We start from the raw sequence: 72,089 nt of genomic DNA, 5'->3' as shown, positions 1-72,089 counted from the left end.
GTTGGCCGCGAGATCGATCCATAAGTCGTAACACCATCGCGGTGGCAGTACGATTACGCGATGAGCGGCGCATCTGCTAATTCACACAGCAGCGCATCCTTTTGAAATGATTGTCGGCGAATGAAATGCGCTTAGGGAAACATACTGTTTATATTACGCTCTGCATCGCCATACAGATGCACGACGCCCATCCAACACCAATATTACAAGTGATAAAAACGCAATCTGCCTACGAAATCGATTCTCTCTACGAGTGACGGTGTGCGCTTTAGCACTGACTGACGTTTTTTTTTTTTTTTTTTGTCGCTGTTATTTTATTTGCGCGTGTTTTGCGTGTGTTCCGGCTACTTCGCACTGTTTAGCGCGACTGAACTATTTTACTTGCTCGACTTAAGCTCCCCTAACCCCCCACCCCCCCCCCAAAAAAAAAAACATATGGCGGCTCCACAGCTGTGAAACCCGAGGAAGTCGTCGCACGGACACCCAGGGATTCCCGATCGCTGAGTTCCCCCTGCTCCGTTTACCAAAACGTCAATGATGTTTGTGTAAGCATGTAGAGTATCGCCAGCACGAGTAGAACCTTGTTGAGCAGGACGATAGTTATAGCGCGAGAACAAAACGACGACACAGAAACAAGAAGGACACGAAGAACTTCTCTCTGTGTCATCGTTTTGTTCTCGCGCTATAACTATCGTCATGCCATACCAACTAGCCCAAGCTGCCACACTTCTATGTTGGGCAGATTCACATTCTCGGTGTGCGACATACATGCGTTATTTTCGGCAGCGCTTTATCGACTTCCAGCTCGTCACGGCCGTGGGGATACGCGTCGGGTAGGAGCACTGGTCTCGCTCGGCGTGGTGGTGGCGCCCTCTCTCGCAGCCCACTAAAACCAGCCCTACACTGTAAGCTAAAACTACCCAAGTTTGGGGTTTTTGCGGCTCATGACCTGTGAAAACTCTCTCGCGTTTAAAATTACTACCTCGTGTTGGAGTAAAAGATGGTACATGACATAGTTTTACCACTACCTTTGATGCACGTAGTAAAAGGAGTTCAAAATCCAGTATTACAACGTAGAGAGTTTTCTATCACGTGATTTTTAAGCTGCGTTTTCGAGTTTATTAGCATGTGACTGCAAGGTGCAGCTGCTTCGGCGGCTTTTGCCCCCCCCCACCCCCTTTATAGTGATATAGTGACGCTCTCAGTGAATCCTGAAGGTACGCGAGGACCACAGATGATTTTTTTTTTTTTTTGGCATCGTCGTGCCTTATGACTGACCTCGAGTCGACGCACTTTTACTGGAACTGGGGGCAGCATAAGCACAACGAGCGATGACAGCTTTCTGTGAACGAAAAAAAAGGAAAAGGTTGAGGCGGGGCTCTCAAAAAAAAAAAAAAAGAAAACCTGCCGTGGAAAGTTGCCCCGCATATTTTCGCAAATTGTTGGCTTCTGCTCTGCGGTGGCCCTGGAGACAGATAGTGCAAGAAGCTCGGGATCTGTGTGTCTGGTTGGGCGGATAGATGCCATGTGTTTTCTACATCATCGAACGACCATGCGCTACCGAGCGCCTCCGAACCTGCACGTCGCGCATATCTGGCTTCCGTGCCGAAACGCGAAGATCTGCCAGTGCTAACAAAATCAATCTGGTCTCATCGTCCGTGGTTGCTTCCTGGAGAAGCGATAAGCAAAACGCTTCACTATGTAGTCGGCACCGAGCCGCCGCCGCCATTGACCAGTGGGAGTGTGTCACCGGAGCAGGTGAAAGAAGCATGGCATACATTTTGTTCCACAGAAAACGATGTCTGCTGGAGTATAGTGCTGCCCTCATTGCCTGCCTCATGCACCAACTGTTCTCAAACATGTAGTACGGAGCCGATAAGAGGCAGACGGAACCAACAAGCGGCTGCCAGTCAGAACGTAGCAAACCCGGACGGTGGTCTTTCGTTGGAAGTATGCATACACCGCCCCGTCCCCGTAAGATAGTGGTCACGTGTCCATTTGTGTCTGAAATGACGACGAAATTCGCACAGAATATGTATTCTGTGATCGCCAGCTGTGTTTCATCGCATAGCCGTGCTCCTCGAAAAGGCCTAGTACCCCGTTAGTAAGCAGCTTGTATGCAGGCGTGCACCGCTCTTCTACGCCTGATGTCACGAATACGCGTTGCTACTGTGTTTGTGCATGGTCGCTCAATAAAAATCATTGAGCTGCCATGGTTTGTGTGTACTTAGGTATATTTTATGGACTTGTGAATCAGCAATGCTAACACGTGTGGGGCCAAGAGTCCGGGGTGCTAAGTAATTATTGGATAATCAAAAAGGTGGGACCGGGTAGATTTATCTATGAAAGGTCGGTGGGACACACAGCGGCCTGCAGCCCATCTCATGTTTACGCTTGTAACTTTAACCGTTGTTGTAAGTCGATGCAAAAAAAACGAGCTGTCCTACCGGTACTACACGGCCGGTCAAGAAGTCTTGCCTATATATACCGGATTGTCAAAGTGTAACTTCGAAGTGTGGCAGCTTTGGCTAGTTGCTATGGCATGACGATAGTCATGCGCTCTGGCCTTTCGTGTCCTTCTTCTCTCTGTGTCGTCGTATTGTTCTCGCGCTATAACTATCGTCATGCCATACCAACTAGCCCGAGCTGCCACACAATTATGTCAAAGTGCAGTCGAGTAATGCGCGCAGACTGTTCGAGTGATGTTGTATTCTGCATTTGTTGTGTGTGCGTGTTTGTCTGTATGAGAATCTATGTGTCATCAATTCTGCCATCATTTGATTTCTATACATATGTCGACTTTTGGCGAATGCATCCATCAACTTTTATTTTATTTTTTACCCCCGGAAATAACTCCCAGAAATAACCTCCAAAACTTGTGAAGGCAGTAAATATTTACGCTGCACAATCCCGCTTGCGAAAGGAGGATGTGTGGCAAGCATTCTAGTTTGTTTTCAGGCACAATGTAAAAAAATGCAGAGTAGAACACTACTTCTGACGGCTTTGTTGAATTTTCTCAACACCAATAAAATAAAGGACCTTTGTGGGACATGAAGTAAGTTGACATTGGGCCACTGTACACAACAGAAAATTTCAAATTTTGCTAAATTTTGATGCCGAACACGCGTGTTCAGGTGATTGTTTTCTGAGGCTATTCGAGATAAATCCGAGCGATTTTAAACACGTGAGGCACTGTTGTTATTCGTTCCCAAGCTGTCGAAAGAAGGTATTTAGCACAGACGGTGTTTTGCGGCCGTGCATGGTACATATCTCACGTCTTACAGCCCCCATTACGAATCACCAGGTCGTTGCAATCCCTCATTGGCTCCTTTTTCTGGTCGGGTGGAACAGAGCTGGTTTGCCGAGCAGCTCTTGGGCAACCGAGAAACTGCGGTGGATTCGCATTCCCATCCGTCTCTGTTCGCTGCCGGCTGCTTGCCCTACGATTCTTACTTCGGTTGTTGCATGGTGATCAGTGCCCCGCGCGTGATCTTGCCTGTTATTTCTTGGGCACCAAACTACGCTATTTACTACCTGATGCACGGCTTAATTCTGCACCGCAAACACTTAACGTGCCTGCATTTTACTCAACGGCAGTAGCATTTTATCGACACGCGCAGCAGGTTTGTCCCGATGTGGACATTCTTGAAAGCCGCATCGTAGATACAACGGCGGCTCTTCTGCTTCCTCTGGTTCCTCCAGCCCGTCTAGCACGATCGAGACATGTCTCGTGGAGCGCGATAACGGCATCGTTTTTGCCTGGTCACCTCCGTGACCTTATGTGGCGTCTTGGATGGGGAGTACTCCCAACACGGGACAGATTGGAGAGGTGGCGCATGGTCCCATCTTCCACTTGTCCTAACTGCCCGTTACAGGAGTCTAACCAGCATATGCTGAAGCAATGTGTCATCGCAAAGGTGTTTTGGAGGTCAGTTAACGCTAGTTTTCGTGGCCTAGGTGTTAATCGCTTTGTAACATCTGGTCGCTGCTCGCGTAGTCGCTTTGCACGCCTTCTAATAGCTGCGGGAGCCTTTTGTTTATGGCGTAATAGGTGCGAAGCTGTTGCGGCAGGTCATCGTCGTCGTGCTCTTTTTCCGATTCTGGAACGCCTCTACTGTGAACTCTTATCGTTTCTGTCGGAGGAATTGTTCTTCCTTGGGGAGGAAGAATTTCTGCGACAATGGTCGTGCCGCTTTCTGTCCGTAGTTGACAGACGCGTTCGATTAGTCTTCCACTTGGCCTGGTTCCTATAGCCAGGTCACCTGTTAATGTCTGATTGGTGCATGTAATCAGTATGTGTTTACTATTTTATGTGTTTGTGTATGTCCCATATTGGTGTGAGCTCTTGTATATATGCACTTCATTCTAACGCTGTAAGTAATGTAACTTTTATGAATATTGATACCTGTTGTACATATTTTCTAACATCTTCACCAAGTCTTGTAAATTCTGCACATATATCATCATGTACATTGTCCATATTGTGATTAGTGCATTTATGTAGTGTATGTATAGTTATTAGTACTATGAACGATGGACATCCTACGGACTTGGACAATTGTTTAAATGTGTAATGTATGTTGTGCTTTGTCTTTTGTTTGTTATTGTGCCTGTTATACAGACGCTTGTCCCTTAGCTTTGTTGCGTCCCAGGAGAGAATAAACTTTTTCTAAACAGATATGGCCTCATCAAGTGCCAGGCCCACGGGACGGCTTTATGCCCTTCTATAGTAGAATTCTAAGTACTCTAAATCACTCACCAGTTTTTCTAAACACACTCAGAGTAAGTGCCCCCTTGCTTGCCGGCGTTGGAGGGTGCTGTGACAGCGTACTGCTCTCCACAGAGGAGTAGATCCTACTCTAAGCAGTCGAACATTGTTTTGTAAACGCAACATTGACGCCAACCTAAAGATCTATCCCAAAACCTAGCAATTTTCTAGCAGCTTGAGGGATTTGGCGTCCTTCTTGTTGAATCTAGGGAGTTTGGTAAGGCTCTGTATATGTCAGATTACTCGTGCTGATTAACGGCAATACTTAGTATACCCGCTTTTCTAACTAGAAAGCGCGTGAAAAACGATAACTTTGGCTATCCCATTATTTTACTGTTTAAAAGTCTCGGTGTTCTGCTGAACCGACTGAAAGGTATAAAATATTTGTAACGGGTGATTACTATATTACGAGTACTGGGAGAAATGAAACTCTGTCTTCGTGAGGGCTAAGCATGCACGCGAATAAAACCCTTATTGATTGCTGCTCTATGAGGCAAGAAAATTTTTGTTTTTAGTGCTCATAAACACATGCCAAATTTACGCTGAGTGGGTGTATTCGCTCGAGTGATGTATTCATGTGGAATAATTTAACCAGAAAGCTTACAGAGGAAAATTACAAACATAGAACTGCAGATCAGGTAAAGTGCTGCGGGTTCAATCTCGTGGAAACGGCGTGATGAATAAAGACAAGAAGACCGGTCGCGTGTTTTTTTTTATCTTTCCATCGTGCCCATTACATGAGAGCAAAAAGTGACAAAATTATCTGGCTATACGGAGACATTCAAAAGTGCACATGAAAGGCGTTGCCATCAGCCTTTTAACAAGGGTGCACGTACACCTACTCAAAAGCATGCGACAGATATTGCAAACTCATAAAATATAAAAAGAAGGCTGCTGCATCTCCCTGCGGGGGAAACCTGAAATAAATGCGTCCCAGAGTGGAGGGGGGGGGATCACGCGAATGTTGCGTAATTGGGTATGGTTTGGGAATGCTCCATGGTTATTTCGTCATTTATATTCCTATTTATTGCATGAAGGAGAAGCGTTGCCTTCAGCGAGTGGTGGGACGCTTCTGTTGGGTTGTGCCTCACTAGTGGTTAATCGCATCTCCTCGCATCTACTCAGGTCTAGGAAAGCGTCAAGTCAAGCGAAAGCCAAGTAAAGACGCCTTTGACTTGATTCTGAAGGCACGATCCAGTGCCTCGTAGACGCGGTGGCCCGGTGAAGCTTGGGCATCGTGAGCAGCCGGTTTTTTACTAGCAGACGCTGCGTGGGTCAGCCTATGCCAGGCGAGAGAGGGGGAGTGGAAGTTGGCACGAGACGCGAGAATGCGGCACGAGACGTGAGCATGCGGACGAGACGCGAGCAAGTGCAGTTGGTCAGCGTTTTTAGATATGGTCATATGGGTAAGCGCGCGTGGTCGCAGCAGCGAGGACCGACCCCCTGCCGTTTCCCGCGCAATGGCAGCGCTGATGTCCCTTTGGAATTGGCGAAGGAGCGTCGTCTACTACCTCTGAATGCGAAACAGTGGAAAATTCGTTTCCGAATACGCGGATTGTTGCTAAAGCAGCTGAATGCTCAGTGGTGTGGCCAGCGTGTGGCGCACCCGGCCTGAGCAACTCTACTCACCCCCCCCCCCCCGAAAAAAAATATTTTTTCTGCTATTGTTTACAGAGCAGAAAGTGACACTACCACATTTGTCTGTGAGGCACGCTCTTTTGATGATAATGGTGCTCCAACCCACCGAAAAAAGTTCTTTCTACGCCTCTGCAAAAAATAAGGTTTATCTGCGCCTTCACGTTGTGAGGAATTCTGAAGAGCAAGTCCCTTGTAATTACAGATCTTATTCATTGCACGTAAGAATAAATTTAGAAATGGCCGTGCGTTTTCTTTTTCAACCGCTAATAAAAAATAGACAGGCCACACGTGCAGTCTTGTGCAAGAAATGCCACAATCCTGCTGTGTTTTATATCAGTGCGCTTGCAAGCCTCACAGCTGGCACATGCATAGCTGACATTAATTGTATAATTTTTATGTGAAAAGGCCTTTCATACACAAACTCCTTGGATTGTAGCTGAAATTATCTGAGGAGCTAGGAGGAGAGCATCCAAATAGATGGAAGAATGTTTAAGAAAAAAAAGAACGTAGTGATAGATGAAATAGAGCCAGTATTTAAATAACTTTTGTTTGGAAAAGCTCTTTCGCAATTACTATTTCACACGTGACACAACGATCAAGCATGCTTGAGTGAATTAGCAGTAGGGTAGTTAACACGCCTACCGGGCTATCAAAGTAGCCATGCCTCCGAGGAAAACACTTGCGATCGGTGGCACTTCTTCAAACTCCAAATAATCCTGCAGTTCTCAAGGCCTGCACAGCTTCCATTCCACGAGAAGCCTTCCAGGTGGCAGTCAAGACCTATATTTCAAATCCGAGGACCTAATCCCTTGTGCGTGCACATGTAGACGGAAACGTACAGATTCAATGTGGTAGGGTGGCACTGAAGCCCTGTGCCGTTCCTCGAATTTTTTAAATATTCCTACACACTTGTTTAAATCAGTGGAACTCAAGCGGAAAAGGACACCCCCAAAACTAGAAGAAATCGTGAATTTTCAGGGCTGTGTGTCGGCAATCGGTGGTCATGTGTCTGCCGTTAACATGGAGTACAGCGATGTTGACGAATCTACTGGCATCCTCTCCGATCTAGAGTTATCTCTACAGGTAGCAATTTCATTGCCTGCAGTACAAAACCGAAGTTACAATCCAGGAATGTCGAGCTTATCCAGGAAGAAGTTCTTTTTTTTTCAAAGTTGTTCAAAACAAAGGTACTGATTGTCGAAATCGACAGGGCAATGGTGGTAACAAAAGACTTCACCTTTCTCCTCTGTTGTAAAGAGAAGCTTGTTCCCTCGTGCTCATACAGTGAACATGGTTTGGGACGCCAGCTGAAACTCACGAGCTTGCAAATGGCATCAACTTTTCTCAGTTGTGTCAATTACCTGAAGATAAGCGCGGGCTATCATAGTACCTTAATCCCTTCGATTTCGACTGCAACTTCAGCCTTAAAGATCCCGGACGTATGAAGAAGCACTTTCTGGCTGTTCCTGAAAGACTTATGCCAACCATGCAAGAACAGAACGAAAAATTGGCGAGCTCGGTCAAACAAAAGAAATAGAACTATAGAAATCCAACGAAGCTTCAACAAAACTTACGCTCAACTACTAAAAATCTAAAAAAGGCAGGTAATAGGGTCACAGTTTTGGAGAAAAAGTGAAAAACGGCATTCAAAAAATGAAAACACAGCTTTCAAAAGGTTCTACAAGCCAAGTTGACTAACTAATGTCCGGCCTTCCTCCCGCACAACAACCGAGGCTGTTGAGCGAAACCTGATTGATTGATTGATATGTGGGGTTTAACGTCCCAAAACCACCATATGATTACGAGAGACGCCGTAGTGGAGTGCTCCGGAAATTTCGACCACCTGGGGTTCTTTAACGTGCACCCAAGTCTGAGCACACGGGCCTACAACATTTCCGCCTCCATCGGAAATGCAGCCGCCGCAGCCGGGATTCGAACCCGCGACCTGCGGGTCAGCAGCCGAGTACCTTAGCCACTAGACCACCGCGGCGGGGCAAACCTCTTTGAACCCGAATTTCGAAGGCATTCCCTTTACAATTTATTTGTTTAAGGCGTGACGATGTCGGGAGAGGCAGTATGTTCACCTTGACATCAACCTATAAGCAGCAGCAGGGCTCGAAATCTTAAGGCGCAGGCAAGTAAGTAATCAGTCACTCGGTTTCGTGGCTGATTACTTACTAGCAAGAAGTGGGCGCCTTGAAGTGTTCCGTGCGAGACGCAGCCGATGCCGAGAGGCAAAAGCAGACGCCGCGGCTCAGCCATGTCGCTCCTCCGTCGCTGATTGGCAACACCACTCTCCAGCAACTCTCGGACCCATTCTTCGAACGGCAAAAAATGGCAGACGCGCACTACAGTGTTAAAGTGAGCTAGCTCACTTTAACAGTGTCTAGAAAAAATACTGCCTAGCACGGAGGAAGGTAAGGTAAGGAGAGGGCATGGCCAGCCGGCGCAGGGCGTAAATAATGCGGCGGAAATTACGTCACGTGCGGCCATATTTACTGGGCACAATGGCGGCGTTTTGTTATTGTTGATGTAGTGCGGTGCGGCACCCTTCAGGCGGTCCAGCGGCGGTGTGCGCGTTTTCATTGGCCGCGCACCTAACCGTGGCGTACTGCAGGTGTTCGACAGCATCCAGTACTGCAGGTGTTCGACAGGTACGCGATTTTCCTCCGGTGGTGGTTGTAACCAGTCTCTGAACTAGAAACCACGGAACGAGCGCGATATACGAACTCCGAATTTGCAGTGTCCGTCAAACTTATGCTGAAAAGCCATCATAGAAGATAAGGACTGTGCTCAAGAATTCATTCAATGAATGCCTTGCAGGTTATTGACGGTTATGCGGTGTTGCTTCTTATGACAACGGACGATACACTTGCGGTCCACAGGCCCTTATTAAGACTGTAATCTAATCTTTCTTTTCATGTTCCTGTACAGTTACAACATGCTTCTGCGCAATAAAGTTACTGTTCTGCTTCACTTAAGATGCTCCCTCTTCGCAATAGTGTCTCGCTCTCCGCAATATTGTCTGTATTGTAGCAAAACTCGTTAAAATGTCTACACGCACCTGTACAAGGTAACTAGGTGCACCTCACTAGATGCGCGTGCTTGTGCATTCAGAAGCTGACAAAGCCGTTAGAACGATGTTGAACAAGTGATGTTGACCTTTTCCCACGCATTCCTTCGGCTCACTTTCCCACCTTTCGCCCTTGCGCGATCCTGGTCTCCGTTCTCCGTAGCGACTAGTGCGCGTGAATCACACTGGAGACGTGTTCCCACGCACTTTCGGGTAGTCTTCGCTGCTTTTGTCCTAATGAAATCATGGCCTTTGGGATATCCGTAGGAACCAGTGCGCGTCGGACAAAATAGGGGCGAAAACAAAGAGGCCGGCGAAAACTCAACGGGCTGCCGCGCACACAAGCTCCACCGACGCCGACTTCACTGGCATAATTACGAACCTCCGGGTTTATTGCAGGGAAGACAATTTTTTTCTTTTTTTTTTGTCGTTATGTCTAGCCCACAGCCTGACCGAAAATTTCATAAAGCCTAAAGAGGAGCGCAAAAGGGAGAAAACTTGACCTGAAAGAAGCTGTACAAATTTCGGTGCCTGGTTCATCGCGCGGCAATGTCCGAAATATCGTCTTTATTTTCACAAAGAACACATCAAATAAGAAACAAGCTTAACGTCCAACTTGCCGTGTTTATCGTAAACGCCGGCAGTCCATGAGTTCAACAGCCATACGCAGAGATTTCGTCAACCGTATCGCGGCAAGACAGCGTGTTGAAATCCGTTCCGTTGGTTTCGGATAGCACCAGCGCACGTGGCGCACAGGCCACGTGCTTTTTGAGACAGAGAGGGAGTGGAGCCTTCTACTTCTCATTCATATGTAAACAAGAGAGGAGAATTTGCCAAGTCAATATGGCCGACTTCCGGCTTCACCGCGGCTTCACAACGAGTGACGTCAGGGCCTCTCCTTACTTTACTTTCTGCGTGCTGCTAGCGTGCCTAGTGCTGCCTAGTGTGCTGAGCGCGGGCGAGGAGATGGCTGCGTCGCTGATGACTGCCGATGGCGCCCGCTTGTTGCGCTGCGGCGCGAGTAGGTGCATCTGCGTTCAATCCGCGCACTCCGCAAGCGCTGCGAAGCTTTCAGTAGGCCGAATCGCGCGAGGCCAGCTTTCAATTTTTCCGTATTTTTGGAGAGTTCTTTACAAAGCGCTTTATTGTACAAAACCTACGTGACTGATTTCACAGTACTCGTATTTAGCAATATCAAATGAAGATTATGTCGTAACATACAGCTCACCGTTGGCTGCCACCCACAAAACACACACGCACACACACACGCACACACACGCACATGTACACACTTCTTAGGTACAAGATGCGTTGGGTAATTTGCAAACACTGTAGGGACAGCAGCGGGCTTCAGGCGCGGCTTCTCTAGGGCGATTTCATTCACGACTACGTTCACCGTAATCTGCAAAGATCGATGCAGTCACTCTCAAAATGTCGTTCGCAAACGACGGCCTTCGGCGTCAGCCTTCTGTCTGCCCTCTTGATCCTGCTTTCCCATTCTGCAAGCCGTGCTGGGTCCGTCGGTGCGGTGAACAAAGATATCATTTCCTCGTTCGACCGATAACCGCTTCGACACAGAGGCACAAAACATGTCCTTTCTTTGCATTGCCCCTTAGTCTTTAACATCTCAGTATGTTGCACTCACATCTGGCAAAATCTAACTTCACAATAAGACAGATAACAGCTGTCAAACACTTATCTTACTCGTAGCGAGGCTCTGGCAGCAAACGGACGAGAAAACTTCTTCGCACAATCAGGCGCCCAGCCCACTCGACTCGCAGCGCCACTTGCGGACACTGAGTGCAGTCATAAGTTCTGGGACCACCCTCCCTCGTACAAAATGCGAGCGCTGAGCACACTAGGTGGTATTTTTCTAGACACTGCATGCGCAAGAATTAAACAGCCGCGCATGACTGCCTCATAACGTCAAATGGCGAGGCATGCTTGCCGCTAGCATGAACGGGCCCTTACACAGGCTAGTCAAAGAACTGATTAGCATCCTAAAGACACGTTTAAAGGGTCCCTGAAACGGTTTTTCCACATTCCGTTTTTGATTAGACCAATTTTGGAGGAAATGATTCGCACCACAGTTCAATAAAAACACTCATTATTAACGGAGCTACGAGTACTAAAAAAGTACCCTCCTCCTACACTGCACCCATCACCCTAAACTGCCCTCAACTCTTCCTTCGAGCGCTCGGAGCTAAGCTTCACTTTCACGGCGCCTGCGTCACGATGTGAAGTGAGACGACATACCCGTAAATCCCGCTGCCGATCCGGTACCGGCAATCTGTGCTGCGCGTTCCACAGTTAACCAGATCAGCTAAAAACGATGACGTCAGTAGAGCAGAGCGTGCCGCTTGGTTTATGGGCGGTTAAAGACGCGTTTGGCCGAGTCAGAGCGATCTGCAGCGATGTGGAGTGATTCGCAGTTTTAAAGCGTTGTAATAAATTACACAGCTTATACAGAGAGCTCAATTCGGTCTCTAAATTACACTTGAGACTTCACGCAGCAGCTCAATGTGTTTGTAAAAAAACGTCAAAACCACTTCAGAGGCCTTTTAAGGACCCAGACGATGATATTTGGCTGAAAATTGAAGGACAGATTGTAAATCTCGAAGTGTGTTTGGTTAACGCCCATGCCAATTGAGACAGGGTCCGTCAGAATGGGACGAGATGCACACGTCTGCCGTATTGCATGATTGGTCGCACTGGGCAGAATGACGTTACGCATGTAAAGCGCGAACGCACAGAGTGAAAGGAGACCGGCGTCGGCTGGCGCACCTCGGCAGCCACCTGACACCGTGGGACGAAGAGATCGACGTATGGACATGAGCATCCGACTATAAAGGCTTTCACACTAATAACACAAAATACCAGCTGCAACACACCTTCAGGACCAACTCTCGCTATTCGAGACTCCCTTGAATTATAGAAATGAGTGCCCATCATTAGGTGGCATATTTTTCAAAGTGGTAGTTCTACGTGTAGCAAGTATGTAGATCCCATTGGTGAAGATATGAATCACAATCGAAGCACATGTGAAGCGCATAAAACGCTGAACAGTCACGCTTGCGAAAGGAAAATGTGTTGCAAGCATTCTAGTGTGTTTTAGGCACAATATGAAAAAAATGCAGAGAAGAAAATTACTTATGACGGCTTTGTTGAATTTTCTCAACACCAATAAAATAAAGGACCTTTGTGGGACATGAAGTAGGTGGACTAGGAGCACTGTACACAGCAGAAAAATTCAAATTTTGCTAAATTTTGATGCCGAACACGCGTGTTCAGGTGATTTTTTTCTGAGGCTATTCGAGATGATTCCGAGCGATTTGAAACACGTGAGGCACTGTTGTTATCCGTTCTCAAGCTGCTGTATTAGGCGAACGGAGGGCTCAGTGCTCTCCCATAGTTGAGTACGAAGTACTCGAAATCGTTAAACATTTTTTCCAAACACAGATATGGCCTCATCAAGTGTCAGGCCCACGGGACGGCTTTAGGCCCTCCTATATTAGAATTCTAAGTACTCTAAATCACTCACCACTTTTTCTAAACACACGCAGAGTAAGTGCCCCCTTGCCTGCCGGCGTTGAAGAGTGCTGTTACAGCGTACTGCTCTCCACAGAAGAGTAGATCCTACTCTAAGCAGTCGAACATTGTTTTTTAAACGCAACAGTGACGCCAACCTAAAGATCTATCCCAAAACCTAGGAATTTTCTAGCAGCTTCGGGAATTTGGCGTCCTTGTTAAATCTAGGGAGTTTGGTAAGGCTTTGAATATGTCAGATTACTAACGCTGATTAACGGCAATACTTAGTAGTCACGCTTTTCTAACTAGAAAACGTGTAAAAACGATACCTTTGGCTATTCCATCATTTTACTATTTAAGAGTCTTGGTGTTCTGCTGAACCAACTGAAAGGTATAATATATTTGTAGCGTGCGATTACTATATTCTGAGTACTGGGAGAAATGAAACTCGGTCTTCGTGAAGGCTAAGCATGCACGCGAATAAAACCCTTATTGATTGATGCTCTGTGAAACAAGAAAATTTTCGTTTTTAGAGCTCATAAACACACGCCAAGTTTACGCTGAGTGGGTGTCTTCGCTCGAGTGATGTATCCATGTGGAATAACTTAATCAGGAAGCTTACAGAGGAAAATTACAAAAATAGAACTCCAGATCAGGTAGAGTGCGACGGGTTCAATATTGTGAAAAGAGCGTGACGAATAAAGACAACAAGACCGTTCGCGTGTTTCCATTATGCCTATTACATGAGAGCAAAAAGTGACAAAATTATCTGAATAAACGGGGACATATTCAAGAGTGCGCATGAAAGGCGGAGCCATCAGCTTTTTAAAGAGGGCGCACGGACACCTACTCAAAATCATGCGGCAGATATAACAAACGCGGAAACTATAAAAATAAGGTGGCTGCTTCTCCCTGCGGGGGAAACCTCAAATTAATGCGTCGCACAGTTGAGGCGGGGGGGGGGGGGGGTGGATCGCGTGATTGTTGCGTGATTGGGTATGGTTTGAGAATGCTCCATTGTTATTTTGTCGCTTATATTCTTATTTCATAAAGGAGAAGCGTTTCCTTCAACGAGTGGTCGGACGTGTACGTTGCGTTGTGCCTTACTAGTGATTAAAGGTACTGTTACTTTGATCGCATCTACTCGGGTCAAGAAAAGCGTCAAGTCAAGCGAAAGCCAAGACGCCTTTGACTTGATTCTGAAGGCACGATCCAGTGCCTCGTATACGCGGTGGCCCGTTGAAGCTTGAGCAGCGTGAGCTGTTGGTTTTTACTAGCAGACGCTGCGTGGGTCAGCCTTGCCAGGCGAGAGAGGGGGAGGGACTGTTGGCACGAGACGCGAGAATGCGACACGAGATGTGAGCATGCGGACGAGACGCGACCAAGCGCAGTTGGTCAGCGTTTTTAGATATGGTCATATGGGTAAGCGCGCGTGGTCGCAGCAGCGAGGACCGACCCCCTGCCGTTTCCCGCGCAATGGCAGCGCTGATGTCCCTTTGGAATTGGCGAAGGAGCGTCGTCTACTACCTCTGAATGCGAAACAGTGGAAAATTCGTTTCCGAATACGCGGATTGTCGCTAAAGCAGCTGAATGCTCAGTGGTGTGGCCAGCGTGTGGCGCACCCGGCCTGAGGCGTTCTACTCTCCCCGCCCCCCCCCCCAAAAAAATTTTTTTTTCTGCTATTGTTTACAGAGCAGAAAGTGACACTACCATATTTTTCTGTGAGGCATGCTCTTTTGATCAAAATGGTGCTCCAACCCACCGAAAAAAGTTCTTTCTACGCCTCTGCAAAAAATAAGGTTTATCTGCGCCTTCACGTTGTGAGGAATTCTGAAGAGCGAGTCCATTGTAATTACAGATCTTATTCATTGCATGTAAGAATAAATTTAGAAATGGCCGTGTGTTTTCTTTTTGAACCGCTAATAAAAAATAGCCACAACACACGTGCAGTCTTGTGCAATAAGTGCCACAATCCTGCTGTGTTTTATATCAGTGCGCTTGCAAGCCTCACAGCTGGCACATGCATAGCTGACATTAATTGCATAATTTTTATGTGTAGATGCCTTTTATACACAAATTCCTTGGATTGTAGCTGAAATTATCTGAGGAGCTAGGAGGAGAGCATCCAAAGAGATGGAAGAATGTTTAGGAAAAAATAGAACGTAGTGATAGATGAAATAGACCCAGTATTTAAATAACTTTTCTTTGGAAAAGCTCTTTCGCAATTACTATTTCACACGTGACACAACGATCAAGCATGCTTGAGTGAATTAGCAGTAGCGTAGTTAACACGCCTACCGGGCTATCAAAGTAGCCATGCCTCCGAGGAAAACACTTGCGATCGGTGGCACTTCTTCAAACTCCAAATAATCCTGCAGTTCTCAAGGCCTGCACAGCTTCCATTCCACGAGAAGCCTTCCAGGTGGCAGTCAAGACCTATATTTCAAATCCGAGGACCTAATCCCTTGTGCGTGCACATGTAGACGGAAACGTACAGATTCAATGTGGTAGGGTGGCACAAGCCCGGTGATGTTCCTTGAATTTTTTATATATTCCTGCACACTTGTCTAAATCAGTGGAAATAAAGCGGAAAAGGGAACCCCGAAAACTAGAAGAAATCGTGAATATTCAGGGCCGTGTGTCGGCAATTGGTGGTCATGTGTCTGCCGTTCACATGGAGTACAGCGATGTTGACGAATCTACTGGCATCCTTTCCGATCTAGAGTTATCTTTAGAGGTAGCAATTTCATTGCCTGCAGCACAAAACTGAAGTTACAATCCAGGAATGTCGAGCTTATCCAGGAAAAAGTTTTTTTTTTCAAAGTTGTTGAAAACAAAGGTACTGATTGTCAAAATCTACAGGGCAATGGTGGTAACAAAAGACTTCACCTTTGTCCTCTGTTGTAGAGAGAAGCTTGTTCCTTCATGCTCATACAGTGAACATGCTTTGGGATGCCAGCTGAAACTCACAAGCTTGCAAATGGCATCAACTTTTCTCAGCTGTGTCAATTACCTGAAGATAAGCACGGGCTATCATAGTAGCTTATTCCCTTCCATTTCGACTGCAGCATCAGCCTTAAAGATCCCGGACGTATGAAGAAGCACTTTCTGGCTGTTCCTGAAAGACTTATGCCAACCATGCAAGAACAAAACGAAAAATTGGCGAGCTCGGTCGAACAAAAAAAAAAGAAAGAACTACAGAAATCCAACGAAGCTTGAACAAAACTTACGCTCAACTACTGAAAATCTAAAAAAGGCAGGTTATAGGGTCACAGTTTTGAAGAAAAAGTGAAAAACGGTATTCAAAAAATGAAAACACAGCTTTCAAAAGGTTCTACAAGCCAAGTAGTTTAACTAATGTCCGGCCTTCCTCCAGCACAACAACCGAGGCTGCTGAGTGAAACTTCTTTGAACCCGAATTTCGAAGGCATTCCCTTGACAATTTATTTGTTTAAGGCGTGACGATGTCGGGAAAGGCAGTATGTTCACCCTTGACATCAACCTATAAGCAGCAGCAGGGCTCGAAATCTTAAGGCGCAGGCCAGTAAGTAATCAGCCACTCGGTTTCGTTTCTGATTACTTACTAGCAAGAAGTGAGCGCCTTGAAGTGTTCCGTGCGAGACGCAGCCGATGCAGAAAGGAAAAAGCAGACGCCGCGGCTCAGCCATGTCACTCATCCGTCTCTGATTGGCTACACCTCTCCAGCAACTCTCGGACCCATTCTTCGAGCGGCAAAAATGGCCGACGCGCACGAAGTAAACAGCCGCGCGTGGCTGCCTGAGAACGTCAAACGGCGAGGCATGGTTGCCGCCAGCGTGAACGGGCTCTAACACAGACTAGTCAAAGAACTGCTTCGCATCTAAAAGACACAATTAAAGGGTCCCTGAAATGGTTTTTTCACATTCCGTTTTTGATTAGACCCATTTTGGAGGAAATTATTGGCACCACAGTTCAATAAAAACACTCATTATTAACGCAGCTACGAGTACTAAAAAAGTACCCTCCTCCTACACTGCGCCCATCACCCTCAACTCTTACTTCGAGCGCTCCGAGCTAAGCTCCACTTTCACGGCGCCTGTGTCACGATGTGGCGGGAGACCACAATCGCGTAAATCCCGCTGCCTATCCGGTACCGGCAGTCTGTGCTGCGCGTTCCAAAGTTAACCAGATCAGCTGAAAACGATAACGTCAGTAGAGCAGAGCGTTCCACTTGGTTTTTGGGCGATTCAAAACGCGTTTGGCCGAGTAACAGCGATCTGGAGCGATTCGCAGCTTTAAAGCGTTGTAATTATTCCCTTACAAAAATCGTATATATGGACATATATAAAGATTGCCATAAATGGCCACATCAGGAATTGGGCATATCAAGCCATATATGAATGCTCACCAGATATGCCCATCCTGATGTCCCCATATATGGATAGAATGTATATCAGGCTTTATAAAGCCATATATGGCCTTATATACTTATATATGGCTTTATATAAACACTTCTATATATAGCTATATACAGACGATTTCCATACATATAGGAATTCAGCTTGTGGATGGCATAGTTAAACAGTTTCACGGATCATTCTACAGCTATAATTATTACTGCCTGATAATTGATGGTGCCCCCAATAGTTCCCAGTGAACTCAGCCTATATATCCATTTGCTCACCTTATAAACTTTGGTGTCGACGGTTTATATGAAGATTGATGAAGGATCAAGTTTAATTAGTCTATTATTTGGTGTATATAACAAAGGTCGATGCATGGCCAGAGTATCCACTCCAGATTTGAAGCTCTAGAAAGCTGGGGAACACAACAGTACAATTGTGTGACGTACGTGCACGCACAAATCATATTGCTACAGGTATGATCAAGCCAGCTGTACAATATATATATATATATATATATATATATATATATATATATATATATATATACAAGCACACACACATCTGCCTGTACAGCAGGTGAATTCGCTAAAATATCAGGTGAGTGTAAGATGTTACACAACAGCCACAGAATTTGAACAGTGGCAAGCACTGCGGGGACAGGAGCAGGCAGCATTTAATAATTAGCACAATAAAGCTAAGTTGAATGGCTTATGTGTGCACTGATCCCGAGGGCTGCATGGCGATGCACATATGGCAGCACCACGCATGCACAGGCACGTTCCTCTTATTATACTTACAAAACTTACAAACAAATATTGCTGTAAAAACGACTAGTTTTATTGGAGGACTGCAAATTTTTTCTTCTGCTCTCAGCTCAGCAAGCTTGGTGCCCATTGAAGGCACCAGGAGTTTTTCTGAGCACTCCCACCCTTTCCCTCTGGCCGTGCTTTTCGTGTACGCTGTAAATAGAAAATCAGATTAACATGTACCATGATGTGTACACAAACTCATTAGATAAGCCCCGCCAATAAGCTCTATTAAATGTATTGCAATAGCCTCTAATAATGAATACAAGGCCTGAATAAAACAAATTAATGATTGGTTCTGGCACTATACTTTGAATATGTGCATATGGTCAAACCCCCTAAAACGAAAAATTCTTGGTTATGTAGTTTAAATGCCATTATTTCAATCAAGCATAAATTATACCTTAAAGTACATAGCAAGTTCGGATAATCGATATTCATTAGCAGAAACATATGTTTACCTAAAATGGCATCAATTGCAGCAGCGTGAAGAGGAGGCCGTTGGGTCACTGGTTTGTGCATCCCTTTGGCCTTCTGGCCCTTCATTGAGCAAGTCAAGAGGGCATGCCAGTTGAAAACCGCAGGGAGGAGCCCCCGGGCCAATGCAGTTGGTGTTTTCGCTGAATTTAGCACAGCATGCAGTGCCCCTGTCTCAACAAAGATTGAGCTCTCCGGCTGCAGTTCCACAACCTGTGGACACATATAAAAAAGTGAAAATTATGCCAAACTTATGCAGCAGACAAGTGTCAGCTTTTATTAATTACCGTATTTACTCGCATAATCGGCACACTCGCATAATAGGCGCACCCCTAGTTTGGTCGCAGAAAATTCGATTTCTTTTAATTCCACGCATAATAGGCGCACCCCGAACTTGGCCGTGATCAGAAACGATTCTACCCCCCAGCGGTACAATTGGAACGCGGTCCCCGTACCCTGAAGAAAAAAAGAAGGCATATCGACGAGCAAATAAAAAAAATTCGAAGTGCAACGACCTAACCAACGTGTTTGTTTAAATAAAACTTGAAAAAAAAAAGCGTCCATGAGCGAAAAAAAAAAAGGCTGTTCCGCCAATTACTGATACCCCCAAATCGCCGCGCTTTTTGGAGGTCACGTGTACAACGCCGGGGGCTCGATCGCCATGACCAACATCAGAGAAAAAGAAAGAAACGCCATTTTGCAAGCGGTGTGCATATGTTGTGGTCGTGTATTGAACTTTGGTTCCACCATGGGGAAGTACGCGAGCTACACGGCTGGGTTTAAACTGAAGGCAGTGCAGTACGCGCTGGAGCACGACAACCGGGCTGCAAGCAGGCATTTCGGCGTTGGAGAAACCAGTATTCGGTACTGGAGGGACCAAGAAGAAAAACTTAAGGCGACGAAGAAGACACGACGGGCTTTCCGCGGTGCCAAGACCGGCAGGTATCCGAACGTTGAAGAGCAACTGGTCCGGCATATACGGGAGCTACGACAAGACGGCTGTGCTGTGTCGTTGGATATTGTGCAGACTGAGGCGCGCAGAATAGCCCGAGCGCAGGGCATCGAAGCAAAAGAGTTCAAAGCCAGCTCCGGATGGACAACTCATTTCATGCGGCGCCATGGCCTCGCACTGCGAAGGCGGACCACCTTGTGCCAGCGCTTGCCCGCAGCATATGATGAATGCTGCGGGCAAGCGTGATGAATGTGTGATTTCCGACTCGAGGATGAAGATCACACATTCATCCTCCGAAGAGAATGAATGTGTGATCTCCGACTCGGACTCCGAATAGGGAAAAGGAGGAACAGCTACGACTTTTGTGTAAATAAATTTTACGTGTGTGTGTGCAGTTGACGGCTCTCGCTTGTTCATTAAAAGGTACGTAGGTATGTTTGTTTTATGCTGAATTAATTGGTAAACGATAAAGTCGCCTTTTACTTGAGAAGTGTGCAGATTTAAAGCGCGAGAACCGAGTTAAAAAAATTTTCGAAAATTTTACCCCGCGTAATTGGCGCACCCCTAACTTTGAGCCGGATTTTCTGAAAAAAAAAAGTGCGCCTATTATGCGAGTAAATACGGTATTCTTGTATATATAGCTTGCCCTTAGGCAAATATTGTACGATCCTGCAAGACGCACAGTCAACGCACGCAAAGCACTTTTGGGATCCAAACTATTGGGGTCCTTACTTAAAAACTCTAGGAAGGTGACTTGCTAACACATGCATCGAGACACCATTTTTTGTAAATTGTTTTAGTTACGGAAACATACACATACTAATCTGTAGCTCCACCTGTATGGCAGCCAGCTGGTTTCTTCAAGAACAATAATTTTCTAGTGCATCACTAAATCTTTAATGCATATATACATCATGTCGCACTGTTGCTTCTGTTGAACACTTGTAGACGCCATCCACTGGTCAGAACGCAAGCTATATAGCTCTGACTGGTTGACTAATGTTGCTAACGCTAGGGGGAACGAAAATGAGACATGCATGAATCGCAGTGCAGTCCTGCCATAGTGCACACATTTATGACAAAAAGAATATTAATACTAATATTTGAGATTACGCCCCGAAACCCCAATATGACACCGTAGTGAAAGTCTAGCTCTGGAAAATCGGACCACCTGGAGCTCTTTAACATGCATGGACATCGTACGTACAGTAAGCACTAGCAATAAATTTACGGACAACTGTCGAAGTAATGGGTGAAACGTAAATCGAGACGAGCGAATACGTACACCATTGTCCAACGGCACTTAAGGTGCGCATTAGTGTTTAAAATAACTCTTTTGCTTATTTCCCTTCACTCTTTAAGTTTAATGTTTTCTACAATCGCTAGCAGATCATTTGGTTCGGCTCAGAAAGTCGCAATACAAAGTTTATGAAACGATAAAAGCACAAACACTGATGTGTGTGTTGATTCGTGTCGTCAAGCTTGTGTCTAATCACTGCACTGGATAACGAATGGGTGTATGACAAAGTAGCTTGAAATCCCACGTAGAAGCAACACAAAGAGAAAGTGAAAATAAACGTCTTATACATCTCGAAGCACGGCATGATAGCGTAAGTTCCTTTCACCGCAGCGAGCCACCATTGGCGATATACCAAAAGTGTGCCCATTTTTAGTAAAATGATTGTCGCTCTTAAAAAAATTCATTTAAAGAATCACAATGAATGTACGTGTTCAAATAGCTACCTGGCCTCAGCGATTGTAGGTCGATCATTCAAAACAAATAGACTTCCACAAAAAAAAGTGGTTGTGATAAAACTGCCCCAGCTATTGTCACAAAATCGACAAACCAAGAAACTACGTGCCATCAAAAAAATGCTAGTGGTACGTTGCTGAGCCAAAGAACACATGTCATGCGGGTCTTTCTCCCATGCAGCTTGGAATATGCTCGTTCGATAATCTTGAAATTACACGCAGTTAGATTTACGTAGCCTCAGGCATTGTAACTCATGTTACACTCTTCTCTACTGAATCTGTGCATGACACCTATGCAACGTTCAAAATTACCCGCGAATAAAGTGCATTCTGCCTTTCATGCTCGCCTTGGGCGACTCTTCGCGCTTTCGCACTAAATCATGTCTTTGCTGTGTTGTTTGTACGTGGTTAGCTTGTGTTTCACCTACTACGCACTGCTGTACTTATCTACATCTTTGTCATCTGCATACTACAAAAAAGAGAGAAAGAAAGAAACATCTTAGAAAGCCCGCCCATCTGTGTGATTACTTCAATACCACCATTCGCACCTTACACACCTGATTTCTTTTTCTCTCATTCTGTTTGCCATGAAATGTGAGACAGTCGACGAGTCTAGACAGAAAAGCTTAGTGGCTGACAGCACTTTGCGCTACACAGCATTTACCACGCGTACGCGGCTCAGATACTTATTGCTATGTAATAAACCCAATATTTAACAATTTGATGCATTTTCAGAGCCTTAAAATGCGTCAACAAAGTCTAAAACACTTGTTGGCATCACCAGAAACCGCCGCTGTTCAGCAAGCATGGGCGCCGCCATTGCTCGATAGTGATGGCAATGAGACTGCCCTGCTTTTGTTGAGCCGCAGACGGTCCGAAGCTGAAGCTCAGTCGCTCAGTTTATGGTGTCCTTCTCGCAGCTGCTGAGTGCAACCGCGCGACGATGCCTTTTCCGATTCCTATCTTCGCACTTGGCCAGTGTGATAACTATTCAGTGGCTGTTCTTCCGCATTATTAATAAAATCAGCTAGTTGCGAGTGATGGATGATAAGAATGGCATAGAATATTGCAAAAGTCACCGCTCCATGATAACCTGCCTCCATGACGGCGTTGTCGGACACTTTTGATGGCGGACAGCAGCTGGTGTTAACGTGTTAATGCAACTGTTTGGCTCGTTCATGAAAGTGGTTGTAGGCGTTGTTTCAGCATGGTTTTCACCATGGTCTCGCTATGCATTGGTGAGAATCACGACGTGACGCTGCTCGGAAATAATAGGAAGCAGCAGACATTTTTTGAATTTTGAGAATAAACGTTTCTTTGTTTAGCTAGCTCAGATCAGCGATAATTTTTTCAATTTCACTACAACGAAATTTTTTCTTCGTCCTGTCATTTTCATTGTAGCGGGGTTCGACTGTATTTCTATAGGGCCAGATAAACAGAACTAAGCCCCCTTGCATGATCGATAAACTACAGTGCCATAGTTGTACACCTACCAACAGCGCGCAAGTGTATGGCCTAAAGCCTGTGCGGTTTTTTCGTTTTTTTTACAGCCAAGTCGCTATAGAATGCTGCGTTCATACAGCATTTAATAGTCCTCATGTTTGGGAGGATGCCAAGAGCATTTTGTGATATGTTTGACACAGAAAGCGGCACCCATTCTGAAATTATTCTGCTGAATGTGGAGGGCCTGACGACAATAAACAGCACTCTGGAAAGTTGAACTTGCCGATCTTATTACAATGCATTAGCAGCCGACCAGGATCAAATGCTTTTGCACCTTATTTTAGGCATACGTAGAAACAGTTACATTCGTGCTGACACGACCGAACAAACCACACTTTAAGAATGTGCATGACCTACGCGCACATAGAAACGCGACGTGGCTAGCCGACGACCCAAAGAGCAATCCACACTTCACCGTTTCGGCCAGTTGTCGCCAGGCGATGACTCTGCTTGGTACTTGGTCTAGCGGCGAATAGACTACTTTCTGGAGCTACACAGTGGCATTTGAAAACTCCGGCACACAGGGCCTACATTAACAAGCATGATAAGAAGATAGGTCAATTTCCAAAAAACTATGCTTACCTCTAAATATTATTTTATCCACCTAATTCATACCAGAGCTATCACAGGGCTTTATCTTTTATCAATCAGCGGCTACAAATACTGTCATCGAGGGCCTTCATATTAAGTCAATGAGACTGGCTCCACTTTAATTAGAAAAGCTTGTGTGGAGGCTAGTTGGAACATACTGCAGGAAAAGACTGCGCTGCAAAGTTAACGACGAAAAACTGGATTGACACAGGGAAAACGCATCTAACAACTGAAGTTTATTGAAACAAATAGCCAAAAAAAGGGGGGTGGAGTAACATACAAGGGAAGTTTCGCGCACACCTTCGATAGCACTTACAGATAGACAAGTGGCATGTTTACAGATCATGACAAATAAGATAAGCAAAAAATAGGAGTTTGATAAAAGCATGTGTATAACGACATAGACAGCACACCAGTAGGATCATGCGTGGTTTGCTTCCAGTAGCCACTCCCTTGTATGTTACTCTACCCTCTTTTTTTGGCTATTTCTTTCAATTACCTTCAGTTGTTCGATGCACTTTCGCTGTGTCAGTCCCGTTTTTTGTCCTCAACTTTGCAGCACAGCCTTTTTCTCTACTTTAACTACATCTGTGCACAATGAAAGCCTTATATATATAGACTTACATCAGGGTCACTCCAACAGAACAGCAACTGCGTGGCTGTCCCAGAACCAGGTTTGCTGCTTGGGCCCGCAGGGCTGCAGCTATAAACTGGCCGGTCTTCTTCAGCAGGGCAGGCTGGTGAACACCTGCTTGTCCTCGAGGCCAAACATGGCCCCTGCTTTTTTTCAGCCTGCAGGTGTGGGGTGACTCGCAGGTCCGGTGACTCGCAGTGTGGGTCGCAGGTCCGTTGAGGTCCACGCGCGTCTGCTGATGTTGGCAGCGTTGCTGAAACCATTTGTTTCAGCACGGCAGGCCGGTCTATTGCGGCCATTTTTTTGGCCGCACCGCGCTTCTCCTCCTCCGCTTCCCCGCGACTTCGGCAAGATGTGCATTTTGTCAGTTCTTTGACAAGTGCTTTCGCACTTTTCAAATAGCCATCAAGTTCTGGATAAAGCAAAAAAGGCCACTGTCAGCATAAACATGTAAATGTAAGTGCCAGTGAAAAAAATGTCAAGCTGACAATTTCAGCTAAATACTTATTGTTAAATGAAACGCTGGTGCCGAACAAAATACAAAGACGATTCTTGTCAACTAGACTAAAAAGGCAACTCGGCCAGTAATCAGTGTCTATACTAGCAGTGCCTTAAGTACGGGCTGCATCAATTGCTGCCCTTGGTCAACAAGCAAACACAGTACAGCCCTGATTATGAATGTGAGGTGACCATGCAAAACCATTCTATAATTCAGATGTATAATCGATGCATTAAGAACATTGGAACTGACATTTAGCTGTGGCCAAAAAATGGGTACAAGCTGCCTGAATAAGCCTGACCTTTGAGATCCTCAATCCCAACAATTATTATTATCACTAAGCCTGCAGCATGACCCTGCCCAAGTCCAAGGAAGGTAGAATAGACTATTATTTTTCAAATCTGAGCTAAGAATTTAGTTCAAAGAGGTGTGAGCGAATCATCCTCGACATTAAATGGACACAAAAGTCAACTATTAAGTCGACGTTGGTTGTTGAAATGATGGCCAAGAAACCCCGTAGTGTTACTTTTGTGCCGAGAAAGGGCCTATTTTGAAATAGAATCACGTTTTAGTCGTCCGCATCGGGTTAGTGCCCTTTAAACTACCCTCCTCAAGAAGTGAACCAACCGGTCCGTCTCACGTCACTGTTGCCGTGCACAACATTGCCCGGCTTTACTGTGCTAGTAGCAGCAGACCGAAAGCAGTGGGAGCCACAGCAGCAAAAACGGCCGTTGATCAATTTCCCTCCATTAGCTCCGAGATTGCAGATGCTTTTGTTTCAACTGCGCCCCGCTAGATGGCACCACCTGTCTCGTGTACCCACGCGAAAATTGAATTTTTAAACCACTCGCGCAATTCGCAATAGTAACGTCCAGCGGTTCCCTTTTCCATGAATCAAACATAAACGAGCTAGCAGCCTTTTATTGAGTCTCTTGATGCACGGAAAGTTCTTCATTTAGTGCAGTTAGATCGATCACTGGTGATTAATTGTTGGCGGTCCGTCTGATGTCATCGGGATCATTTTTAAATGCTTGTGTTCTTCTGCATTTACCTTAATTTATCTATAAGTAGGGCACTGCTGTTGATAATATTGTCATTTTAGGTATTGTCATACATTGAGCTTTCACTCTAATGTAAATTTTTATTTGAGTTTGTGTCTCTTTAAAAAAAAGAAATCAAATCTTTTCGATGCACAGAATAGTCTGTGCCGTGTCGCAAGTCTGCTCAGCCTTCTCACGGCAGAAAAGATGGCGCAATATATGGAGGCAGAAACTCGAGCAGTTCTGAAAACTAATCAACAGGTGTGGGTGTTTCGGTAAGCCACACTGTTAGGGTATGGTATTCTTGGGATTGTCGTTCGGGAGAAGTCTTTGAAAGAAGGGACTTCGCACTTGCAGCCCGTTGTATGCATGACTGCTCTAACCCGTTCGGTGAGGGGCACACCCGTCTAAAGTATCAGAAGGTCCTAAGTCACTTCATGCGTGCGCCGAGAACGCACAGAAGGATAGGTGAGGAAGTGGAAAACATTTTTTTAATAAATCTTTTTTAGTAAAGCTGGCTAAATATTAGGGGTGCACACATTATGTGAGTAAATATGGTATGCTGTCATTTTTCTACTTAGTTTGAACATTGGGCTGGGGCCAATGCTAAGGGTGCCTTGCATACCAGGGTAGTTCAGGTTGCAGGATAATGATAAAAAATACATTGTTTTCCCAGTGTTTAATTGTAATGGCAGCTAGATCAAAGCAGCCACTGAACTCCTACCCTAGCATAGAACAGTACCTGCATATTCGCAACTGAAAAACAACAAACACCACTTGAACAAGGCAGCTGGTGGAAGTTCCATCTTTCAAGAAATCAAGCTCTCCCACTTGAGGATGTTGCTATCAAGCAGCAGAAGCAATGCTGATATTTTCCAAGCCGTACATTTTCTATGTCATTACTATGAAAACTTATAACCACACGCACCAATACTGCGGGTGCCCCCAAGCAGAAAAATTTGTTGAAGGAAGCAGGCCCACAACCAGAGCTTTATCTCCATATTCACAAGCCTAACTTAACCTTATCCTTATGACTTCAGTCAAGCTTAGCCATAAGTCCGCACTTAGCGCGTTTCAAGAACCTACCTTGTACTTATCACGGAACTTTCCTCGTACCTAAGTAAAGTTAAGTTAAGGTAGCCTATGGCCTACCTGCCTTCTGAAACAACATGGGGGGGGGGGGACGACAACTTGCGTATCTTGTTTATTATGTGGTCTGCAATTAGTAAATATCGAACGGCACAGCGTACACGTACACGTCACTGACACGGCGAGTCCTGACCGATGGGTGGGACCTGGTTGAGACCAATGACAAACAGGACATTTTGTGCCGCCCCTGCTTTACAAAAAGTGCCGTGAAGAATCTGCTCGCTATGCTGTTTCTGCAGAAAAATATCCATGGCCGTGAGTTCAATGTGCCATGTCTCATGCAGCTGCTCATCACATCGCGCTTTTATGGAGTTGGCACGTTCCAACTTGGAAGTAACGACCTTGTCAATATCTCGTAGCCGACAATGTCACAAGTATTCAGTCGAGCGGATACCTGCTATGGTTGAAAACACTTCTTATCGTACTGGTAAAACTTCTCGAAGTAGTGCAAATACTTTTCTAGTGTTTTGTTCGGTCATTCACATAATTACAGTGTGTGGTTCGTTGAATTCTATTGTGAGCTGCTTCCACGTTTTTCCTTTTCTCTGAAGGCACACGGCATCCGTCTTGGTACTTGTTCACAGAATCCGTCAGGATGTAGCTACTTTGTCGGTGAAGTTCACTTCAGTGCACCGTTCCATAATCCGTACAACTTCGTAAAAAAAAAAAAGCTGTTATGCTACTCAAATTATGAAATAAATGAAGTGAAATTTAAAAAAAATTGAAAGAAAACAGCAAACGCTGCAGTGAGCCCGATAACACAACCGAATACAACGTAAACATACAAGACGTCGAAACAACAAAAAAAAAAACTGTGTCGACTAGAGTTGCAGCAAAGTGGCCAGACCAAAAATATGTATTTCTTCGAAAACTGAGGGCACCTAAACAAACACTTCTGCTGTTTGCATTTGGCTGCTTCTGTGCTTATTGTTGTTTGATTCTTGCAGTAAGGCTAATTTATTACTGCTTTAGGTAATAATTTGGTAGCAAACATTCACCTACCCTCACGCCCAGGGCCTATACTTAACGAGTTAAGAACGCCTTTCATAAGGTGCCCTTATGACAGGATAAGGAAGGTTCCTGAAATGCACCTTGTAGTTTTCTTACACTTACACTTTCCTCGTCCTTTCGTAAGTATCCTTACCGCCACAACTTAAGATCGGTTCATGAATACGGCGGTTAGGGGCCCATGCAGGCCCACCCCGTATTTGAATGGTAGGGAGTGTTTTACAAGGAATAAAATTGAAAATAGGTGTTTGTAAACAAGTGACCCCCCCCCCACCATTCTCAAAAAATGATATTGCTGGCTACGGGCTTGAAAGGGGTATGTCATGCCGCGTCCGCGTCCAAGTCTACTCCACAGATTTAGGTGGAGCAACTTTTCCTGCTTCACAGAGTGACACGAACTCTCTCTCATGGTGACATTTGACTCCCACTTTTATAATTGTAATTATAAATTGTTACTTATATTATAATTGCAATAAACTCGCTCCCACTCTGCCATTGGAAATTATTGTCAAGTAAAACAACCAGCATGAGAAATCGAAGAGGGCCGTACCATTGCAGGCCAGCAGTGATTTCAACTTTAGATCTAAATAAACAAGTGTGTGAGTGAAACACTTCTGATGCAACAGGCATCATCACTGCAAAGAATTTATGTTTCGTCCTGTCCTTAGTATGGGACAAGCAGAAGGTCAAAGAATGTCCGAAAAATTTTTGAAGGATCTTCTAGTATGCCTCAACAAACCAATAGTGTTTCTTTTTCTGATTAAACTATATTACAGCCTAGTTTTTAAACTAATGAGAATATTTAACCTCTAGTAAGTAGCTGCAAACTATGGAGCCTAGCCCCACTGTTTCCATATCAAAAATATGAGCTGTGAGTAGGTGCCGAGCTTTCTGACACATCTACAAAAGCATAGAATACCGCTCACTATGACAAGCGCCCCATTACAATACACTTGATTTCCCCTATGCATGTCGCAAGGCTTCACGAGTGGAAAAAATTGTGCTACGATTGCTGTGGAAACAAACTATCAACGTGCGGCTCAAAAAGCATCGCTATGCATGCCAGCAGACAGCCATCACAGGCAACCTTTCTATGCACTGCGGAGAATGTGGGTGCAGCCCACTGTTTGAATAAACTACAATTCTGGCCAAATAAAAAAATAAGACAACACGCCACATTTGGGATATATATCAGACAAAAGAAGTGCATGCATCAGTTCCAGCTCCATTGTACCAACCCCCATTGAAATCTAATTCATGATTGATTGATTGATGATTGATATATGGGGTTTAACGTCCCAAAACCACCATATGACTATGAGAGACGCCGTAGTGGAGGGCTCTGGAAATTTCGACCACCTGGGGTTCTTTACCGTTCGCCCAAATCTGAGCACATGGGACAACGAATTAATCAGAAGCCATAAATAGCATTTTAATCAGCATACCTGGATAAGAACTTTGAATCAGCACCACATCTGCTAATTGTAATCACCCTAGGTGTTGCACCTGAAAACCGTGAAGCAAGATCGCAGATTCCCACTCTCTTCGTAAACTGATTTTTCTCTTTCCAGGAAGCCTTCATTCTTCCAAGTTTGTTCAATAAACTTCAGTTGATAGTTTGCGCTTGTACTGTCCACTTCTTTTTCGTCTCCTCCCTAACTTCGTTTTCTGCCGCAATTGTATTGCAATTTTTTCCAGAAACCAAGTAGCCCAACACCTCACTTTGTTAACGTAAGGCTTCACATATTTCTACACAAAATACCCAATCAAAAGCGTTTATTTTTGTATCCTTACAGTAACTGGACTGAAATCTTGCTGAGAAACGGTGCCATTTTGCTAAGAAACTCAGAGAGCAGCACTATCTGAAGCAAAAGGACAGCACTGTTTACATGCCTTCTCATGCACCACTGTGTCTCTAGTCGTAAGTGGTGACTGTGTAGAATATGAAACTAAGGCAGCAGTTTCTTTTTAGAAAGTCATTGAACAAATGCTATCGGAAAAAAGTTCCTCTGGGCAAAGCACCACCATCAGTGCCACAAGAAACAGTAAAGCTGCTACCATTACCTACTTCGCACTGGGAAATGGTCCCACATTTGTTAGTGCCTTTGTCATGTTTTTTTAAAATAACAATTCCAACATTAGTCTTGTGGTTTGTGGCAAATGACTCGATATTTAGGTGATTATAATAGCCATAATGGAAAGCAATAATGCACACCACCAAACAAAGCAGCAAACAGTTGTTGAACTTCTGCAATGTTATACTGAACACAATATATTAGTACTGCTGACTCTACAGACAACATTGAATGTATTACACATATTCAGTACAAAATAAGCTGTTGCAACTGAACCACATTGTAAACTTCCTTCCACTACTGCAATAAAAAAGTTCAGCACCTTTGAAATAAAGCAATGTTTCAAGATTTTTCGTGCTCATCTTACTGCAGCTGAAAATTACAAAAGAATGACTCGTACCTATAGCTAGAATTCTTTTTAACGACCTCACATATAATGTGCTAAATAAGATGCTGTTTTAGGCAAGCTAATTTTAAGTAATTGACACTCATGGCGTGAAATAGGCAAAGAGAAAAAGGTAGCGGCACAGGACACAAGTGCTTGTGTGCTATGCCCCAACATTGTGCCTACACTAGGTTTTTGCAGCAGATGTGAAGAACCGACCACAAACTTTTACGGAACCTGTTTTGTTCAGTGCAACCTAACGATTACAGATCAGAGTGCCTTATCAAAAAATTGCACAGTGGAAAATACCGTGATTCGTTTATAATAAATTTTCTAATCTGCAGATTTCGTTGCACAACTGTAAGATTTGGTTGAGGTCCTCATATGTACGTCTTCATGATGTCTTAATTTATTCAACGAGCCCAAGGGGTAGTTCGTGACTCTTAAAGATATGATCCTGCTCAAATCACAAAGATAATCGTAAGACCTGTCACCAATTTACGGTAGACTCCCAGTGAAGCGAAATCTGTTAAATGGAACTGCTGCTTACATAGAACAACTGCATCCAGCACAATTGGTTTCATACTTAGATTCTCCACACTTGTTTATCTCCCAGTCAAAGAAACTCCCGTTAAATTGAACACATTTTTTGGTCACTTGAGGTTCCGTTTACTGTAGTTCTACTTTTATTTCTACCAGAGTCTAATGACATGTTCTGACCAGTTGTCAGTCCCCTGAAGTAACTAAGCTTGTTTAAGTGACAAAAAAGCCTGTATAATGCTTACGTTTATATTTCTTGAGCTCCTCCCGAAGCTTTTCATTTTCCTTCCGCAAAGACGCATTTTCTTTGTGAAGGCTGCTCACGTCGGTGTTTTGTATTTCTTGAAGCAGCTCCAAATCTTGGCTTGCTTCTTTGTCTGTCTTTCTATAGTAACAAAATGATAGCAAATATTTAAACTGTGATGTAATTTGTTTATAGTGAAGTCATTATTTATATAGTTATTCAAGCACAGGCTAATATATTAGTATGTCTAGGTAATCAGTGAACTTCTTATTTGGAGCAATTTTTCAAATGGCAGATTTTTTTTAGAGATTTTAAGAGAAGGTCATATGGTATTTAGGTTTTCACAAAAAGTTAGATAAAACATTTACATCTATTACAAATATCATGTACGAAATGCTTTCAGTATTATTTCTCTAAACAACGAAAAAAGAACAGTCATACAGGTGTACACTGTGAAATTAGTTCTTCAGTAATTAAGCTTCAACACAAGCACAGCACAGTCAAAAAAAAATCCTCATAATGATAATAGTTTCGGAATTAACATTTTTAAAACAGTACGTAGTTATAACCTTAAAGGGGTTCTGCACAAACCTAGTCTTAACGTTAATATTTCGCATCAATCCTGCAGAATTGGCAGACAACCGCTGTGAAATGCAACAACGCCTCAATGCTAACAAAATGCACAAAACTAAATGGGAGAGCCCAGCTGTGTGTATGCAACTGATAATAAGGTGACCAGCTCCTCCATTAGCTTTCCGAAAAGAACAAAAAGAAAAAAAAGAGAATGGTTGTACAACAGATAGCTGGGCGAGTTGGTATGCATGCAAACTATAACTTTTTTAGCATGCACAAAATACAGAACAACAAAGAGAGAGACGAGCGCTAACCCTCAACTAATTTATGATTTACAGTTCTCTGACAAGTATGACAATGTTTCTTTTGCTAGTGAGTTAGCGTGCTCTTTTAGTCATGTATTGATGCAGCGGCCAGTTTGTTCTATTTACACATTTTCACAGGTTAGTGGTATCAGATATACCACACCTTCTCGGCACTTCATGAACTTTGATTCTTATTTTGTGTCTTTGTGTAAGGTTGTTGGCAAAAAGTTAAAAACGGGGGAAAAACGTACCGTAAAAACCCGCGTATAGCCCGGGGTTTTTTTCTAGATTTTAGGGTGCGAAATTTCGGCCCCGTACTATATGCGGGTCCCAAGAATTTTCGGCCCAAATTCAGTTTCGGTTTCGGCATAGCGCGGTGCTATCATCATCATCAGCTGTCTGCGCGCTTCTGCGCTAGGTAGTGTTAGCGGCGTTAGTCTTAACTGGTCAGTTGGTCAGTGGCCTTTGCTTCAACTTGGTGCCCATAATGACGGCCTCGATTTTGCTCCTGTGATTTTACGCCATGTCAGGGCCGCGCAGGCAGTACTCTGCTGCTTTTAAAAGAAAAGTTATCGCTGCTGCCGAAACCATCGGCAACTGTGCCGCGGAGCGGCAGTTCGGAGTCAACGAACGGAGCATTCGCGGTTGGCGGAAGCAGAAGGAAGCCCTCTTTGCATGCAGCGGCCAGCGAAAAAGTTTCCGCGGACCAAAAAATGGAGCATTTCCTGACGTGGAACGAGAACTCACAGACTTTGTGCGGGAGCAGCGAGCTGCACATCTCGCTGTCAACATCGAGCTGCTACAAGCGAAGGCAAGGGAGATCGCTCGAGACAAAGGCATTCAGCCGGAGGATTTCAAAGCGAGCAAGCATTGGGTGTCTCGCTTCATGCGCCGCGCTGGGTTCTCCCTACGTCGGCGTACGTCGATCTCCCAGAAGCTACCAGAGAGCTACGAAGAGCACCTCGTGGCTTTTCAAAGGTACATAATTGTGTTGCGAAAGGCAGTCCCCTTTCAGCTGGGCCAGATCGGCAACGCGGATCAGACGCCGGTCTACCTGGATATGCCCTCGGCGCTGACGGTGCATCAAAAAGGCTCCAGGCAAGTTATCGTGCGGTCGACTGGAAACGAAAAAACGCGGGTGACTGTAATGTTATCCTGCACGGCTGACGGTCGCAAGCTGCCACCCTACGTGGTGTTCAAACGAAAGACGCTGCCGAAGGGGGAGAAGTTCCCGAAAAATGTCGTCGTCCGCTGCCAGGACAAGGGGTGGATGGACGAATCGTTAGTCCTTGACTGGATAAAGTCCGTGTGGTGTCGACGGCCCGGAGCACTGCTGGGGCTCCCTTCGATGCTTGTGCTCGACGCGTTTCGGTGTCACCTGGCCGACTCCGTAAAGCGACTGCTGCGCGACTCCCGCACCGAGCTCGTCGTCATCCCGGGAGGGATGACATCACAGCTGCAGCCGCTTGATGTGTGCCTTAATAAGCCATTTAAGGACCATGTCAAGCGCCTGTACGTGGAGTGGATGAGGTCCGGAGAACCAGAAGTGACCCCTGCCGGACGGCTGAAACGGGCCTCGCCAGCGATGCTCTGCTCGTGGATAGTCGAGGCTTGGGCCTGCATTCCAGAGGCGCTCGTTTGCCGCGCCTTCAAAAAGTGCTCCATCTCCAACGCGCTTGATGGCACTGAGGATGATGTGCTGTGGGAGAACATTTCCGACAAGGGAGCTTCGGAAGAGAGTGCGTCCGACGACGAGGATGAATGAAATGTCAATAAATGCATTTTTTCCATTTTCCTCGGACTATATTCGGGTGAAAACTTTTTTTCTCACGTTTGCTATCCCCGAATTACACCCCGGACTATATGCGGGTCCGAGCTATATGCGGGTTTTTACGGTAGCTATCCCCTGAAAGAAGAATCAAAGTTCATGAAATGCCGAGGAGGGGTGGTATATCTGATACCCCCTAACCTGTGGAAATGTGTAAATAGGACAGACTGGCCGCTGCATCAATACACGAATGAAAGAGCACACTAACTCACTAGCAAAGAACACATTGTCATACTTGTCAGAGCATTGTAAATCATGCCATTCCATTCATGTGTTTCACGATACAGACATAGTGTTCACACATGGAGATAAACTAACACATGAACTTACGGAAGCCTTCCATAAACAGATGTACAAACAAATGCATCAGTAAACCTTCAGTGGCTCTAACAGATAGGGAGTACAGTTTTTTAAATTCTGCTTAGCCCTCTCTTTTTATGTTTGCCTGTCACATGACTTGCACATGCACTATGCAGGTTCCCAGGTACTTATATGTTTTGTTCCTTTTAAAAATAAATTAGTTGAGAGTTAGCGCTGGTCTCTCTCTTTGTTGTTTTATATTTTGTGTGTGCTAAAAAAATTATAATGTGGAGAAAAGGGCTACTTTCACAATACTGACTAGTACGCTTACAACTAGTGGTCGGCCCGGACGGCGCGTCAACGCCTTGCAACACTCGAGAACAAAAGCCACCGAATACTCCGCGGAAGCCTGAAACTACAAAAGCTCATTCTTTCTAGTGCTCTTCCATGACCAACTGTAAGATCATAGAACAAAACTTTTGAAAAAAAAAAAGACTGGAACAGAAATAAACATGGCTGTGGAGGTTGTTTAATTGCACTTTGACACATTATATTTACAACATGCAAGGTTTAGACGCTTGAAATTGGGTCGCCAATGTAGAAGGCTGCTGAAACCTGAAACTCAAGCTCACCATAACAAGCCAACTTGGAGAAAGACACCTGTGCGAACACTCGCTTTCCACAAGTATCACTGCGCATTGCAAAAGCGTGCCGTGAAAAAGTAAAGCATGTAAAATAAAGCTGCATACACGCGTCCTGCTGCCACTTATCGCTGCAACTGCCGCCCCTCAGTAGCTAGCATATGAAACAGGCTTCAGGGACCAACATAAAATGATGTGCCTTGCCTGTGCTCAATTACACTGCTGGTCATTTCAGCTCTGCTTTCAATAAGCATTGTTTTCTTACCTTTTAATAAAGATTATTCTATAATGTTCACTAGCATAGTTTCCTCACACTATTATGACCTTAAGATGGCATATTATATAGGATTTAATATTGTAAGGGAAAAGAGGATGACTGTAAAATAAAAGGTGAGAGGGTAGTGGGCATTTCATATCAGCATTAGAATTCAATAAACCAATGAAACAAACAGGATTTCAAAGAGACAACTCAACAATCGACTACATTCATACTATCAACCAGGTAATAGACAAATGCTCAGAATACAACCAACCACTACACATGGCCTTCGTATATTACGAGAAAGCGTTTGATTCAGTAGAAATATCGGCAGTCATGCAGACACCGCGGAATCAGGGCGTCGACGAAGCATACATAAGCATCCCGGAAGAAATATACAGGGGATTAACTGCCATCACAGTGCTCTATAAAGAAAGCAACAGAGTACCAATCAAGAAGGGTGTAAGACAGGGGGATACATTCTCGCTAATGCTATTTACCATGTGCTTATAGGAGGTTTTCAGAGGCCTAGAGCGGGTAGAGTTAGGGATAAGAGTTAATGGAGAGTACCTAAGTAACATGTGCTTTGCCGATGACCTTGCATTGCTGAGTAACTCAGGGGACGATGACTGTACGATGACTGTACTAAGGGAATGACTGTACAATAGATAGAAAACAACTTACACTTTATTTAAGGTCTGCCATGGCCTATCTGATATATTCTGCAATGGCTTTATCCATTTGCTGAATTAGCTCGGGACGGTCCTCTGAAATAGGTATTAGAAGTATGAATTTCATGGGAAACAATCCTACTGAGAACTCTATCACCAAACATGCATTGTGGCAATAAAGCTACTGAGTTTGACTGCACTCCCACCAAACTAGTGTCTAACCTGCAGTGTTTAGTAAATAGAATAAATGCGGCAAGGTAAAAAAACAGGCATATTATTTTACCACGTTCACATGTATACCTTTTGCAACTCAATCTCCAGCTGAGTAGGTACAAGCATCCCTAATACTTTTTGACAAATGCGCAGAACACCTACACGTATAACATATTACTAGCAACAAATACACATACCAACATTGTTTTTTTCTGACAGCAGAGCTGTTACAAAGAGAGGTTGAGCCAGCCGTCATTTCTGAAAACTCATCAGGTATGAACCACCGAAAACAAGCTTGTGCCAAGCAGCTTCTAGCACGGCATGACCGCTATGCTGCATATATGTCTACATCGGCTAGATGGGGTGCTGCTTCAATGACGAACGCAGAGAACATCAAAGAAATCTGAATAACGCGAGAAGTCACCTCATTGCGTGTTCACATTGTTAACTATGATTGTAATTTCAAAATATCCTAGGCAGAAGCGTACAAAAACGACTCACGAAATATTAGAAGCACTTTTTATTAGGAAAGCAAGTGAGTAGTACGTAGGCAACATTTCTATTGTGCTGTGCATTGTTGCAATTCAATTCCTTTGTGCCTTGTTTTTTTATCTAAATTGTTTATCGTGACGATGTGCCTGCGCAGCTTGTTAGATGTATAAAGGTGTGAACCTGCCTTCAATAAAATCAGTAGTTAGTGTGCGCCTGTGCTTATTTGTTTATTACTGCATGCTCTGTTTAGTTGCGCTATTCAGGATGGTCTTTAGGTCAAAACACCGACCCTTCTAACAGTAGACTTTTTTATAGCAAAGCATAGCCATGCATATTACAATATAGAAATGGGCTGGGAAAGAAGTGAGTAAGGAGTAATGTAATGGGGAGGAGAAAAGAAGGAAGGGGAGAGGGTACAGCATGATATATCCTTGTATAGAGAAGTTTAGCAAAAGGGTAGAAGAGGGAAGCAAGGACGAGGAGTACTGATGTAGAAGTGAGAGTGTAAACCATAGCATAACCATATACAGTGTAGCATAACCAGGTGTGGTTAAGGAAAGTGAGGGTGAACAGGAATGGAGAAAGAAAAAAAGGAGAGAGTGCAATATATACAGAAATAAAAAATTATGATAGAAAAAAGACGACGTTGAAAGAGATGAAGAAAACAGAATAAGATGATAAAACAACTCAATCTGCGATTCCAGGGTGGTGGCACTTGCTCCGTTGTTTATGCAGATTTCACACGTGGGAACTGGCACTAATATTTTTTAGATAGCAAAAAGGAAAAGATTGCAGGTGATAAACCAACCCTTATATGAACACTAATTTGATTGCTGCACTATTTGAAAGCAATTAAGTAATAAATTATATAAACATTAGACATATTGGATGCCTGTTGGACAAAGGAGCAAAGCACATGCCGTATGAAAGCAACGCAGCCTATAGTATTGAACATCATTCAAGGCCCGACTCATTGTGGACAAGAAAGAGCCACGGCACAAGTCGATAGGCCAGTCTGGCTTAGACACCTGCGGCAGATACCCATTGTACACAAGCCCAAGTAACATTCTCAAGTGGACGTATTAGGTTGCTTAACATTTTTTTGTCCAAGGTGCCGCACACCTAATTTAACTCCTTAATGCCTAAAGTCATCTTTAAATGATTTCACAGTCAAGGTATCTAAATTCCACCTTTAATGCATACTTTTACGTACGTGGCAAAATCTCCACATGCCACGGAAGTGAGGACCTCGCAATAAAAAACGTACTTCAGAACTACGCAACATGTCGTGTGCCATACCTGGAGTGCGTACACACCAAATTAACAAAATTATCGAAGATAGAACTCCCATCTAAAAATAAAGAGCGAAAGTGAGCGCTCTTGCACGTGCTTCGCACTCTCCACCACCAGCTAAAAACAATTGATTCTAGCATACAATACATTATGCAAGATAGCGCTAGATTTTTCATTCTAAAACCTACATTCCCCATGAGTACTTGACAGCTGGCATTAAAGGAGGCACGCATTCCATGACTTGCTTGCTCAAAGTTTTTTGTTATGTTATGAATTCGTGACGTAAGGCAGTAAAGGGTTATACCCGTGCCACACGGGCATATAAAATGACATTTGGTGGCGAAGGCCCTCAGTTCCCGAATGACATTTGTTTTGCCGGCGCTGCAGCCGCTGCTACACGTCTAAAGCGAATGACATTTGACTTGATGATGTCGATCACAGCACCTTCTAAGTGAGCATTGAGTGAATAGCAATAAAAAAATTAAGAAGCATTTACAAGCTTCATACACATCAGATAATCATCAAATGTAGAAATAAGCGTATTACGCTGCCCTAAGTTTTAGTTTCTTGCTTTGTTTTACAACGTTGCAGCCGACCGTAGCAACCTAAGCCAACACTAGTCAGATCCACAGCGTAAATAGAAAATGGCGCCTGTCGCATCGCACCTGTCGCATCTCTCAGAAGAAGATGTTCGCAGAGTTCGTTTTTTCACGGAAGCACTTGTGTGTTTCCGTGCAAAGCATTGTGCTCAAGAGCGAATAATTTTGGTGGAAGATTGATTGGTTGGCGGAAGATTGGAAAGCAAAAAATGAAAACTGATGAAAAAAAGCAGAGAAAGTCACGGAGAAAATGAACTCGATGGCGGTGGCGATGAAAATACCGGTGTTGCATGCTTGTTTGCCAAAGTTTCGCTAAAATTGACAAGCGTTTCATTATCAATACTTTATTTTCTTCGTATAACGTTCAAAGCATCTTTTTAAGACTTTAGTGCAAATAAAAGACGGGAAATTTCATTTTTAGCTCAATATGATTTGTTTTATATACTTTCAGGTAAATCGTACTTCGCGAGCTGTGTCGTCGAGAGTAGGCATTTCTCAGTCAACTGAGTTCTGGCGAAGGCAGTTGGTGGCGAATGGCATTCGAATGGCATTCGGATGAATGCCATTTTGTTCGCCCGTGTGGCATCGTGCGAATGGCAATAAATCTGAAGGCATTCGGAGGTAAATGCCACTTTTTCTGCCCGTGTGGCACGGGTATTACTCACGTTTCAGCTGATGATGTCAACAACAGTGTCTTTTCAAAAAAAAATCTTAGGTTAATAATAAAATAAACATGCATTATACCAACTCCAATCTGCTTTCAGGTATATTGAAATGTGGAAGCAAGCACAATGTGGTGCCATTAGCTTGACTTTGTATCTTTCACAACATTGCAACATATATCACAGCAACTCCAGCCATTGCTCTCACATTGAAGATGTACAATTATGAAGTGAATTTCACTGAAGTGAACCTTAAGAACCACATGGTATTTGTTACAAGTGACGTACAAAATATGTCTGAATCATAGATGCTATTACAAATGTTACACTTGTAGTGTAATAAGCAAAATTTTTGTCAAAAGTACGTATTTCTAAGTTTTAAGTTCTAGCAAAGGATGACAGATGCCATTAAGATGAATGCGATTTGATTAGTCCGTGAGACGCGGCACAAATTACCATAAATCATAAGGCCTCACAATGTTAACGCCATTTTCAGCGCCCGCGGTGTACGTCTTGGTATGGCAAAAGGTAGCCCCTAACAGCTATGAGCTTACGTAAATTCACATTCCTCAGTTGACAGGACAGTATCAGTGTGAAAACGGGCATGTTTGGTCACGATCAGGGCCAATCAAGACCATATTTCTCGCTCACGATTAACAAAGGTCACTGCTACACTGTGCAGATCAATCCAGATCAGTTTCGACGCAGAAGTCAGCCAGATCGCGATGTACATGTGTTGATCATTTTCTCCAATTCGGGCTTGATAGCAATAAAAAGTGCTCATGGGACACCTTAGTTACGCTGAAGAGTAAAGCATGAAGGCCTGACGCAATGCAAAAATCCTAGCAACAGGAAATATTACCGGGGCCAACTTGGTGCGCGGCCGACATTGTAATAATGCCACCAGTTATACCGGGGTCACACGGTCACTTTTGGTCCCGGCGATCACCGATCCACATCAGGCACTGCTACAAGGTCACTTTCAATCGCAGTCTGGCCCGACAGCTATCTGTGTATCAAGATTTGGCTTCCAGGTCGCAACTGGGGTGACATGAGCGCCAAGCTCGATCCAGATAAGATTTGTCCGAGCAGGAGCGACCATGAAAATCCGGTCCAGATCGTGATCAAAACAGCTTGTGTGACATCGCTATTTCTATGATAGAAACCAAAATTCAAGCTTACTTGATATGGCAATCAGCGTAGCCTTAACCCTTTGTCCCGCCACCGAACTTGCACCTGCGATCCTTCGCAGGGACCATCTTCTTCTTTACTCACGACGCGAGTCATTTTAACAACGTCGAAAGTCGTTCTCTTATCCGCATCGCCATCAAAACGTTCCAAGCAGAACTGCACCATTTCTAATATAAAAATAAGTGCAGCAACGCAACAAAACACGTGTGGCGCTAAAACGCTTTTAACCACTCGGAAAGAGGATTGGATTGATCCTGGCTTGGCTTGTGAAGGATATGGCCAGGAAATAAAATAAAAATATGCATATGCAAAAATTACACAACGATGTAATTTTTTTTTAAAGCCAAAAGCTAAGTGCCACAAATGTTGAAACAAAAAAACGTGTGACGAGAATTGACCATATGCGCAAATTTCAAGCTGGCTTTTCTGCAACGTTGTTTTCCAACCAAAAGGTCTCGTTCCCAGACTGCTTTTCTCACTCATTGTGTTTTTGCCTCAATTGCCCCAATCCTTTCTTTTTACGAGCCACGACCTCCTCTATAAACTTACGACCTGCTCACCGGCCCATCCCTACGGAGGCGTATGGAGCTAAAAATTGGCGTGTAGGGACCGGAGGTACCGCCAGATGCCGCCACCACTTACCCCCATAGCAGACGACGCACGACCGTTGTGGTGCACTCGTGTGTGCGCGTTCCTCTCATTGTTCTAGTTTCTAACGCGTGGATCGAGCAATCCACTGATTTAACGTCTCGAAGCAACATTCTTGTTGTGAGAAGCACCGTGGTGGATGGCTTCGGGATGCTCGTTACCGGACCTCAATCTTTGCGCGAGCGCTTTTGCGTCCCCATCTAAGTGCAGGCAAACGAAAGCAATATGCGACACATAACCCAGAGAACGTAAGCCTTATTTCCTCGCTTTATTTTAAGCAGCGGCGCCCCACCTAACCGCTGTCTAGCAGCCGCAAACATAATTCGTTCGTGGGCGAGCCGGTGCGATCTTGCATGTAACAAGTTGAAACTTGAAACCGACGTGTCTACGACGTAAATGAAGACGACATACGGTACGAACGACGCATGCGATAACCCGTGTAAGCTTTATGACCTGAACGTCGCCCTTCAAGCATATCGTTGTCATACTGTGCACGGATGACGACAGAGGGGCGCAGTTGTGCTATCGTCTGGGTGCTTTGGGTCTAGCGAACGTCTAACGATGGAAGCGTGCGACAAATCCGGCGGATTATCGCAACGTTACAGCAATTTCTCGTACATACATATATTATCAGACACAGTTTATTGAAGTTATGGCCTCTGTTCTAGCGTCGCTAGCATTTCCGCGTGTCTCACATCGGCGGTGCGCCCACGCCTTTACTGGAGCATCCACATACAAAGCATTACGAGGCAACAGCTCTAGCGTGCTCAGTTTCCCTCATGGGAATAACATTGTATAGAAACGAGAGTTTTATTTATAATCTAAAGCATGAGTTCTAACTGGCTAAATCCCTTTGCACTGTCCCTATTCTATTCCACGAACTTTTAGCATTAACCCACATGGTATTACCCACCAATAATGTACTATTCCTGATGCTTCAGCTGCCAATTGTTTCGTTCACATCATGCCTGTGATGCATGCTGTACCGACACACATCAAAAGCCTCTGTGGCATGGGATTGAAGAACAAAATTTTATTTCACCTGATGCCTTCACCCTTACAATAAAATGCTTAGAAGTCCCTTATGACCGCTACAAATGTGCATAAATTGCTTGCTCAGTGCTAAAAATTTGAATTTTCCATTTGTAAGTGGCTGTATTCACACTGTAAAATGACAAGAAACAGACAAGTAAGCTTATGGTTCAAACAAATGTTTTATTCCCAGAACAATGGTACACTGCAGCAACAGTAGTAAATAATATGCTTGTCCAAACATTGCTTTTTAAGCATCAGATACCAGTACAGGAAAATCTAATCTGCAACGAAAATGTTGATACCTGCAAAATGCAATTTATTAGTGCACAAAAACATTAACAGTGTGATCAGCAATACCTCTAGTAAAAAAAGTGAGTAGTACAGCCAAGGACATAAAGGAATATATAGACGCACAAACTACCTAGCACCCCTTGCTTTACCTAGAGCCCATCAGCACTCCATCTGCAGTAACTACTGGCAGAACTAAAATTCAGCCCTGCTCAAAGCAAAATACTGCCCTAGGATCCAGTAAACACTGCTTTTGGGACCAGACAAAATTTCCCAGATATCCAACAACTTTCAAATATAATCAATGCAGGGGTGAAATATCCTATGTCATTATCATGACCCGACTATTATGTGTCCACTGCAGGGTAAAGACCTCTCGCAATGATCTCTTGCCCCCGTCTTGCACACGCCGATTCCATTTTATCCCAGTGAACCTCTTGAATTTCATCAAGCAACCTAACTGTTTAACTCGGCTGCGTTAGCCATCCCTCGATATCCACTCCGTTGCTCTCGCTGCATGTTGGTTATAGGTCCTGTGCACTACGTTGCCTGCGCAGCTCTACTTTTTTCTATTAAAGATAGATGTGAGCTACCCCTGTTTATTCTCTGATCCACTCTGCTCTCCACTAAATATTGCAGAATGTCTCAAGATCTCGAATGTATGCCTTAGCTGGAAAAGTGCCCATATTATTCTACTAAACTCTCAGCAATATATTCACGAAGGTTCTTTAAAAAAGGATAAGGAAAGCGCTGCACTTTAATCAATGAAGGAAGCAAGCTGGCTTTAGAAAAGCTTGCCCCACAATTGATTGCATTCATGTGATCAAATCCATAAATTCTGAAACCTTGAAAAATTATGACTAGCAACATGCTGCCATCCCAAAAACAAAGTGTAGAGCCACTGCATTGTACCAGTATAAATATATAGTGCAGAAACTTGGGGGTTAAAGAAAACCGAAAAAGTTAAGATTACGTGGCAAGACAAAAAAAAAGAGAAAAAAGATGAACCCAATATAAAGAATGATACCCAAGTCAGAAGACTAGGAAGTGTGGACCGCACATTCTTGATGTCTTGTTCAGGCATGTCTTGTTTCATAAGGCTAAAATGACACTGGAAAAACAAACTCGCACTCCTATCTGTATTCAAAAGAAGGTCATCAGCCAAGATGTGCATGAGCATACAGCAATTCTATGTGGCTGTTACAAGAAAAAAGAACTTTAAACTTTCAAAACTTTTCGCGACAAAGGCTTCCTGTTGAGGAGCTTTCTCTTTGAATGTGCCTCGGTTAAATTATTGGCATAGTTTGCCAAGAAAGGCCTCATGAATTTTCACAAAATTAAATTCAAGAGAGCTGCTCTGTGTGACACACTATCATTCATAGTGCATGCAAATAAGGAATTTTTAGGGGCGAAGCTCCTTAGGGCGTGGGCTGTGCGTCCCCTGTAGCCTGTATGTAGCCACCTCTAGTTTAGTTCTTGCAGTGTTCACTAGATGGCGGTACCGTCCCCTGTATGTAGCCACCTCTAGTTTAGTTCTTGCAGTGTTCACTAGACGGCGGTACCGTCTCCTGTATGTAGCCACCTCTCGTTTAGTTCTTGTAGTGTTTACTAGATGGTGGTACTTGTAGCTGATGATGAAAAGATGCAAGATGTTATAAACTAGAAAGCGGTACTTGTAGTTGATGAAAGACGCGAGATCTTATAAAATAGGAATGATGTCACATATGGCGCGTGTCATTGGTTGAAGGCAATCGCTCGATTTAGTGCGGCGACGTACGCTAGGGAGAGCGATGTAATAAAATCGAGTGGGCAAAATGTACAGAGGATTCATGGTTTACCAGGTTTACCTCCGGAGCTTCGACCACTCATCATCATTCACTTCGTGGATATGGCGGAATTTTTTAGAAGTGAAGGGAGCACTATGCTTGAAAACTTCTGCAAGGGTTTTTGCCCTTTCACAAGGATCGCAGCTGCTTTAGAGGCTGCACCCTCGAGGACGCTTACAAATCCAACAAATGGCAATGAGGGGTATGAGAGTCCTCCCCTGTCATTTCCTGCAATTAGAGCAGTTGTTGTAGAGCTTGATTTGGGTGCCTGTATTTTCATAAGGCAGCCTTCGCAGCAGATGTTATCCTGGACAGCTCTCACTAGAAAACCAGCTATTAGTGCCAGTGTGCTGGCACGCAAGCTTTGAGTAGGAGGACCTGAGAGAATGAAAGAAAGAATTTAGAGAATGGCAATACAATTAAAATAAGTGATTAAGTAGTAGCATCTATAATTGTGGTACCATCTAAGCAAAGTGCAATAATTTGTAAATGTGTCATACAGTAGCAACCAAGCCCCCCCCCTCCCGAAATTTTGGTGAAGTAGGTGTTTTACCAAAAATAAATAATAAAAATAGGTGTTTTTCTCAAATAGCCAAGGTTTTCAGCAAGTGCCCCCCCCCCCCCCAAAAAAAATTCCTGGCTACGGGCCTGGTTAAGGAACTCATGACTGCGATTTAGAACTTCTCATTTTGATGTAGCTGCACGTCACCTTTCCACACAAGCACTAAAACTTTTGGATCAACTCCTCTGTATCTTCAAAACATGCATCTTATTACTGAAATGTTTGTGAGTGATAGGTATTCGTAAATAATAAATGGTGCAAACCCACTTGGGAAGCGCTCCCATGCTGTAAGGTAAGGGAGCAGAAGCTTCTTAATGTCCTTGTCAGGTGGTGCAGCAGCTGCAGGTTGAGGGGCGAGTTTGGTTGCCTCCCCAATAGAACCTATAACGCTTCCCACATTGCCACTTGGAGATGAATGAATGCAGCCCGTTACTAAGATTTTCTGTAGTGACGACAGTGCTGCGTAGGCATCGGTTTGGTCATTGGAGCCATTTAGCTGTCGTATGGTAGAAAACAGGGATTCCACATCATCACTGGAAAACTTTCCTGTAAGGACAAAATGAAATCCGCACCCAAGAAGATGCCTGGTGCAGAGAACAGTTGACATAGTTGTCACTCTCAGGGCCTCATAAGTTTCTTCTGACAAAAACTCTAGATTGTGTGCTGTACTCTCTTTCCATAAGTCAAAATAGATGAGGCACTCATTTTCAAGCCAGAGGAGCCTGCATGATAAAAGTATGAGCAATGAGATCAGTTAGAAAGTGGCACTTGGCCTACGGACAAACTACAAAGGTTTCAAGCTTACATTTTAATAGCAAAGAATACCTAATACAAAACTGTGCATATAAAGAAAATGGAACCATTCATGTTTTCACACAAATGGAAGATAAATGACAATTAGAAGTAGTTCATGGATACCTTTCGTCATCTGGACCATAGAAGGGCATTCTCAGAGCGTCTCTACTCATCCAGAACAATGAGGTGCTCTTAATGTTGTGGAGAGTAAACCATTTATAAACAAGTTCCATGAACTCAATGGTTGGCAGGGAGTCGTCGAACCCATGGAAACCGAGCTGCTGTGCATGTTTTAGTAAAAACCTGAGCACAGATGTTACCTAGAATAAAATTATAATACAGGTGATTATGAGTGGGATAATTATCACCACATGCTTGGGGTGAAATCATATTTTTCTCTGAGTTTCTTCTAAAATAAACATTTATGCACTCTTTACCTGAGGAGAAAAGATCGCAACAGCCCTGGCAACAGACATCTTCTGAAAATTGCTCGGCCAAAGGTGCTTTTTAGTCAAGCACCTCACAAGCTTGAAAGCACCCGCCTGCTTTTCTTGTATGTCATGCAAGTTCCTGTGACAAAATGAAATGTTAAACTGTCAATTTGTAAGGCATGAAAAAGCTACCAAATTGTACCTCAGGTAGTCTGAAACGATGAGCACTCCAGCATTCCTGAAAACCCTTTTAGTGTCGAGGAACTGATTCCTGACATTTTTTATGATATGACAATAGTCAAACGACAGGAACAGTTGCCTGTCTGGATCGAGAGGGTGCCTGTAAAGGATCAGTGAATACTGTTAGGAGTCTGTGAAAATGTTGACAGGACACATTTGCTTCAACACTCTAATAGCTCATAAATTTATGCACAATTAAAGGAGGTGTAACCTTTAGCGAAAATGTGACTGAGCAATTACTCACGTGACAACAGGGCATATTTGGCCACCAGACAAGCTGGCAAAAAACTTGCAGTTAGTGCTGTGGTTGTCAGCAACCAACCTAACCACTTCAAACCCAGCATCTTCAACTGATTGCATTACTTTCAACGAAAGTTGCTCGAGTTGCTCCCCTGTCAATCCTTTTGTAAAATAATATCCTACAGGCAGCCTGTAATTGTAAAAGCACTAGGCATTAGGTAAAGGACACGGTAATCATTTGAAGGATTGGAAAAAAAATTATCTGCACAGGTTCACATGACATGAAGGGAGAGTAGCCAAATATTTCACATACCTGTAGTGGGTAGACAGTCCTACAAAGACGAAGCAGAGTAGGTGAGTTGCCAGTTGCTCCTCCAGGCTATAGTCTACCTCGGCACCTCCTAGGTCGACAAATCCATGGAGAGCATCGGACTGTTTATGGTACAGTGCAGATTGCTTTAGTGACATTTCGTCCATCACCAGGGACCCACAGCGTGCCTGCAATAATCGCAAAGAACATAGCTCCAGTAATTTTACTCCTGGCAAAAAAGTAAAGGCGAAGAGTAAATAAAGTACCTCCTTAGAGTGCAGTTTCACTTCTGCATGAAGGCGCTGCTTGATGAGAGAGGACACCACCTCTCCAGTGCATGCGCCAATGTATCGCTTGAGGGTACAGCGACTCGGCAAGGTCAAGACACCAATCTCCCGAAGAAGGCGGTACCCGGCTGGTGATTTAGCGTGCAAAAGAACGCATTTGCGCACTGTCTCCTCACGCCATAGCCCTTTCTTTTTGCCCAGAAAAGCAAGCTGCTCTTGAAGGAACAGAGCTTTTTCGTTGCTCTCCTCCACCTTTTGCTGCAAGTATGATATAAGCAGGTAATGAGATTTTTTTTAATGTTCAAAAAGAGATAAGTTCACACCTGGAGGATTTCGACGTTTGTTCTCTTCATCAACAAGGACGCCTTTTTTGCCTCCTGCCTCAGAGTGGAGAGCTCTTCCTGTAGGTGATGCTGCTTTTTCTGAAGCCTTTGACACTTCCGGGTAAGGTTTTGCACTTTCCTCAGGAGATTGGTCATTCGGGACAGTGAAAGCCTAGTCTGCATTCCACGTGGTCTGGTTGCCTTTGATGGACTTGTCTGGCACTGGACAGTTTTGCCATGTTTGGGCATCTGATATGTTTTAGGCAAGCAGAAAGAAGATTCAGGTGCAGGCAAAATTAAAGGCAGAGAGGAGGGTTCACTGCAGGGTTCTGTCAGCATTTCATCCTCCTGATGTGCGGTACTGCTGCCAGCCACACAATTGTCTTCCTGCTCATCAATCTTCTCAGACGGGGACCTATAAGGAGAGGGTATGTCTGGCCTGCAACATTAAGAATTTCGACGTGTTACAGGATGAAGCATGTATTAGAAGAAATTTGGGCGTGGCTAAACAAACACTAATTACACAAAAAAAAGCTTACCTATTTTTCTTTGCTTCTGCATGAGGCTTGTCTGGTGACAGCCCTGGCACAGCACACCTTTTCACAGGCTGTCGCTCTTTTCGGGATGGTTCCTGCATATACCCTGGGTAGCTCGGGAATATTGAAGGTATGGCATCTGGTTTTAGTTTGCGCAGCTTCAGGCCTTCTCTGTAATCTTCTGGCTTGAAATGCAAGCTGCATACCTTGCTGCGGTCGCTCGGCTCCCATGGCTGTTTTCCTGGTCCTACAAATATTGTATTTAAGACCGCACCAGAATTATCAGATAGTAGGCAATCGATTAAGAATTAGCCTTTTAGTAACCTTCACAACGTGACAGAAAAGGATCTCTAGTGTATTCACTAGTTGAATCCCTTACCATTTCAATTTACTAGTAGCTGCATCAGTTCAGGGCAGATCCATTTGCGCCTATTTCCCTTAATTTTGTTATAAAACAACGCCAGCGCAAAACAATAGTGTAATAAATAAAACAAATTTCTCAACAAAGCAACACCGCTGTGCATCAGAGCGGAATAGTTGAAAGTAAGTGCTCTATCCCTGACACGGCCACGTGCACGGAGTCTTGTGGCAACAAAGGACAGTACAACAAAGGAAAAATGTAGCATGGGCTGCAGCCCCTTAGCCAGGAAATTTTTTCGTGGCGGGGGGCACTTGCTGAAAACCTTGACTATTTGAGAAAAACGCCTATTTTTATTATTTATTTTTGGTAAAAACACATAGTTCAACAGAATTACGTGCCCCCCCCCCCCTTTCCCTGGCTGAGGGCCTGATGGGCTGTGTACACGATCGGCGTCCACGAATCCCACAAACAGCACTTGTGTTTCTAGACGCCAGCCAACAACGCTGAGCAGCATACATAGCGCGCAAAAAAGTTTTGAACTGCATTCCACTAGTCAGATCTTGCAGTGCATGCAATACAGCACTTTCACTGCCTTACCTTCAGCCTGTCGAGAGATCTTCTTCAACCACTCCTGTCGAATCTGGTTGACGGGGAACTCGTGAAACGATATCCCAGTTGACCGCCGATCGCTCCACTTGCAAAAAGGAACGCAGCAGTACACCATTGCGGGAATGGTGCTGCTGCTGTCGTTATATAACGCTCCTGACTGCGCAGACTACTGGTGACAAGCGATAGCGGCGATAGCCTTCGAGTGCCACAAGATCATGCGAACGCACGCACGCACCAAGCAGAACAGCGGCTTGGTGGCTGCAGCAGTGGGGGTTAGTTGTGGCGCCAAGGCGTGCTGCGGCACTTTCGAGAACTAAAAAAACTAAACAAGCAAAAGCAAAACCGGCGACACGGGGAGCGGCGGCATGAGCAGGTCGTAAGTTTATAGAGAAGGTCGTGTTACGAGCTACGGCTGCCTTATGGCCTGCCATGCGATCTGCGGTTACACTTTCCAGAACACTGTACTGCGGTTTCATTCGAGGCGGGGCAACTCCATGGGACAACCACGCAGTAAAAATCGTTTTGCCGCACCAACGCATTGGTCGCACTCACGTGCCTTCACTGGAATCGGAGTGGTCAAAGCACAGTGAGCAAGATAAGCAGTCTGAGCACGAGAGCTTTATTTTGTTTGTTTTTCTTATGGTTGGAAAACAACCTAGCAGGAAAGTTGCCTAGCAGATTTCTGAAAATGGTCAATTAAATAAAAATATGTTCTGTCCTTTTATTTTTCCAGGAGTGGGGAGTTAGAAGTGCTATTCACAAATAGCCAGTTAAAATGAAACACGTAGCACAGATTGAGATGACGTAAACGCAGGTTTAAAAGCGCACAACTTGCGGCGTACTAGCACACCGGGAACGCTCCCCCCTCCCGTCTTGTTTCGATTTTTTTTTTTCAAAATTGTAAACATCACCACTCCCAGCAAACGGCAATTCCATGTATTGTGTTGTTTTCGATCGATACAGCATGTGCATGTCAAGCATAATCCTTATAAACAGTCGTGAAGACGATGAGCAGTGACCGAATCCATGAAACACTGCAATGCGCTATAAGAATTGTATGTGAAAGATGAAGCTTCGTTTATTTGCGCGATTTCAACTTTAGTAAATATTTGACAAATACTATTGTCACATTTGATGTAATAAGGCTATGAATCTATAGCTTTAAATGCGGACCATTTTCTCGGCGAATCACATACACTTAATTTGAGCATTGTTATCTACACGTCAGGATGCTATCGTTATCACCTCCTTAAGTAGATCGAAATTGATATGGAAGGGTAAAAAGGTTCGACGAATATGACTGTCAGGTCGTGACATCAACAACGGGAAAATCCTGTCGCGTACGGTATCAAACCCTTTTCACCAGACTCGTGTATTGAGTACACATCCGCCGCGGTAGGCGGGTATGTGCTACAGCTAAACGATTCCCAGTTTGTATCGGCATACAAAGCGCGCAAGAACTGACATTGGTAATTGAAATGAAAGATCGTTGAGATCGAAGCCCACATCTACAAGGTTGACCCGACGAATACAAAGAATAAAAATCAGGATCCCGCATGAACCAAACACAATCTGCGTGACAGGTATATTCTAACGAATACCTTGAACTCCTTACAAAATCGGCCATGTATGCGGGCGTAGTGTCGGTGCAACGTCGGTTGCGACTGCATTGCTGGTTATCTCAATTTATAAGCATAGCATAAAACATTATATACGATACCTATATAATAGAGGCGTCACGTCCGAATTACACCAATTGCGGTTCCAGTGTTACCTCTGCTTTTATATAGCAGTCTAATGAACATTACATTTGTAAGGAGCATTGCACGTGACGTCATCCGCTTGAGGCACTAGCGGCGTTTGCCTCTACCGCCATGTCAGTGGTCTAAGCGCGCCCTTTTTGAAGCAGCGAGCGGCAGTGAGAGGTTGTGTGCGCCCCGCTACGTACGGTACCAACGTGGTGAAATTCGACTGAGTGCTTACGCGCGTGACTTCCGAAGTCCGGCGAAACTTCGCTACGAACATGAGGTTCACATTTGCGGCAGATATCGGCCCGTTCGACTTCAGCAGCGATGAGGCTGTGTGGGATGTGAAGTGTTATTCCCGCATCAAGCTCACGGACATTAAGGACCACCTTGTTGGCGGCACAAGCTTTGCAACAAGGGACGAGCTTAAAGCCTGTAAATTGATGGACGCCCACAACTATGTCACTAGCGGATGAGTCCAACAGCACCGAGTTAGAGACCTCGGAGACGGCCGCCACGTCGTCGTCGGAAACATGACTGGTTCCTCTTGCTCAGTGCTCGGACAAATTTTTTTTTTTTACCGCGGTGGTGTCGTTTCCCGAATTCTTTGTGTGGAAAGGCTTCACCATTTGCAAGAGCATGTCAGGTAATACAATTGTCATAGTTCGTGGTTGAGCTTAAGCCGATTGCAATAAAAAATCCTCTTTGCTGCAGGGTCCAACGACGCGCGTTGGGCAGTTGCGCACCCAGAGATCACATATGGTCTCGATTGTAACTGGTCGACGTTAATGTGATATCACCGTTTATGTGCTCGGCTCGTCAAAGCATGGGTAAACAAGAATGCACTGCGTCGCTGACTGTTTACTAACACACCGAAATCAGTAACACGCCGCACCTACCTGAATGATACCGCTCATAAGTAGCGATCGCGGTCGTAGTGCGCGCGCTCGTCTCCTGCTGCGTAAACAAAGCTTCATAGCACTTCGCGAAAACCTAAGTTTCTCACCTCAAAAGCAAACATCTATGATGTTGCATAGGTTCTGAACACTTACCGGAAATGAAGAGAAATATTTAACGCACACGCGGTATAGTGTGTGGCTGAACCATCTTACCCAAACCTTTTTGATTGGTTTACAATCATTTTAGGTATGAAAAATAAAAAAGCCGACATCAGACGCATTCTCGTCACCAGCCTTCTTACTCGAGTGGTTGTAGCAACCAAATACGGCACAGTTCATCATTATGACCACAGGAATCTTGCACAGACGCGCACCCGTGAGTGCGCCACAGAACATCTGCATACTATAGTTCTGCGACTGCTTGCCCGCAGCGGCAGAGAGAGAGACCACAAAGATGGATGCGCTGCCTCTTCGACACTGGCGCCATCTCGTGGGCCACGCCCCTGTGCAACCCTCCTATATGATTCCGCAACATATATTCAAGCGTTGCTCGACCCCGGAGGAACACGCAAACGAATGCTATACGTATGAAACACATCTATTTCGCACCGTAAAACGAACATCGATTCGATAAGAACTACGTTAGTGCTGACTTTGAGGTAAGTATCATCACACCATAAGTCACCCTATAAACGCCAGTGTAGAGAACGTTCCTGGTAATTATGGAACACGTGAAACCGATTCCCACAAGGCGAAAAATCTGCAAATTTTTTTATAGCACATGCATATTGCCATGATTACAATGAGTAAAATAATATATCACACTAATGACGACGAACGAAAACATATTTCCTCATTGTATAGCACGATACAGTACATTCTGGGGGGATAATATTTGTAGAGGCCGCGGTCGCACGTGCATGCTGCAGATTTGTGCAGTCGCTATCATTCACTTTATAGGCAGCGCGTGCGTGCCGCATCACTGAATTTCCTTTTCAACTTATTGGGACACTGTTTTGTTGGTTTGAGTATTCCGTTTGAGTATACTTTGCGCAGTCATACATTTAAGTGCGTCATCGGTGAAGTTGTGAACAGAGGAGAATAAACTTAGGCTAAACTGTTATTACTGCATAAAGTAGTGTTCCTACCTGAGAAAAGCTGCATTTCATTAGTTTAAACTTTGTGTAAGGTTTATTCCTACAAATTTAATTAAACCTACAGGAATAAACATTTCACAAAATTCAATTGACACTGGTTGCATGCTTTCCAACAAATTGCAGTTCTTGTTTTTCCTTTATTTAATTGTCGGGCCAACCGCTTTTCTGTTTGACGATCGACTACGACAAACGCTTTTACAATCCTGAGAAACATGAAATAATGTAATATATAGATTTTCAGAGTTCAGATTCCGAGACGATAGTGAATTCGTTGCGCAAAATTAAGTCACGTTCTCCAGGCGGCATGCCTACCCATAAATGATGAACTTGCAGCTTATATGAGTTGGTATTACTATTTTTGCTCTGTTTTACTCTATATCATCACATGGTTCTTATCCTGATCAGTACAATAACCGTGCATATTTCAATGTACGATACGCCGCTGATCGTCAGTTCGTATCGTAACGGAACCATTCTTTACTTGTTCCTACATGCTTTGCGAATGTGTCGATGTAACTCGCTGAATCGACTTGGTTTTTCTGTAAACCAAGTCGTTGCGCATTAGTGAATTTAATTATAGCTCAACATAATACTTATTCATTTTGATTTATTTTCAGGCGTTAAAGGCCTTTTTTTTCCTCAGTATCGTGCGCGTTCAGGTTCAAGTTAAGACCTATAGAAGGTTGACCACGAAATATCTTGCGCAAGTGTCGAGTTAAGACATTTTCAATGAAAAGACGGAATATCTAAAGGTGAAACATATTTCACAGTGATCTGTCTGATCCGGTAAAATATTAGCACCGCTCCCCAAACTACAGAATAAAGTAACTGGACAGTTTGTGTCATTCGTATAGTAACGGAATGTCCTCAGACTGCTCAATGGATCTAGTACCGTGGGAACGTTGAGGTTAGCCCTAGCGTTTCAAAGAAGGAATTTCTGTCCGCGGGGGGAGCGCGAAAGGCGACGCATCTTCGGAGGGGCAATATCCGGTCATGCATATTAGTGCCTTCCCTTCCTCGAACCCCACATACAAACCAGAGGAGGAGGTGCCTTCGCTGGTCACGAACATAGTGGCACAATCGCGCCTGTCGGGATCGTGCGCGCTCCGTAGTCACTCGGTTTGCGAGACGGCCGGCGCCAAGAAACAACGTGTCAGTCTTGTCAGGGTGGAGGCATCGTGGTTAACGTCAACGTCTGCTTGAGCAAGCTTACCAACGAAGAGGCTGTTCAACGTAAGTATTTTTTCGCACTCTGTCACTCAACCTAGAAAGTGCTAGATTATTGAAGTGTTAATTACCACTTTCAAACCATAACCAAACGCATTCCACGTCGCAAAAATGGCAATCCTGCAACCACTGATGATTTCAGTTTAGTCCAGAAAGAGCTGCAACATTCACTAGAATTTTGTCGGGAGGGAACAGTGATATCGCCTGAGAATATCGAATCACGGCACAAGGCCGCGGCCTGTGGCGCGGCTTGTGGTCGTACCCATTCGAGATGAGGGCGCCTAAAGACTGATCGCTCTTGACAAGCGCTTCGTATCTTCGTATTGCGCTTTCTTTAAACTTAGCACAGCACTGGCATAAAATTGCTCGATACTTCACAATTTAAACAAAGCACGTAAATTTAACGCCGCGCCACGCTGAAGGCAAGCCTGTCGTAGCGACAAGCCTGCGTTGGGTGCTGTAAAACGTTGGCTGCGCGAAAGGTGTCCAAAATTTACGGCAATTAAGCTTCGCCAGGGCGGCAGTTACATAAAACGCTGCAGCCTGGAACGCACACTCGCCATCATAACTTCCATGCTCGTCATGCGGGATTGCCACAACGTGAACGCCACGCAACACCACGAACGTGGGCTGAAAAAAAAAAACTGAGCGATAGGGAAACTGCGAGAAGCAGACGACGCGGAGCCGGAGGGGACGGCTAATGTAGCCATGACAACCGCCCCTTCGTCGCTCTGTGCGTTTGCCGAATAACGTGGCGAGTTGTACGTGCATGAACAAAACCGCCGGTGCACGGCAGCCTGAGAACGAAGAAACCTAGGTGTAGGAAAAATTATTTTTTTTGACACCATGGAAGAGACGTAGACGCTTCGCAACGTGTTGCTCGAACACAAAGGAAGACGCTCCAAAAGAACATAAATGTATTTTTTATTACAATTTTTATTTTATTACAAGTACCTACATCGCCCATTGGCCATTGTTGTAGGGGGTCACAGTAGAAAATAGAATACAAAACAGCAAAATTAAAGGCAAATAAATTGTGCCTTACAGTATACAGGAGAAATCAACACTTGTAGTACAGCATTAGAACAAAAGTACAAAACACAGGATTATACAACGAAAGCAGTAATTATACTTATAAAAATCAACAACCAAAAGAAGTACAAAGCCAACGTTAAATATATGGGTTATTTCAGCAGCTCAAAATGCTGTTTCAATGGCTGTTAAGAAATTAGAATCAGAGAATATTGGTATTTTTAGCGCATTCCAGTCACCAATAGAATTTGGAAAGAAAGAGTATTTAAGGACATTCAATCGACAAGTATATTCTCTAATTTTATATAAGTGATCTTTCCGTTCGGACATATAACTAGGCGTCTTTAAATACCGCTCTTTATTTAGCCCAGTCTTACCGTGATATATATTATAGAGAAATTTAAGTCTTTGAACTTTCCGTCGTCCACAAAGGGGTTCCCATCCCAAGGCCTGAAGAATTCCAGAAGACCTTATTCTAAAATCGTAGTTTCCTGTAACAAACCTAGCAGCCCTTTTTTGCACCCTCTCCAACTTTTCTTTTAGTATATTCGTGAAAGGGTCCAGTTAAGTTTTCCTTCTCGTTCGTTGATCTCCTTGATGTGGATTGAAGTCCTGTCAAGGAGATGATCGGCGTCGATGAAGCAGGAGGCAGGTTGGAGGTAATGAAAACTTGAAGGTATATTACAGCGAAATATTTACAGTTATATGTACATCTTGCCGAAGCACACTCATGATAACACAGACATCAACAGCGTCTTACTCTTCTACTTAACTTTTCTTAAGTTAGAGCCTAGAACACTGTTACTACATACAACGTACTTAGTCTCACTGTTCGACCACCAAGTGGTTACAGCCCAGACAAAAGTTGCATCGTACGGAGTCGTACTGATCTATCAGTTAAGTGATTGCAGCCTCGACTGAAGAGAAACGGATTCCATCCAGTCTTAAGTTTCTTGCGGTAACAAAGAAAAAGGGGAGGTGGCCACTGCTGGTCCGCCTCAACATTCTCTCATCCAATCTGTTTCCACTCAGATTAAGTCACTCCCTACTGGGCTGACCTTACTCTCGACAGCAGCGCTTCTACAGTTTAAACAGGCGTTTTGGCACTCTTTCCCATCATGTCTCTCTCTCTCCACCTCCCACGCGCTCAGGAATTCTCTCGCTCGGGAGATATCGGCATTGTAGACCTGGTACATTCATGCCTTTTCCCACACCCAGCGAGCTGAGACGAACCTCAAAGCCGAAAGTTGAATGATCGCGCGCGGAGCGTAATTGCCCCCGCGGGTAGTAAGCGGCCTTTGACTTTCTCTGCTTTCCTTGTGTTCGGGTCGTGCATCGCTGCGACTTCGAGCCGATCGCCAAGGCAGAGCGTGTCGCCTACTCTCACTGAGCTCGCGCCCGGCAGCGGCGGCAGGACGGGGTCGCTTAACCCCATTGTGCTATTGCCCCCGGCAGCGGCGACTTGTCTCTAAACCACAAACATTCTAAGCCGGTTGGCAGAGCGGGTTCGTTTCACATTGTGTGTTTGCCCCCGGCAGTGGAGGAGACGGAAGTAGTTTGCATTCCAGAGGATAAGTGGTGTACAGTCACACGGGCATACTGAGAGGGAGCCGAGAAAGAAGCTTTGTATAACGTAGTTTCCCGCAGTGTCGTCCCATGCTCAAAGAAAGCAATTTGCGACCTTGCCGATAGAGATCCGAGAAAGGAGCTTTTGAATAACGTAGCTTCTGGTGCTGTCCCATCCGCACGATCAACTTATGAGTGGCAAAACATAATACGCCCCCCCTAAAGAGTATACTGGGCTGTCTTACGTTCAGTGATACGATAAAGCACTGCCGCGATTAAGTCACTGGACTTTCTAACCACACAACAGTTGTACACAAGCATCAAACACAATTGCAAGTCAACACTACAGGAGAATACACTAAACGAAAACAAATACATGCTAAACAATCAAGTACAGCATTGCTGCTTCAAGCAGTGAGATCACTAGTGTCTGTTTCTTGAATTGTCAATCACACAGTCCACAATATACAGCAGCACGTGGGCAGGAACATTCACGTCCCCCCCAGTTGGCATGGCACTGTTATTCTGATGGCTTCCATGAACTATTCTGACATCTAGATAACGCATCCGCATTACCGTTACATACTCCCTTCCGATGTTGTACCGACACATGATATTGCTGTAAAGCCAGCGCCCATCTTGTTAATTTCGCCCCGTGCGGAGTCGAAGTTGTAAGGTACGACAGCGGATTGTGGTCGGAAACGACGTTTACTATGGCACCGAAAAGCCAGTAGTCAAACTTCTTCAAGGCCCATATTATTGCGAACGCTTCCCTCTCAATTGTCGACCAACGCATCTGGGTCGGTGAGAAGCGGTGGCTTGCAAAGGCGACAGGCTTCTCTTCTCCCTCGGCTGACATTTGTGCCAAACATGCTCCCGCAGCCGTAGCTGATACGTCTGTGAAAAGCCAGTAGGGCTGAGATAGCTCAGGGGTGTTTAGCGCCACGGCCTCGCACAAAGATCGTTTGAGAGTCTCAAATGCCGCCTGAGCTTCCTTCGGCCAGGGTATCTTATTAGGTACCGCTTTCTTTGTTAACAGCGTGAGGGGGCTCGTCACCTCTGCATATCCTCGGACGTACTCTCGATAGTAGCCGCAAAGTCCGAACAGGCTGCGTAGTTCCTTCTTGGTGCGCGGTGGTACCAAGTTCTTAATTGCTGCTATCTTTTCTGGGTCTGGTGCGTGTGTCCCTAAACCGACAATATGCCCCAGGTAATGTATGTGGGATTGCGCAATCTGACACTTCTCCGGGCTGGCTTTCAGTCCCGCCTTCTCTAAGACCTTAAGAATAATGTCGAGATGCTTTGAGTGCTCCTCCCAAGTGCTAGAAAAAATAGCAATATCATCTAGGTATGCTGTGGCATACATTTGATGTTGCGACAAGAGTTTATTCACCATTCTTTGAAAGGTTGCCGCGGAATTTTTCAGCCCGAAAGGCATCACTTTCCATGCGTACTGACCTTCATGTCTTACAAATGCGGTGAATTTCTGACTCTTTTCTTCCATCGGTACCTGCCAGTACCCGCGCCTAAGGTCCACTACCGTAATGAACTGCGCTCTGCCTACTCAGAAAATCAGTTCCTGAGGATTCATCATAGGGAACGCATCTGCTTTGGTGACGGCATTTAACGCTCTGTAGTCCACACACATGCGGATAGTCCCATCTTTTTTTCCGACGCATACAACCGGGTGTGCAAACTCACTCTCCGTGGGGTAGATCAACTTCCAAGTCAAAAGTTCGTCAACTTGCCGGCTGACTTCTTTCTTTAATAGTTCCGGCACCCGATACGGAAACGCCTTTTTTGGCTGGTGACCCGGTTCTATTTCTGTCCTATGTTTATCTACCTTTGCTATACCCGGAGTGCCGTCAAAGAGTGTGCAATGTCTTTGGAACACCGCCTGTATTTTCGCCTGCGCGTCAGCATCAAGGTGAGCAACCTTCTCCCTCGTTACCACTAGCTCTTCCCACTTTATAGTGGTTGGTTGTGGAGCATATTCCACCTCCCCAAAATCATGGTCCTCATCGAAGACGACCCCAATATGACTGACTCTTGCATAGTAAGGTCGAATGTTGTTGGCGTGGACACTTTTCACCTTTCCCTCAGATGTTTCAACGCGGTAAGAGTGTTCCTGCTCCCGTCCAACCACTGTGAATAGGCCTAGCCATTTAGGTGACGTTTTACCACTCCAATCATTGTCGAAAACCACCACTTGGTCGCCAACGTTAAAAGCTTTGAGCCTGCTGCTGCGATTATAAGCACTGGCTTAACTCTCCTGATGAGTTGCACTAGTTAGCTCAGCTATATTAGCGGCCGTCTCGAGCTGCTCCTTAAGTTGCTGTAAATACTTAGCGGGGTTTTCTCTCAATGTTGTGGGCACCGGCATTTCTCCCGTCCAAGTCTTCTGCAGCATTAGAAGCGGTCCCGTGGGATTCCTTCCATACAATAGACGAAACGGAGCTACTCCGGTTACCTCATGGGGAACTTCCCGATAAGCCCATAAAACCATTGGGATCAATTTGTCCCAATTCTTGGAGTCTCTTTGAATGACATGATACAACATGTTTTTGAGTACTCGGTTCCACCTTTCTACAACTCCATTACTCTCTGGGTGTTCTGGGGTTGAAAATCTTGACATGCAACCTAATTTTTCCAGCATCGTTTGCGTGAGCTGCGATTTGAAATTAGTGCCCTGATCGGAGCAGATTATCTCCGGAACGCCTGTGCGACTGAATATCTCAATCAGTGCATCACAAGTCGCCTTAGCTGTCAAAGAGCGCAGTGGGATCACCTCTGGCCACCTCGTGCAAAGATCCACTAAGCACAGCGCGTACTTATGCCCTGTCGCTGACGGTGTGTCTAGGGGTCCGATCACATCTACATTGACAACTTGGAAAGGGTGCTTGGGTCTAGTGAGCGGAGCTATAGGCACTTTATCCGCGCGACGCTTGTCTGAACGAATTTGACATTCATGGCACAAACGACAATGCTCTAATATCTCCTTCGCCATACCCGGCCAAAAAAAATTATACCTAATGCGAGCTCTTGTTTTCTTTGACCCTAGGTGCCCCCCGCATAGTGACTCGTGTGCTAAGTGCATCACCTCAGTGCGCTTATTTTTGGGGACAACTAGCTGACTCACTTGAGTGCCTGCTATTGAGTCGCAGTGGTATAATAGTCCGTCTGAAATGAACATGCCGGATTTCCCACTACGAGCATCTTCCCAGCATTTCTTTAGCGTAGTGTCGCCCAACTGCACATTGCGGAACTCTACTCTTTGGCCTAATGACGCCTCCCTTTCTTCATCAGTTTGCGCCTCTTCCCCGGAATCATCTTTCTCCTCCAAGGTAAGATTGCAGGCAACTACCTTTTGTTTCTCTACTACTTGTTCCACCTCGTGAGCAGGTTCGGCCGGCGCTCGACAGGGTGCCAGAGGGCTGCTGGCCTTCAACAAAAGTTTCCAATTGTCCTTGGTCAACAAACAATCTGTGCCCTCGACGAGCTCATCAGTTAACGCGCAGAGTAGGTCGACGTTCTGAGGCTCCGTAACCTCTCGCGGGCTATTTAATTTGACCGGTAACGTAGCTAGCCTTGCCTCGATAGTTTTACCGAAAGCGGACACCAATCTTACCGTGCCAGACGGCTCTACAACACTTTGCGGAAGCAGACTCTCCCGGATGACGGTTATCTCACTCCCCGTATCCAAAATCGCATCTGCGGATATGCCTGCACATGATACAGGAATTAACTGCAGTTTATCTGTGCCTTCACCCTCGTGTTTCAGAGACTTCACCTTTGCGCTAAGTACTCCAGTAGGTATTTCAGTATCCGTCTCGTGGGATAACATTACCTTTTGAACCTTCCGCTTTGGCTTGGTAGCCTTCTTGGGGTTGTTCTCCTTATCACCAGCCTTCGGGCACTCTTTAGCGAAATGGCCTGAGCCGTGACATAAGTGGCATTTCAGAGCCCCTTTCTCAACTTGTGTCGCCGGCTTCTGCCCCATTTCTACAGTTGGTTGCTTTGAAGCACGCCCTTTCCCTTTTGCTTGTTCGAAAGTTTGGAGCACTTTCGCGATCTCAGTTGGCCTAAGCCATCCCTCGCCTTCCCTTAATCTCACATACTCAAGCCCCTCCGTACTAAGGCCCGATTTTATGCGGTCAGCAACCATGAGTTCTGCCATCACTTCTACCGTGTCCGCTTCTCTCACTTGGAGGTAGTATGAGAAATAAGTTTTCACGCGGGACGCGAACTGCGCCCACGTCTCTTCCTTACGCGTTACTGCTCTTTCGAACCTCTGCAGGTACTCTGCCGGAGAAAGCTTCAGTTCCGTCAGCACTGCTGCTTTAACTGACTCATAATCTGCACTCTCTTCAGGGTTGACGTTACACAGTAGGTAACAGACTCACTCAGTTAGCGCCGGCATAACCAAATGCACGCGGCTCTCGTGCGGTACCTGGTAAGTAGCAAAAAGTTTTTCTACCTCCTCAAACCATAATGGGACATCCGCGTCACTCGGCAGGCGGAACCCTTTTAGCACTTTTGCACATTGCTGAACAGAATCGAAACCCCGGCGCCTCTGATCACCCGTCGCCGACCCAGAGTTGGACAACGTGCCATTGAGACGTTCCGCGTCCATTCTAGCCTGCAATAGCTTTTCGTACTAAATCTGAAGATAGAGCTTTTGAATTTCAAGCTCGAGCGTTCTCGCTTCGCTTGATTTCGGCAAAACCTGAGATGCCTGCTGCATCGATTCTTGCCTCTGAGTAGGCACTGTCGCCTCATTTGACTGATCAGAATTTCGAATACCATCATTGGATGGTTCTCGACTCCGATCCACATCTGCCGCACTCGTACCCTCATCTTCATTAGACTCCATTGTTTTAGCACCCCCGCGTGTTCTCACCATGTGCTCTACACATAAACTGCCATACCAACTAGAGAAGAACGCAAGAAATCCTGCTCACCCTTTGTTGTATGCACTGTCGTTCCCGGATCTCCTCCACGGTGCCAGAGTTGGCTGCTGTGGGAGCGTCTTGACTTTGCCGCTGGTGGCTGTTGGATGCCTTGCCCCTCGGTCCTCTCAGCGCTGGTCCAGTGTATGGTGCTGCAGAGCTCGTCAATCCTGCCGACTGCGCCAGTTAAGTTTTCCTTCTCATTCGTTGATCTCCTTGATGTGGATTGAAGTCCCGTAAAGGAGATGATCGGCGTCGATGAAGCAGGAGGCAAGTTGGAGGTAATGAAAACTTGAAGGTATATTACAGCGAAATATTTGCAGTCATATGTACATCTTGCCGAAGCACACTCATGATAACACAGACATAAAAGCGTCTTACTCTTCTACTTAACTTTTCTTAAGTTAGAGCCTAGAACACTGTTACTACATACAACGTACTTAGTCTCACTGTTCGACCACCAAGTGTTTACGGCCCAGACAAAAGTTGCATCGTACGGAGTCGTACTGATCTATCAGTTAAGTGATTGCAGCCTCGACTGAAGAGAAACGGATTCCATCCAGTCTTAAGTTTCTTGCGGTAACAAAGAAAATGGGGAGGTGGCCACTGCTGGTCCGCCTCAACATTCTCTCATCCAATCTGTTTCCACTCAGATTAAGTCACTCCCTACTGGGCTGACCTTACTCTCGACAGGAGCGCTTCTAAAGTTTAAACAGGCCTTTTGGCACTCTTTCCCATCATGTCTCTCTCTCTCCACCTCCCCCGCGCTCAGGAATTCTCTCCCTCGGGAGATATCGGCATTGTAGACCTGGTACATTCATGCCTTTTACCACACACAGCGAGCCGAGACGAACCTCAAAGCCGGAAGTTGAATGATCGCGCGCGGAGCGTTATTGCCCCCATGTGTAGTAAGCGACCTTTGACTTTCTCTGCTTTCCTTGTGTTCGGGTCGTGCATCGCTGCGACTTCGAGCCGATCGCCAAGGCAGAGCGTGTCGCCTACTCTCACTGAGCTCGCGCCCGGCAGCGGCGGCAGGACGGGGTCGCTTAACCCCATTGTGCGTTTGCCCCCGGCAGCGGCGACTTGTCTCTAAACCACAAACATTCTAAGCCGGTTGGCAGAGCGGGTTCGTTTCACATTGCGTGTTTGCCCCCGGCAGCGGAGGAGACGGAAGTAGTTTGCATTCCAGAGGATAAGTGGTGTACAGTCACACGGGCATACCGAGAGAGAGCCGAGAAAGAAGCTTTGTATAACGTAGTTTCCCGCGCTGTCGTCCCATGCTCAAAGAAAGCAATTTGCAACCTTGCCGAGAGAGATCCGAGAAAGGAGCTTTTGAATAACGTAGCTTCTGGTGCTGTCCCATCCGCACGATCAACTTATGAGCGGCAAAACATAACAGGTCCCAAGAAACACAAGCATACTCTAAAATTGGGCGCACATTTGTAATATACAGGGTTTCCTTGAGTGTTTGCGACGTGTCGCTGAAATTTCTTTGAAAAAAATGAATTAGGCGCGAAGCCTTGGCTGTGATTAGATCTACGTGACTGGTCCAATCTAGTGTTGCCGTGAATGTTACGCCGAGATACTTAACTTGATCTACCTTTTGTACTGTGCAGGAATTTAAGTAATAAGACCTGGATACAACCTTTTTTTTTTGTTATTAAATTGCACATGAAAACATTTAGTTAGGTTCAAACTCATTTGCCACTGAGCACACCAAGACACAATCTTATCGAGGTCAGACTGAAGTACTATGGTGTCATCAAAACACTTGACTGGGCAATACAAAACACAATCATCAGCATAAAGCCTCACTGTTGATTTCAAACCCAGTGGAAAATCATTGATAAAAATCAAAAATAGAAGCGGCCCCAGGACCGACCCCTGTGGCACCCCGGACAGTACATCAGCTGTTGATGAAGACACACCATTTATCACAACACATTGCTTGCGGCCACTGAGATAATCCTTAATCCAGTCTATGAGGGTTTTAGGAATACCAAGAAACGACAACTTATGAAGCAAAAGACTGTGGGGGACGACATCAAAAGCTTTTTTTGAAGTCCAAAAAAACAGCCTCCAATTGAATGCCCTGGTCAAACGATGAAGAGATGTCATGTACGAATTCGGTTAGCTGTGTAACACACGAAAGGCCTGCGCGAAAGCCATGTTGAGACGGAGTGAAAAAATTATTATCTTGAAGGTGTTTTATAAGGCAAGAATAGATTATGTGTTCCAGTGTCTTGCAACAAACGGGGGTTAGCGATACCGGTCTATAGATAGATACATTATCACGGACGCCGGATTTGTGCAAAGGCGTGATATTGGCTAACTTCCACTCTCGTGGCAATTTTCCATACCTTATCGATACTTCATACAAAGCAGCTAGAAATGGAGCTATATGATCAGCACATCGTTTTACTATGTGGTTTGAAATACCGTCGGGACCATGCGCAGACTAGGGATTCAGCCTATTCAAATGTTTTCTTATACCTGATTCAGTTATTATGATATCATGCATAGCGGGTAACGATCTGAGCGTCGTAACGGGAGATATCGGGCTTGGCAGAGAAAAAACAGATTGAAAATACGCATTGAAGCATTCTGCTCTACTCATATCATCTCTAAGTAGTTCGTCATTGTGCATGATAAAGGGAATTCCACTGATGTCTTTTTTGTTACTTTTAACGTAACGCCAGACTTCCTTTGGATTTGTTTTGATTTTACTATTAAGGGACGATAAATGTTCACGCTTCGCCAGCTTTATCTGTGTCTTCATGCAAGAGCCTAATGCTTTAACCTTACTAAATAAATCAGCACTGCGCGTGCGACAATAATTTCTGTACACCCGAGCCTTACGCCTAATTAACGCACGTATATCTTTAGTAATCCAAGGTTTATCACCACGACGATTGGCAGTTACAATTTTCGATGGGACATAAATGTTTACCAGAGACAACAGTTTTTCTTTAAACAACCGCCACAATATTTCAATGTCATTGGACTGACAGCATGGGATAAACATCGGAAGGTATGCATCCAGTTCAAAATTGATGGCATCAAACCTGCCTCTATCATATGCGAAAACTTTTCGTGAACGAGGTCTACTGATTTCTATCTTTTTCCACTCTATGGTAGCCGCAATGACATCGTGGTCACTTATGCCTGGAATTAGAACAACCGACTTCATTAAATTGTTACGATTCATAAAAAGAAGGTCCAGGACACTATCACTTGCCGAACCAAGTCGTGTTAGAAACTGAACAAACTGGAAAAGGTCATAAACTCTGGTAAGCTCGAAAAAGGCAGAATGAAGTGTTGACCGACTATTTTCAACTGGACGAAAATTGCACCATTCGACATTGGGCATGTTAAAATCACCCGCCAGCATAATTGGTTCGGAGGAAAGAGCCGGAATGGTTTTAGACAAACTAAATAAAGGTAACACACTAGAGTTACCAGGAGGCCGATAAAAGGAGGACTCTAAAACTAAACCGTTCCCTAGCGAAAACGTTATTCTACACCAAACCGATTCGGAGTTGTTATCTGCGCCCTGTATTGGTACGGTTGGTATGCCGTCTCGAATCAGAATGAACACACCCCCACCGTGCGTATTACGGTCTTTGCGGTAGGCTGTGTAACCTGTTGGAAAAACTTCATTATCTGAAATATGTTCACCTAGCCAAGATTCAGTTCCAAAAACAACATCGGGTTGTGAAATTCGAATCAGGGTATCAAACTCGTAAACCTTATTTAAACTTCGGCAATTGACAACAATCACTGATAAGGTCTCTGGAAGTCCCTTTTTGCGCGGCACTATAGCGCCCCCCAACCGCTATTCAGCGCATTCTTTCACTGAGTCACTTGCACAGTCGTACACGAAAGATTTACTTCCGATTATGGCCTCCATTCTGCCCCTGTTGTATTTGACCATAACCATCGCGTCAGTTTGCTTCCCGTATTCCAGTAACTTTTGCCTTTGCTGGCGAGCGATTTTGGAATAATCCTCACCATTAGAAAAATTCGTTCCCTTTAGTTTTGAGGCAGCAGATATAACTCTTTGTTTGTCTTTGAAAAACGCAAATTTCACAATAACTGGCCGAGGTTTCTCGCCCCCGACCTTGCCAATTTGGTGGGCACGCTCGATTGCGGAGGGGGACACTGTTACACGCAGCTTTTCTGCGCACAAATCGATCACTTTCTTTTCGAATTCATCCCAGGTTTCCTTACCCTCATCAGGCAGACCAAAAAACAAGATTGTTTCTACGCGACCGGTTTTCTATTTCGTCCTGATTCAATAAAGCGTTTCTCATGCTGTCAACAAGCTGGCTGTGTTGAGTGGATAGCTCTGCCTTTTCCTCGCTTGATGATGCAGTAGGCAAGTCTCCTGCCAACCTATCAATTTTGCATTCGAGGGTTTGAAGTTTATCCTTCAGTTCTTGCTGCCCGGTCTCTAATTTCTCGAGTTGTTTCATAAGCTTGTCCTGTGCTTCGGATATCTGCGGTAAACAACAAAGAGCCCTTGCAAGCTCTTGCTCCAGTTCCTTGCTTATTGGCCCTGGGTTTTCCTCCACATCACCTGACAAAAGCAGCCTTGCCTTCACCGCAGCCAGAGCAATAAACTCATCAATGCTAAGCACAGCACAAACCAACATTCGCACAAAGGTCCCGGGGGGCTTTGGTACAGACTTTCGAACAGTAGCACCAATCATATAACGATAAAATTCACCAACCTGCAAAAAGAGCGGCCGTAAGTGTGCGGTTCGCATGTCGGCACCGGAACACGAAGGGCCCAGTTGCAGCAGCAGCCTAAGTAGCTTTTCGTCGTATGACGAGCACCCCTGGTGGTGGTCGACGCCTCCGTCAGTCACATGTGGCACCCGTGACGCATCGAGATGCAGCCGCAGGCACGTGTCGATGACAGCAGCGGGACAAGTTTTCACGCCTATCCCAGCGCTGCGGCAAAGAGCCTCTCTACACTGCGCAGCCGCGCCGAGCAACTGTTGATGCGTCGTCCACCACAGGAACTCGTTGAAGGCCCCATCGATGCTGGCAGCTGAACACATTTCCTTGCTATCGCTGTTGTGTCCAGGTGGCCATGACTCAAAACCGGCGCCGAACACCACTACCACAGCCTGCAAAAAAAGCAGCCGTAAGTGTGCGGTTCGCATGTCGGCACCGGAACCCGAAGGGCCCAGTTGCAGCAGCAGCCTAAGTAAATGTATGCACAAGACGAGTACTCGTCTTGTGTAAACACGCGTGTTCTGTGCGCCTTTGTGTTCGATCAGCGCGTTGAAAGTGTCGACTATATGCACAACTAACGAGTCCCTAATGCGGCCCTTCTATAGCTGTCAATGTCGAACGACGCAAGGGCAACCGCCGTGTCGATAGTGTGGCTCAGTATACGTGAAATTTTTCGGCGAAGTTTCACTGCAGCGCAACAAATCATAATGAAGTGTTTGGTTGCGCTTTTCATATTAAGAAACAAATTCATTTTTGTGGTATGGTGCGGTCAGGACGCGGTCAAATGCTCGAAAATAGAATATTGACGCCTGTGATTAGCCAGAGAAATATTCAATTAAAGTAGTTGCACTCTTGCATGATATTTAACATAGGCAACCATATGCATGTAAAATTTACTACTTTTTTTTCTGTAATGTCACTAGGTAGTTATGAATTTAAGCGGTCAAAAGTGTACGTAAGACATGCATTTATACCAGGAATATTACATTAGCGTCATGGGAACAAATGCATTAAAATAGTGCCAAATGTCACATTCCCTGCCAGAGCTAGGACACCAACTGCATTTTGTTGGTAGACATTACAGCGACAGGCAAGATGCAATCCAATGTTGTCATTGTGCTTCCTGAAGCCTAGAAATATTCAATAGCTCTTTCATAAGAAAGTGTGAAAACTGATGCACCTGATGTTTCACTTTTAGTGAACTAGCAAACACACCCTGTCATCGCTTGACAGAAAGATGAATCCAAGCCGGAGACGAGGCCCATACAAGCAGTACCTTTCTGATGGATCAAAGTTGGTAAGTAGACCTGAAAAGCAAGCTTGCATATTTATGTTAATGTGCTTTTTTACAAGAAAGACCAGTATGTAAAAATAATGATGCCTTAACCACAGATTACTTCCACAAAAACACCAGATGCGAAATAGTAGTGTGTCAAAGGGTATTTACAAAGAAACTCTACACATGATTCAAACCTGTGCACAGAGTGCCTCACAGAATTCATTAGGTATGTAGCACTGGTGGTTGCTTCTTGGAGTCAACAGCTCTCTCTCCACACTTTGTGCTCATTTCCACTGGCCTGACCAAAATATGGCAAAATCAAAACAGTCTGCTTTTAAGTACAACACGATAAAACAAGCATTTTTCCTTTTTCTGTCTTCGTCTTTCATTAGCGGTGAGTATGTCCAGCTGTGACTAGGGAAGTTCTTCTGTAATGTTCCATCGTTGCACACATAATCCTGCACTACTAAATATTTTGTCCTCGCCTCTATTTCCCGTATAGGAGTATCGTTGCCATGGTTAGAACCAGTATGCAGGTTACAAACGCCACAGTACCGGTCAAGCCGGGGCTGCTTGTAGTTACAGTCTCCTGCTATTGAAACTAAACATTATACTATCGATTGATATGTGAGGTTTAACGTCCCAAATCCACCATATGATTATGAGAGACGCCGTGGTGGAGGGCTTCGGAAATTCGACCCCTTGGAGCTCTTCAATGGGCGCCCAAAGCTGGGGCCTATAGCGTTTTCGCCTCTATCGAAAATGCAGCTGCCGCAGCCAGGATTCGATCCCACGAACTGCGGGTTATAAGCAAGAGTACCTTAGCCACTGGACCACCGCGGCGGGGCAAAATTATACTATTCACGGAAGCAGAATTATATTAAAAATTTTTTTCAAGATCATTTGTTGGCAATAGCTAATAAAATTTTTTTGTATCGAAGTCAAACTAAAGCATAAAATTTGTAATGTTTTTGAGCAGTACAAGTAAGAGAGCTTTGCACTTTCTGCTTCAATGACATAAAAAAGAGGTGGATTGAGTATAGTAAATGACAGTGTTTTTGCAGTTAAAATATGGCCTTTCAGTTTGTGTCGGTACGGAGAGAGTAGCTAAATTTTTGGAGAAAGAAAGCTTTTAGTAAGTACTTTGAGCAAGCGGTATCCACAATAGAAGCAAAGGAGGGTGTTGCAGCATACATCTCTGATAAAATAGGAAGTAAAAGAACATGGCACTTTGTGTCCAAATACCTACGATAACTGGAACGAAGGAAACCCTTTTGAAAAGATCTCTTGCATTTACATAAAGTGCTTTGGAAGGAAAACAAATGTGACATAGCACTGCCTTCTGCCTGCCATCACATACGCTTGAAAGGAGTGAACCTTTTCAAAGGATATGTCTTGCACTCACATAAAGTTAGCACAGGGACACAGAATCGATACAAGACAGGTCTGTTTGTGTGTATCCTATCTGTGTCCTTGTGTGCCTGCGGAAATATTTCAAGATGAATGCGTTCCAACTAGGCCAAATCGGAGTTTTGCACAGAAAGTTTGCAGCGAGAAAAATCAACATGACATAGCACTGCTTTCAGCCTTCAGTCATCTAAGCTTGAAGCGGGTAAAGAAAAAATCTGGCCAAGCTTGAGACTTATTACTAGAAAAACAAATGAAACCTTCAGTAGCCTGTAGTTTTCATTGCTGATTACTGACTAAACCAACATTTCAAAAATATTTGAGACCAGTTTTTTTTAAAGTATTTATAGAAGGTGATAACCATTCACAAAAATGAAGTGGCAGTGATTATCAATGATTAATCCTCATGAATAAAAATGGGAGTGAAAAATAGTCAACCGATTCTCATTTAAAATGCACACTGAAAACATGCATACAAACTGTAACATGCTTGTATGGAGCAGCACTTTTAAGACAGTGAAAGATTATTCAAAAAGATGTTATTTTATATGAAAGAGATAGGCTCATAAACAAGTATGCCCAGAAATGGAATTGATTCACACTGCTTAGTCGTCTTCTCCCTGAAGTGATGTGTTCTGTCATTTTGATTGATTGATACGTGGGGTTTAACGTCCCAAAACCACCATATGATTATGAGAGACACCGTAGTGGAGGACTCTGGAAATTTTGACCACCTGGGGTTCTTTAATGTGCACCCAAATCTGAGCACACGGACCTACAACATTTCCGCTTCCATTGGAAATGCAGCCTCCGCAGCCGAGATTCGATACCGCGACCTGCCGGTCAGCAGCCGAGTACCTTAGCCACTAGACCACCGCAGCGGGGCGGCTATTTGTCATTTTCAAAAATAGTGAATTACAATTGAGCGAACTGAAAGTAATCGATATTAGCTGGTAAAACACCTTTGTCTCCTGCTATGTAGATAATACAGGATTTTAGTTCAGTGTACGCCCACAACGTGCTGTGCGCAGCATGCACGAAGTGTGAGGCTGCCTTCTATAGCATTACTGTGCACAACATGCGAAACATGTGCTTCACCCTGGGTCACCAGGCTTTCCTAGATGATAGATGCTATAAGCATACCCTTTATAAGAGGGTGACGAGAAGTGTGCCACCATGTTTGATAAATAAATTGAAAAAAAATTTTTTTTCCTGTTTTGTTTGTGAAGGAGGCCTAATGTCTAATTGTCTATTCCAGTTAAACCTATCATAGTTTAGAGAAAAAAAATGCAAATCCATCGAGCGATTCTCTGCTCTTTACGACAGAATGTCCTTAGTTTCCCTACTACTAATTTTTGTCTTTTGTTTTCAGTTTTCTGCCACCAATACTCTAACCGCCCCTTCTATTGCGGGTATGTTCAGCTTTCCATTGCCATTCCTAAAACCCAAGACTTCATGTAGGCTATCGCCCAAGCATACACCTGGGTGTATATCTCCACATTCAACCAGAACATGCTGCATCATTTCCTTATCTTGCCCATAGCATATACATTGTTGTTCTTTACTAAATCTCACTTTCTAAGGCAGCTCAGTCTCACTTGAAAGAGTAAGTGCTTCCCCTTTAATTATTTCAAAATTTCTCCCTCCTTATTTTGATTTTGCACTTTAGGTATAGACTCAGAGCCACTTTTTTTCTCCATTGCTGTCATCCAGTAAATCTTCTCAGTCTCTCCAACTTTTCATTTATAGCTATTTGTTGTCGTACCACTTACACTGCTAGCGGTATATTTACTGGTGGGCCTTCTAGTTTATTTTCTCCGCTGGGTGTCAGTGCTCTTTCTATACAAATAACAAAACACCTTCACTGCCCATCTACTCTTTTTCATATTCTTTGGCCTCTCTTCAAACCTTTTCTCTCACCTCAAAACATTCAGCCTTCGAGTGTTGCTTTGCGCCATCTATTAGAGAAGCTATAATAATTAATATGGGATGACGCAACACATAAGTCACGGCATGAAACAAGCCTATCTTTTTCAACGAGGAGTAGTAGCTTGGCGTGTTGGAGCTAGCTGTATCAGCACGAGATCACAGAGACGACGAAGACCAGCGCTTACTGCAAATCTAAAATTTACTGTTTTGCTACGGACATTTTCTAAGGCAAAGAGAGAACCAAAGGCAAAGAGAACCAAGCTAAGCGCTAACTACAGAAATGCCCATTTTGGCGCTGGCGTGCTTACGTGCCATGAAAGCTGCCTTTATGATGATGAAGAGGCCGAGAGGGCATAGGCGTGCGCAGGGCTCTCCTTCAGGTGGGCGAAGGCTTGTAGCAGCGCCCCTCTACCCGTTATGTAAAGGTATAGAGCTAAAGGTATAGAGCTGAGTTTGCACCCCCCTCCCACTCGTCTCGCAGCAGCCCCCTGGCATTATGTCAATGTGTGGGGCTGGCTTTACGCCCCCTCCCCCCCTTAAATGACTAAAGAGTGGGGCTGCCTCGCTGACCCCCCCCCCCCCCCCTCTCGTGCAAATTCCTATGCGTACCGTACGTGTGCGAGAAAAATAACCTGAGCTTGGTAGAACACGGTCACGCATCCACATGCGCTACAAATGCATGGCTAGAACTATACTTTCACTTCCTAATACATGTCATGCTTTTGCAGGCGATGATCGATGTATAGTGCACGGTAGAAAAGACGGACGGGAAAAAGACAACAAGCGCAGTCCTTGCCTTCCCCCCCGTCTGTGTTTTCTACCGCGCAGTAAACATCGATCATGAATCACCAACTGGCCCGATCGTCCACGTTGATTTGCAGGCGATCATTCGGACATCTGCAGGTTATACACACGTAAAAGCCATCACGGTTCAAAAGGATCACACACACGACGCCCCGTACACAATCCACAAATCCGTCGTGGTGCTTCGCGTCAACACAGGGTTCCTGCTCCGAAACTCACGTTGTTCGATTGTCCTACGCTGTGCTCTGACTTAGAACCAGTCACAATCCACTGCACGTGTTCACTAATTGGCTTCTCCCAATCAAGGGCAATGCCGAAATTCACACGGGCTTCGTTCGCTGCTTGAACCACCGTACACCGACGATAGTTATAGCGCGAGAACGAAACGACGACACAGAGACAAGAAGGACACGAAAGACACGAAATAGCGCTCGTGTCTTTCGTGTCCTTCTTGTCTCTGTGTCGTCGTTTCGTTCTCGCGCTATAACTATCGTCATGCCATACCAACTAGCCCAAGCTGCCACACTTCTAACGTACACCGATGTTGCGGCCATCTTGTCTGTTTTGGTCTCTCCGAGATCTCGCGAGAAATCGAGAGCCGAAGGGCGCGCAATTTAAGCGCCGAGATCGCGCATCCCTTGCGTGCAAACGCACACGTCTCTCTCACGTTTAGCACACGCGCAGTCTTCTGCCCTCTTGCCTGTTGTGTGCGCATGGCCGTTGCGTGCGCTAAGCTAAAAAGGTTTCTGATGAAATATGTGCTGCAATACAAAATTGCAATGCGACC

The 72,089-nt window shown here is 44.8% G+C and overlaps 2 protein-coding genes across 10 annotated transcripts; both read right to left on the bottom strand.

The window, feature by feature from the left end:
• Nucleotides 1-14,764: 14,764 nt before the first annotated feature.
• On the bottom strand, nucleotides 14,765-71,733 carry LOC142761716 (uncharacterized). Of its 9 annotated transcripts, XM_075880132.1 has the most exons (7): nucleotides 71,522-71,733; nucleotides 65,874-66,275; nucleotides 35,638-35,720; nucleotides 31,049-31,188; nucleotides 24,098-24,519; nucleotides 18,660-18,888; nucleotides 14,765-18,351 (listed from the first exon to the last, which is right to left on the bottom strand). In XM_075880132.1, the coding sequence occupies exons 5-7, from the start codon at nucleotides 24,404-24,406 to the stop codon at nucleotides 18,101-18,103; spliced, it is 789 nt and encodes a 262-aa protein (XP_075736247.1). In that variant the 5' UTR covers nucleotides 24,407-24,519; nucleotides 31,049-31,188; nucleotides 35,638-35,720; nucleotides 65,874-66,275; nucleotides 71,522-71,733; the 3' UTR covers nucleotides 14,765-18,100. The 9 variants fall into 9 exon arrangements, with proteins under 9 accessions (XP_075736247.1, XP_075736248.1, XP_075736249.1 ...); XM_075880133.1 differs by lacking the exon at nucleotides 35,638-35,720; XM_075880134.1 differs by lacking the exons at nucleotides 65,874-66,275; nucleotides 71,522-71,733 and adding an exon at nucleotides 40,066-40,763.
• On the bottom strand, nucleotides 41,918-48,695 carry LOC119170829 (uncharacterized). The gene is made up of 10 exons (XM_075880138.1): nucleotides 48,554-48,695; nucleotides 47,599-47,842; nucleotides 47,060-47,498; nucleotides 46,716-46,994; nucleotides 46,453-46,637; nucleotides 46,144-46,329; nucleotides 45,862-45,999; nucleotides 45,666-45,798; nucleotides 45,352-45,548; nucleotides 41,918-45,155 (listed from the first exon to the last, which is right to left on the bottom strand). Exons 1-10 carry the CDS (start codon nucleotides 48,678-48,680, stop codon nucleotides 44,627-44,629), a joined length of 2,457 nt encoding a protein of 818 aa, XP_075736253.1. The 5' UTR covers nucleotides 48,681-48,695; the 3' UTR covers nucleotides 41,918-44,626.
• Nucleotides 71,734-72,089: the final 356 nt, after the last annotated feature.

Source organism: Rhipicephalus microplus, chromosome X, assembly GCF_043290135.1.
Source record: "Rhipicephalus microplus isolate Deutch F79 chromosome X, USDA_Rmic, whole genome shotgun sequence".
Lineage (NCBI taxonomy): Eukaryota > Metazoa > Arthropoda > Arachnida > Ixodida > Ixodidae > Rhipicephalus > Rhipicephalus microplus.
The sequence above is the reverse complement of the archived record's forward strand: the minus strand, read 5'-3'. Positions and strand labels throughout refer to the sequence as shown.

Excerpts from the sequence above, each read along its gene's own strand:
- LOC142761716 (XM_075880130.1), bottom strand. The coding sequence starts at position 60,368 with ATGGCAGAACTCATGGTTGCTGACCGCATAAAATCGGGCCTTAGTACG.
- LOC119170829 (XM_075880138.1), bottom strand. The coding sequence starts at position 48,680 with ATGGTGTACTGCTGCGTTCCTTTTTGCAAGTGGAGCGATCGGCGGTCA. Across the intron at positions 45,799-45,861 it reads ATCGTTTCAGACTACCTGAG|GAACTTGCATGACATACAAG; the intron begins GTACAATTTGGT and ends ATTTTGTCACAG. Across the intron at positions 45,156-45,351 it reads TATGGTCCAGATGACGAAAG|GCTCCTCTGGCTTGAAAATG; the intron begins GTATCCATGAAC and ends TTTATCATGCAG.